The sequence below is a fragment of the Catharus ustulatus genome, chromosome 6 (assembly GCF_009819885.2).
Source record: "Catharus ustulatus isolate bCatUst1 chromosome 6, bCatUst1.pri.v2, whole genome shotgun sequence".
Classification (NCBI taxonomy): Eukaryota; Metazoa; Chordata; class Aves; order Passeriformes; family Turdidae; genus Catharus; species Catharus ustulatus.
The window spans coordinates 9,254,494-9,325,714 of NC_046226.1; the positions used below are offsets into that span (position 1 = coordinate 9,254,494).

Consider the following 71,221-nt stretch of genomic DNA (forward strand, 5'->3'; position numbering starts at 1 on the left):
CCCAGCTCTGCATTTCTCAGGTCCTTATGGACCTATTTTTGCCATTAATTTATCTAATATCTTTTTGCACCAGCATTTATTTTTGGCCTCTGCAGTGTCCCGTGATTTGTGCCACGGAACAATTATGTGCAGTGAGAAAAATGTGCATCTTTTCCTCTGTTTCAGAGATTTTGCTGCCTGTGTATATAATGTCCTCCATTCCCTGTGATAAGAGAATGAATCATCATTCACCTTGCCTTTCTCCCTCAGTTTCACCACGCTGAGAAAAGTAAGCCTATCCAATGTACTCCACTGAAACAATTCCATGTTTCTGAGACCAGTTCCAGCCTAGCAGGACTTTTTTAGGATTTACATGAGAGAAGAGTATGAGAAATCCAGGCAGCTGCCAAAGTGATGGCTGACAGGTTTTATTTCTATCCCTTTGCTCACTCCAGTGTGTGGTCACTGCTAAAGACCAAGTCCTGTGCTCCAGCAGTTGTCAGCCTGCAAAGTGCAGCTGTTTTACATGTCTGCTCACATTTGTAAATGCCTGTCTGTGTTTTCTGAAACTCTCCAATAAATGCTCGCTTGAATTAGCCTGTCAGCAAAGACAACTTTATCTGCTCTACAAGTGACCCCTGCATTCACCTCTGCAAAAACCCTCGTGCTGCAGAGCCCGTGGTTGCTGCTGGTGAGATCTGAGCACTGGGCTTGCCCAAGGCAAAGAGCCCTTGGCATCTGCTGGCCCCTTCTGTGGGCTCCAGTGTAAGCAATAACTGGGCTTTTATGTTGGTGCTGACCTCCCAAGTTAAGTTCAGAAAACATTATCTGGCAAATCTGACATGTCACATTTCAAAGAAAAGAGTTTTCCATCTCAATCTGGGTCTGATTTCTTTACAGGTAAAGGACAAAACCCTTTGGGAACCAAGCATTTCTTAGAAGCAAGGTTAAGAGCAATAAACTTTCCTCCTTACCAATAGACTGAAATATCTGCAAAATATTTTCTGTTAGGAGCACATGTCTATCCCCACAGGGTCAGGTCAGTGCTCTATAACTCATCTTACAAAACTGAAATACAATTTTTGATGATCAGAGCTGGGTAAGGATCAGAAAACTGGTCTGATACATTTCATTTATACTGACAAAAGTTTTTATCGAAGAAATTCTTCCCCTGCACAGATATAGAGAGATTTCAAGGTAATATGTATTACAAATGATTTGCAATGAAGCTGAATTAATGTCTTCTCTGAGAATCCCTCCAGTGCCTTCCTCAGGACTGTATCTGTGACCTCTTAACAGCATAGAAAAAATAATTGTTTGGTTGCCCAATGGATACACCAGCCTGAATTCCCATGTGCACTATATTTGGGGTCTCTGTCCCTCATCTGCTTTTCTAAACACTGCCTGGGAAGTGGCACAGTGATAAAATGAGCGTAAACAGCCCTGGGATTAAGAAGTGATTTGAGACCTGCAGCTGATCTCAGACTGGATGTGGTTTGGAAATTGGATTAGGAAATTACTTTACTTGGAATTGGACATTAATTGTGGTGTCTCGTGCTGGAGAGAGGATTCATGCTGAGATGGAAAAATGAAATTTGGATTGTACAGAAACTATAACTTGAGGTCAGATTAATTTGGATTTTTGTGCCAGAGTGATTTGAGCTCTACTCACATTCCTCTCTCTGATGCCTTTTGTTTTCTGGCATCGTGGCTTTGCAGTTTTGGGCCCTACAGCAGATGGGGTGCTCTGATGTCCTCCCAAGCATGGTGTGGGGCAGGGAGCTGCTCACTGGCAATGCAGAGCAGGGTGGATGCTCACCCTTGGGAATAAAATGCCATCTGTTCCTGCCATGCATGTCTCATTGCTGTGCTGGTCTGTTCTCAGCTTGGTGTCCAGCAGGAATATGCTTAAGGTTATTTTCTTTCAGCCCTGCTCCACCTGCCAGCCAGAGGATAACAGAGCTGATCCCAATCCCAGGCAGTCCCTAAACGACACCAAAGCTCAGGAAAAGTTATTCCACTTTTGGTGAGCCTCTGCTCCCCTTGCAATATCTTGGTAGAGGGGTGACCACCTGTGCTAGGAACAAAACCACTGGGTCAGTAGGTGCCAGAGTGGCTGTGCACACTGTCTGTTATTGCCACATCTGAGGCTGGGGGCCAGATTTTTAGAAACTTGGGTCAAAATTTCCTGGGATCCAGCAGCTGGCATGAAGCCAGTTTGCAGGTTTTGGGTATTTGTGTGTGTGTGTAATGGCCATCAACAGGGGTGACACCAGTGTTCTGTGTCATTAGGGGGATCCCCACTGGTGGTCCCCAGCCCTGCTGGAGATGCAGACTGGTTTAACCCCCTGGGTGCTGGGGTGTAGTAGCAGCCAGATTTTCCCGAAGAGGGATACCCCACTACAACTCTTCCTCTCTCCGCTCCCCTCTTCCCCTACAAGCCCCGAAACCATTCACGGGGCAGCTCGGGCTGCGGGAGAGGGAGCAGCCGTGTCCGGAGGAGGCATCGGTGCATTGCATTGTATTGCACTGCGCATCCTCCCTCCCTGCCCACCGCCTACTGCTGCAACCTGCCTTCCTCCTGCATCCCTCCATCCTCCCCGCGTCCCACCTCACATCGCTCCCCCTGCATCTCTCACTCCTGCATCCCTCCTTCTGCATCCCTCCTCCAGCATCCCTCCTTCCTGCATCCCTCCTCCTGCATCCCTTCCTCCTGCATCCCTCCTCCAGCATCCCTCCTTCCAGCATCCCTCCTCCTGCATCCCTCCTCCTGCATCCCTCCCTCCTGCATCCCTCCTCCTGCATCCCTCCCTCCTGCATCCCTCCTCCTGCATCCCTCCCTTCTACATCCCTCCCTCCTGCATCCCTCCCTCCTGCATCCCTCCTCCTTCCATCCCTTCGTCCTGTATCCTCCCTCCTGCATCCTTCCTGCATCCCTCCTCCTGCATCCCTCCCTCCACCCCTCCCTCCTTCCCTCCCTCTGCCTGCGCACAGCCGCGGACATGGCGCTCAGCAATTTCCTCTTCGCTCAGTGCATCTGCTATTTCCTGGCCTTTCTCTTCAGCTTCATCGTGGTGGTGCCGCTCTCCGAGAATGGCAACGACTTCCACGGCCGGTGCCTGCTCTTCACCGAGGGCATGTGGCTGAACGCCAACCTGACCGTGGAGCGGCAGCGCTTCACGGTGCAGGAGTGGGGCCCTGAGGCTGCCTGCCGCTTTAGCATCTTCACCGGGCTCCTCTCCCTGCTACTGGCCACAGTGCAGGCCTGGAGGACCCTCTTCTTCCTCTGCAAAGGGCACGAGGAGTAAGTATCGCTGGGGTAAGCCCATCCCTGCCACAGGCTGGGAGCAGTGAGGGGGTGAAGCGCTGGGCTTTGCACACCCAGGCCGTGCTGCTGCCCAGAGGGGTTTGGGGAGAGGGGCTGCACTGCCCGTGTGTGTCTGCACACACTCCATGCGCTGCCCATGTGTGTGTGTGCACACCCTGCACTGCCCAGTGTGTGTCTGCACACCCCCTGCACTGCCCGTGCGTGTCTGCACACCCCTGCACTGCCCATGTGTGTCTGCACACCTTGCACTGCCCGTGTGTGTGTCTGCACATAGCCCTGCACTGCCCAGTGTGTGTGTGCACACCCTGCACTGCCTAGTGTGTGTCTGCACACCTTGCACTGCCCGTGTGTGTGTGCACACACTCCATGCACTGCCTATGTGTGTCTGCACACCCTGCACTGCCCAGTGTGTGTGTGCACACCCTGCACTGCCCAGTGTGTGTCTGCACACCTTGCACTGCCCGTGTGTGTGTCTGCACACCCTGCACTGCCCATGTGTGTCTGCACACCTTGCACTGCCCATGTGTGTCTGCACACCCCCTGCACTGCCCGTGCGTGTCTGCACACCCTGCACTGCCCATGTGTGTGTGTGCACACCCTGCACTGCCCGTGCGTGTCTGCACACCCTGCACTGCCCAGTGTGCCCAGGGCCCTCTCTGCAGGATGCTCCTGTGCAGTGTTTGGGGAGGGGGGTCAGATCCACTGCTGTGCGCTCACTGCCCTTTGGCCACTCAGCCGCTGTGGGCATGGAAGGATTTGGGGGCTGTGGGGTGATGCTGGAGGCTGGGGCTCTTGACCATGGGCCCACTACACAGGTGTGTATCCATGCCAAAGAAGGCCTTCCCCAGATTTTTCACACACTGGCTGTGTGAAAAACCTTGAAACAACATGGCTGTTTGTGTGGGGGCCAGAAGGGAGAAGTTGGTGCCTCCCCTCTATTTTTTGTGCTGCTTTTGTTGTGAACACGGCAGCAATTGCAGACAGCAACTATTGCTTGGTTACGACGTGACAGCAACGCTGATGCTCTCAGGGCAGCACTGACAGCTGGTTCCAGACAAACCAAGGGGATCCCACCCCAGGTGTACTGAGAGGCTTGGTGGCCAGGCAGCAGCTCAGGAGCATGGAGATGTTCTGTGCTTGCCTCCCTGGTGGCCTGAGAGGACAGAGGCCCTGATGCAGGTAACCCAGGCTCTGGGTGCTACAGCGCTGGGGCTGGACTGTTTAAACTAGGAAAATATTTCTCCCATGGTTTAGGAACCATGCCAAGGGTAAATCACTCCTGCCCAGGTCTGTTTGGACTAGAGGTTTCTTGAGTAAGGAAGGGGTTGTTACATCTGGGCTTGGTAATCCTGGAGACTGGGTAGCAGTGTTGTCTTTATTGCTCTTTCCAGCCACTCTCATCCTGCCTCAAACATGCTGTAGTAAGTATTGACCAGAAACTTATTCCATTTAAAACTTACCTTACACTAAGTACAACCACATACTCAATATCTTTGAATTCAGCTTCCTCAGGTGATTCAATATCTATAGAAGGTTAATTGAATCTCAACACAGCTAATTTTTAAAAGAAACCAACAGTAAAAACCCTGTAATGATGACATTTGGATTAGATGTTTGGCCTGCTTCCAAAGGTGGCTATTAACTTCAGAACTGGTGGGCAGGCCCCTGAAAAGTGTCCCTTTAGAAGCTGCTTTTATGCTCCTTTGGGAGTTTATAACATTGTTCCTAGTTGCTCCAGGCAAGAAAGGCAGAAGGCCATGGGGTGATGGGCAACCAAGATGGAACAAGTTGGGATGATAACCACAGATGACAGGAGGGTAAAACACGGCAAGATGCTTGGGAACAGCAGTTTCCTGGTAAGAAGGAGGGTCTGTCCTGTACCACATCAGTCACTACATGAAAAGCAGGCAGGGCACACTCTGTCCTGATTTTAGACAGCCATTTGTTAATGGTTCAAATGGGTGCAAAACCATTTCTGTTTGTTTGGAGAGATAAATGTGAGCTCCTCACCATACATGATAATTGTCTGTTCTGATTAGAGGTATTTGAGGAAGAACCAGAGTGTCATAACTGATGGTCCTATTGAGCAGGATCACAGCTCCAGGGTGAGCCAGCAGAGGCAGTCAGGGTTAGTTAGCACCCTTTACATCTTTCATGGCTTTGAATGATTGCTGACAGATAGTTATGACTGCTGGAAAACCTTCTTAAATCACCCCTTGCCTCAGCAGCCTGGGGCTCTTCAGCTCAGCTGAAGGGTAGAGGTATAACTGAGATACTTCATTGCCAGGATTGCAAAGCAACTTTAAGCATAAACATTTATTATTAAGGGACATTCACTCAGTCTGCATAGCTTGAAGTTCTAATCTAAGGAGGAAAAATCAGGTGAGCTAGAGAGACAAAGAGTTTTCTATCTGGATGCCCTGGCATTGGTGATGGTTACTCTTGCCAGATGCAAATCAAGTGCAAGGCTCAGCCCTGCTTTGGCAGTGGAAGGTCAGATCCTGGGCCATGGAACCTCTTTTGCTGCAGGATAGGAAACAGAGGGGGAGCTGGAGATCCTGGGTGTGATGACCCACTGAATAGTCCTGGTAACTGCTCCTTTCCTAGAGCTCTTGATAATTCTGGTACCAAGTCTGTTTCATTCCGTGAAGAGCTCAAGTCTTTTCTGTATCTCAGGCCAGCATACCATACTAAGGTGCATACAGAAGATATCTGATTTTAGCAATGCTTGGGATGAAATCCAGGCTATGTGTGAAGTCAGGGCAGAGAGCATGCAAAAAGCTGGTATGCTCGTAGCAGCTCTCACTGTATGGGGGACCCCAGCACACAGCAGAGGTGAGCTGATCTACTTCAGCAAGCCCAGCTAAACCAGAGCAGGATTCAGCTTATTGTTCATCCAGAAGTCAGGTATCCTGACAGTCTATAGGGGCACTTCTTGAAGTGGTTTATTTCACTTCTTTTCTGTCAGTCTTGGGGTGGGACAACTGTCACTTTTGAGAGAGTCTAGACAGCCCCTCTGAAGCCACATCAACCCAGGAGCAAACATCCTGACTCCACTGATAATTGCTTCTTCATCTCATTTTAAAGAGATTCTCCTGAGGTCACAAATGTATCATGCATAACCTGCAGAAATTAGGATTATCCAGCCTAGAACCTTCCAGGACTCATACACTTATTTAAAAAGCCTCTTGGCTTTTCATTTAATGAGCAACCAGAGAAAAGAAGTGACTGAGGTTTTTTCTCCTTCTCTGGGGTGATTAGATTCCATCTATCACCAGCACAATGAGTGGCACTGGTGAGAAATTTGTCATATTCATCTTTACCACGCACTCTGAATAGGATGACCTGCCTCCTGGAGCTGCCAGACTTTTTCCAACCTGGAGCATATGTCCAGCTTTTACATAACATGACATTCTAAGGTGTTCTATTCTAAACAACCACTTCATTTCAAGTAGAGAAGGGCTTTGCCAAATGACTGGGATTAGAAACTTTTCACAGCTAGAATTCAGGTACAGAGTCAAACAGTGAGGCTGGAAAATAAGTGAGTGATTCCATGGCCTAATGGGACATCTGTTAGCATCCCACCCATCCCACTCCAAACACAGCACGTGCTGAGGGCAGGCCCTGGTTGGGCAGATTTAATGGGGCTGAGGTAAATTGATATTCAGCTGGCAGACATAGCATACTGACACCAAAGGCAGAGAAATCCCAGGAGAAGCTGGCCCGCTCTGCAAATTGCCCATAAAACTGAGATTCGTGTCCTGTGATGGCAGTACCTTGTGTTACATTGCTTAAAATGATTATAGCTATCAGTTCTGTGTTTTTATTTTTAGTTTCCCTCTCCTAAGCAATTTTTGTCCCAATTATCACTTAAGTCATGAAATAATTTTAGCTCCAGTTACTACATAATTTGAGCTAATGACATTTATTTTAACAATGGTGATTTTCATCATTATAGCTAATGAAAGCCACGTTGTGTATGAGCAATCACCACTTATTATACAAAGCCACATCTTCTTATGGTTAAAAAGAAATCAAAATCAAAAGCATTTGCAAGTGAAGGTAATGTGACTCAAAATCAAGTCCATAGTGTTTCAACATATTAGGTGTTCTTAATTAAAGATGTGTTTCAAATGGAAACTGATATCTTTGTGCCCACTCTGTGCTGCTTAGAGACTGCTGATGTTGTGTTTCAGCTGTTTATGAGTTGCATTTTTCTTCCCTTTTATTACAGCTCTTTCTTTTACGCCTTCCTGAATCTGCTGATCAGCGCCTTTGTGGTGTTCATCACATTTATTGCCAGCACTATAGTGAGTGTAGGATTTAACATGTGGTGTGATGCAATTACTGAAAAAGGAAGCATGCCAAATAGGTTAGTATTGAAGAATACATTTTATTCCTTTTGTTTTTTTCATATAGGCACAATTGAACTCTGGTGTTATGAAGTGTAGTTATTATACACAAGGTGAGCGAGGGGGAGGAGGCATCTGTAATATGAAAATCCAGGCTTTTTTCATGTGGAACAAAAAAAAAAAGGCAAATCAAACTTCTTTTGTTTGTTTATGTAAAGCCCACAAAGAAAAGTGCGTTTCCATCATATTTTGTGGTCTCTTTGAATCATGATCATATGAAAAACAAATCCATTATGTTAAAATTTTTTATTTCCAAAGGAATGCTAGATTTGGAGTTTTTCTAAGAATGGTGGGAGTATGGCCTTGTGAGCAGGGCAGGGTGCTGGGGCTCAGGGCTCCTGGCTTGCAATCCTGGTTCTGCCCCCAAGCCACTGTGTGACACCAGGCAAGTCACTAATCCTACCTGTGCTACAGCTCATCGTCAGACAAAAAATCTGGGTTGGAGTTCCTTGCCTTGTAGCAATGCTGTGGATGCCCTGAGAGCCACAGAATGGAAAGCACTTTGTAAGTGCAGAGTACAGATGGCTGGTGCTTTGTTACAGTCACAAAATGTACAGCTCCAAAAATGGTCCACTGTGTCCCACGATGCTTATGCTCCTTACAGGAAACATGATAAGTTGAGGAAGATTTGGTCCTGTCAAACAAATAATGATGAAGGGAGAGCAAAAAGTGACATTTTATGTCATATGATATTGAATAAATGTACTACTTAAAGCATACATTTATGTTGCACATTGTCATATGTTGTAAAATGCCATAGTGAATGTTCTGTTTAGGGCTGCAACGATTAATCGAATTACTCGAATGTTCGGTTAAAAATTCAGTTACAAAAACCATCTAATCGAATATTCGGGTAAGAACCCAAGATGACCGACAGCACTGAAAAGGAGAGAGAAGAGGCTGCAGAAATCAACCAAGAGATAGAATGACAACCTCAAAATCCTGGGATTTTTTTCACACCAGTAATGGTCCAAGTTATTTGTAAAATCTGTAGGCAGCCCCTATCTTACCATCAGAGTATCGTCTCCTTGCTGGAGCATCCGAAACAAAAACACATTTCCTTCTTCTGAGGCTTTTCCTGATGAAGTCAAAAGGTAACAGAGGATCATACACTTTATTTCATTGAGGGGTAAAACAGCCAACCTGGGGTGATGCCAGGGGCAGATCTGTGGGGGGTGAGGGGGCAGTGGGAAAGAGGGATTTAAGGATGCTGTGTTCATAATAACTATTGCAATTCCACTTACGGAAGATTTGTGTTGTCACTTACATAACTGCACTTTTCTATTTTTTTTATTTTTTGTAAAAGAAAGTAATTTTTATCTTAGTTTTAGAGAAGATCAGCAAACAACCTGATGATTGCAATAACTAAAATATCCTCTGATAGAATCTGCCATTGTGACTGTTCAAAATACATTTATTATGTTGCTTCATTTTATGTTTCGTTTACTTGGAGTTTCTTAAATAATCTTCTTCTTTTGTTTTTCCCTTCCAAATGCCTTTCTGGGTAGCTGTGAAGAATTGCAGGATATAGATCTTGAGCTGAACTTGGAAAACTCTGCTTTCTATGACCAATTTGCTATTGCGCAGGTAGGTCAGACTAAGTCATGGTTCTATTCCAGTTCATTTGCCATTTGCTTATTGACCTGGGATTGCTGGAGCTGAACTACCATTGTCAGAAATCAATGGGAATGTTTCCACTGACTTCAGCAAGTGCTGAATCAGAATGACAGTGATGGGCACATTTACATTTTAAATTCTAAACAGACAGTTTTGAATACAGATATATCAATGCCTCGCCCAACACCGATCTTGTTAACCACAACAGAAAACTCATTGTTTATCCAAAGGATGAGGTCTGCAAAAGTTGTAGCCCTCTGTGTTCTGGATCTCTTCATTACTGTGCAAAATAATTTCTGACCTGCACTACGTTGTTGAGGTTCCTGGTTTTGCCCTCCTTGAGTTTGACTGAGATCACCTAAGCTATATAAATATCAGACCACTGAAAATAATCAAAGATTAATTCATTCAGATAGGGCTGTATTCTGATGAATCCGTGAGAATTAGACCTCTAAGGCTGTCAGGCCTTTCTGGTGACTATTCTAGCTCTAAGTCAATGATCAGTCAGTGAACATGGGACATGAACACATACTAATTTTGCAGGGATTATAGTCCCATCATGGAAAGAGGCATTAACCTGCCTGGAGCATTCCTTGAGGTAACCCTGCCTCTTGGGCTCGAGCCAATTTTGTGTCTTTGTTACCAACATTGCCATCTAGATGCCCAGCTCAGGCATAACTACATTTAGGAAAGAGATATGCCATAAGAGTGACTCCTTTTTAGGAAGAACCCAGGACCTCCCCGGATTTAGCTTGGCATGACTCCATGGGTTTTGGTCCAGCTGAGGTTTTCATAATCCCCTGGACAGCTGACTTTGTTTTCACAATACTGTACTGACCTCTTTATGATTTCTTTCCTTCTCTAGTTTGGTCTGTGGGCTGCCTGGCTGACTTGGCTGGCAATTACCATCCTGGCTTTCCTGAAGGTTTATCACAACTACAGACAGGAGGACCTGCTAGATAGCCTGATCCATGAGAAGGAGCTGTTGCTAGGAAGATCCCCTTCACGATCCTCTTTGCAAGATGACAAAAGTGGCATGATCTAAAGTGTAAGGAAATTTCCAGGGCAGGATCTAGATTTTATTATTCAGTAGTGTGAGCTGAAGTTGAGTCAGGGTATTGAGTGTGTGAGATCTTTTCCTGAAATGAAATATAATTGTGAATCACTCACTTCCCCCATGAGAAATTGTTGGCAGAAATACTGATATTAGGATAAAGAGAATGAACTACCCTATGTGCCTGTGGCATAGCAAACTTTCTGTCCTGTGCAGGCAAAATTTGTAACCTGCCCTTGTCACCAGGGCTCCCAGGTGCCATTGCTGGCTTTTGGGACAAGAGCCATTTTTGAGGACTGAGCTGGCAAGACCAGGCTACAGAGTCCAGGCTATTTCTTCAAACTATTCTCCAACAACAGTTGTAACTGGAGCTGCGTTCAGTCCCTTCCCTGTCCCTCTCTTCCCTTTTTCCAGTGAAGCTGCCCCTGTTCTCTCTGCAGCTCTGGTTTGGGTGCAGGCTCTTGCTGTCTCTGCTTTTGCTGTGTATAGATGCAGTGCTGACAAACAAGTTGCTCCTGCTCTGATTTTATTTAAAACATGGAGACCTGTATTTCAGACTTGATATTTAATATTGGACAATGTTTATGAATTCCATGAAGCCCACATATTATCACAGCACCTGTCAAAAGCTGTGTATAATATGGAAAGATGATTGAGAACTTTTGTGGTTTTGTTTCTTCTTAGATTTTGGCATGACCAGCATTTATTATGAATTCTGAAGTAAAGTGTAGCTAGAAATTGCTGAAGCTTGCACACTAAGAAATTAAGCTGAATAGATAGTATTAATGCTTGTGCATTTATAAATGTAACTTGGTGCCTAACATTGTATACTATTCTGTTTTGAATATTAATTTATTTGTGATATTTATTTCATATAGGATATTCAAAATTATTGTAAGCATTTGCATTGTAGGCTTCTATATATAAACATAGCAAGGAGCTCAAACAGCTGAGCTATTTTATAGGTAGTTTAGTGCTGAATGGATCCATTCTCCCCACTCATGGGCAGGAGTTCCAGGACAGGTGAATTTTGCTGTGAAAAGGAAGAAGAATTTCTATTTACACAAAGCTCACTGGTGACTGTGCTGTTGCTTTCAGTTTTGCTTGGCCAGTGCTTAACAAATCAGGTGAATTGTTGAGATCAGAGGCAGCTCTGAAAATTAGGAAGAGTCACTCAGAGGAGTGTGGGATTTGCATGGCAGAGAACTAAGTTGTACTAGAATTAAGCGTTTATCCCCAGGTACACATTACACAGAAGAGCCCAAATCAGCAGAAAACTTAGGCAAACAACTAAGTTTGGGTCAAAGACTTTTTTGGGAGTACCACACCTTGCCTGTGGTACCTGTGTTTGAGTTGAGACTGAATTTATTGTGACAGAATTTCAAGCCACACACGATTATATGACCTGGTAAATCAGAATGAGGGGAGAGAAGACAGCAGGCTTCTACCACATCAGAGCTCAAGCCTGGGGTTAGCACAACCATGCAGATTTACTGTTGTCTTCTAGGGACTCTGTGATGCTTAGTTAAGTACCAGCTTAAGCATTTCATTGAAACAGAATTTGATGACAAATCCCTCAATTATTAAGCATTTTAGAGCAAAAAATCTGACAGTGTATTTAACTGCCAAAATGTTCTCATAGGTTTAGAGAAAAAACCCTCCATGGGCCCTAAGCAGTGAACCAGCCCTGTGAACATTGCTTCTAACCCCAGCTGGCCACAGCTTTCTGTAGAGAGGTCTTGTTCTTCAGCATGATTTCTGCCCACAAGAGAATGTAATTCCTTTGAAAGCTTTGCAGTGGTGACTTTTTTTGTGGTTGGGAGTTGACATCAGAGCAGTACTCCTGGAGAGGGAATCAGAGATCAAGTTAATTAATTCCAATGTAAAATTCAGATATCAGGACTGTCAGAGTGACTCTTTAAAAATTTCATTTGGTCTAATAGTTTGGATATTAAGAAAAATCTCTTCATTGAAAGGGTTGTCAAGCACTGGAACAGGCTGCCCAGGGAAATGGTGGAGTTACCATCCCTGGGCATATTTAACTGAGGGACATGGTTAAGTGGTAGCCTTTGCAGTGCCAGATTAAAGGCTTGTCTGGATGATCCTAAAGGTCTCTTTCAACCTAAATTACTCTATCTCTAATAGGTGATACACTCTTGCAAGTACCTGAGTCCATTGCCAGGGAATGACCTTCTTCATATGCTGAAGAAGAGCTTGGGTCTCGTTTCCCCAGCTGTGAAAGGCAGTCTCACTTTCACTCAGCAGTGATGTCTCTTCCCACAAATTACTTCAGTGCATGCCTTACTCCTTGTGTGGAGCCATGCTGCTGCTTTGTATAATACATTTTATGTGTATGCCAAATCAGGCTTAGGCTGAAGTAACCTGTGGGTTGGAACCACTGTTCCTGGTGTTGCCTGAGGGTTTGAAGAGCCATGAGGCAGATAGTAACAAGCATCTTCTTGTGGTTCTGGCTCTGAGGTACCAGGGCCCAAGCCTTGTCTCTGGTTCTGAAAGAGAGGATGCTGCTTACATCTGGAGCTCATGCTCTCTTCTACCTCTCCTGTCTCAAGGTCTTTTTCTTCCTTTCCACTTCCATGAGAAGCAGCAAACACTGGTCCTGGATTTGGAGTTGCCATGCAAAATAAAAAGAGGCTGAAGCTCTTCATGAGTTCCATGTTAATCTCAGTCTGTTTTTCATGGCTTCCCTGCCTTGACCAGGTGGGGTGAGGCTGGTACCCCCTTGCAAGCATCAGTGATGCTTAAAAGCAGAGCTGTTTTTGATGGAAGCCGTTTATGAGTCAGAAGGCAGACAATGTATGAGAAGCTCTCTGGCTGACACAAGGGGAGGAAGGATGTCCTGTAACTCCCAGTTATTGGATGTCACAGCTAAGGCAAGACAGATAGGGCTGGAAACACCATCAGCTCTCTCACTGGCATTCTTTACCAGGCTTCACTCTACATATTTTCACCTTCAGCCCTTATTCTCATACAACTCTGAACTCAACTCATTTTCTTCTATAGACCTTTTTCTTATAAAAGACGTCTCTTTTTCTCATAAGCCTCTCTGTTAGTTCTGTACAACTCTGTCTCCTTATCTCATAGACCTCTCTGTTAATTGACTCCATTCTCTAATCAGCACCATATACTGATTCCTTTTCTTATGGACAGTTTCACATATCTTTGCTTCCTTCTATCATTCTGCATGACTGGCTACCCCAAGCTATCCCTGTCCCAGCCACCTAGCCCTAGACCATCCCTCATACTACATTATCTTACCTTATCTGGCCCTTACACAACCACATAGCTCCTCACAGCACAGCCAGCAACCTTCTGATCTCTATGTTTCCAACTTCAAGTGCTTATGTATCTGACAGAAAACTGACCTATTCCTTAATATCCTCGAGACTGATCGGCCAGGCACAGATGTTACTTCTTTGGCAATCAGTACAGCTGCAAGTTATTGGGGAAGATACCCTCCTGCACTACCCTGGCTCTCCACAATTGGACACGCTTGGTGTTTTTTATTTGCACTAAGTTTTCCACAACCTCCTCACCTAAAGCTTGGGCACTTAGGGCTGAAAACGTGTAAGAATTGTGTTATAATTTTGCACACATACAGACCTACCTATGGTCTCTCTCATGCACTTTTCTCTTTTGTACATTTCTGATGCTTGCTTTTAGTCATCCGTTGCCAACCAGCACATTGTGGGGCTGAGTCAAATGTTGCATTTCTGTGACATTTCAATACCTTCAATTTGCCATGTCCAAAGGCAGGCCTCTGGGAACACTCTAACAAGAGTTGTATTCAAGGAACTGGAAAACTGTGTGGTACTTCTACTTTTATTTATTTATTTATTTATTGTCACATGGTAGAAGAGGAAAAAGCTTTGTGGGCTTTCCAAGGCACTGGGCTGTTGCCACACTATGATTCTGTTGTTCCAATCTGAGGTTAAATTCCCCACCAATTCCCTGCCAGCAGTTCTCATTGGGTTAGAAGAATCTAAGCTAACAACTGTCATCTGAGCTTTTTAGATCAATGCTGTTTATTACTATTTTTTATAATGGAGAAACAGCTGCAGCCATCTTTTGGAACAGAGCTTCCTCATGAGTGCATTATGCTCAAAACATTCCACTAACTTTTGAGGCATCTTTCATCTGTGAAATTCCAGTGAGAATCACAAAAATAAGAGCATGATGATTTACTTTATAAACTGAAGGACACATTCGTGCTATAGCAGTGATTCTATGGTCCCTTAAAAAAGGAAGTGTTAAAATGCCCAGTGATGGATGATTGAGTGTACCTTGTCATGAAAGCATCCTCTGTGTGTGTACAATGCACACAGATAAATGCCAGAAATAGTTCCTTGCTCTTCTGTGATGGGATAAAGGCTCTTCTCTTAACAGGTAACTTCAGCTGGAGGAGTCGCTGAATGCCTTAAATTTTTACACTTGCTTTTACTCAGTACTGGGACTTGTGCAACGACAATGATGATGATACCCAGAGGTGGAAGTGATGTGGGCAGAGTAGGAAAGCATTGCCAATGCATAACCTCCCACAGGCTGAGGTGATTTTCTAATGCAGGTTTGCAGGTGTTTTAATTCCTCCCCTTTATCTAAGTAATGTCCTGCTGCTAGCCTAAATTAGTCCAGTTAGGAGCAGTCAGATTTCCCTTCAAGGCCTTCACTCCCCAGTATGGAACACTGCTGATTTAACCTATGTGGTGTTTAGGATGGAAGCAGAGCTGCAAGGAAGAGAAGCTCACACTTTACAGTCATGTTTGGTGTATGTGGGTTTTGTCATCTTCCTTTTACAAAGCCTTCCCAAACATTCTGCATGTAAAATCACTTTTACCATTTAAATTTTAATTTAAAAAAAAATCCAGACAGTAATTTACACTGGAAAGACTGGCAGTGAAAAACCAGTCTGGATTGTGACAAAACTTTTCTTTTTTCTCTATCAATGGCCCGATTATCCTTGAGCGAATGAGCATCCTGGCTGTATCCAGATCCTAAATCTGTGCTTCAGACCATTTCCTTTGCTGGTGGAAAAAGCCATTTTTATCTCTTGGAATGTTTGCTTTGGAGGCCACAAATATCCTTTCCTTCTGGTTGGGCAATCTGGGAAGAGGAATGGTTTACCTGCAGTGAAAAAATGCTCATGTAACTTCATAAGCACAGAAATTGTTTTAAAACTATTTCTGTTCATGGCACTAGTGCCTTGAAGTACATGTTTCTATTTTTGTCCTCCATAAGAAGGAGCAGAACTAGCCTGAGTTGTGTTTAACACTCATGTATATGCACCTAAATGTTATTTTAGTGGATTCCTTTTTTAAATACAAAATTCAACTCAGTAATTTATGAAGTTAAGAACTGCATAGATGACAACACATTGATGCTCTCCTGACATAGAAGGGAGCTGCATTCTCTTAGAAAAATTAACATTTGTTTCTGAGAGGTTAGAACAGAATTTACTTAAGATATGGCAAGTACTGCGTATTTCAGTGCAGACATTTAATGAATAGTGTCTTTCCATGCTGTTGTTGGGAAGAGTATTAACAAAGCCATGCTTTCTCTTTAGTTTTTTTGTCCATGCCAAAGAGTGTAATTGAACTGCTATTGCAAACGTAGATTAATGTGAATGTATTCACCCGAGTGCTTAAAGACCTCTACCTCTCTTAGCTGCTATAACTGCTTGAACTGTTATTGCACACAGTAGAGAAAAAAACCTGATTCCATGTGAGAGTCTAAATCCTATTTCCATAGACAGCTAAAGGATTTAGGATTTAATGCTTATTAGCTTCCTGTAAAATCCTCATTGCTAAAAAACGGCTTAAGTACCCGAGAAGTGCTGTGTGAATAGCACTTTGCATTGCTCAAATAATGATATAATTTTGGTTTGGGATTTTTAAATTTATTTTTTTCTCACCAAAATAAAAAGCCAACAACAGCAATTTGTTAGACATGAAAGGTTATCCTTGACCTCCCTCGAATCCTCCTCCTGGAGCTCTTCCACTTGGCTTGAAATTCCTAAATAACAATGATTTAGAGTTGTGGCTCTGGTGTTTGTCAAGGAGATAAACTACTTGGAAGCAAGAGTTGCTCACTGAAATAGCTGGAATTATTTGTATAATGTTGGGAACATGAGAAGGTTTTGTTCCCCACTCGACTGTGTTGTAAATGAAGGTTGAGACAACCTGCCAGGAGATGAGAATGATTTGTAAGTACAGTTGGTATCTTGGATGATTTCTCACACAAGTGAGTAAACTGCCCTGAGACTAAAGTACTCTTCATCTCCTCCTTGCTTTCCTCGTTTCCCCCAAGATTTGGGCAAATTTGACTTCACTGTGGATACAGACTCCGAAGTGTATTTATGAATGTGAAAAAAATTGCAGTCTCTATGACAAACTTTGTCAAAAAATAAGAAAAGCAAACATGGACTTTCCCTGTTCTCATTCAGCCTCTCTGGATCATGACACTGAACCCTTCCCTTTACATAAGCCAGGCCTGATTTGGGTGATGTGTTGCTCTGGGAGGTTTCCAAGGCTGGTGCCAGCAGTCTCTCCAGGAACCTGGTGGAGTTAGACAAGTGCTATGTTAAACCATAAAAAACTGTTTGAAAAACTCTTTGTTAAACCATAAAAAACCGTTTGTCATGGTATCCCACATTACACAGTCCAGAGCTCTTCACCCCATCTCTCCTGCAGCAGAGAGAATTATTTTTTCCAATTTACATTGTGAAGTCCAACAGTTTGTGTGTGAAACACAGCACATCTTCCTGGAACACACAGGATTTGGATTGCACCAGTTAATCCACTCCACTTTCCAGGCTGTTGGAAACACTTTTAACCATGGTTGTTGTAACAGGGTCCAGCATTTGACTTCATAAGCTGCTGGCAGCCTCCTTATTAGACCACATTCCCTGAGAGCAGCAGGCAGCCCCTCTGCTCAGAGGTGCTGAGAAGCTCTGAACTGAACAGAATCCTTCCAGGGGGGACCACTCTGCTGGGGAGCACAGCCAGGGCACACTGATGGTATCAGAGCAATTCTGGTCAAACACATTCTAATTAAAACAGCCCAAGTTACACAACTGAGAACTCAATACATTGTGATCTGAAGTACACTCCAGAGAGGTTTTTGAAGGTTTATAAACAAAACAAAACAAAATAACAAAACTCCCCAACAGTTTCACTGAAGTTTCCTCCCTCTGCATCCTTTAATCTTCAAAAACATTCCTGCAAACTTCAGAGAGGATTTCATTGCTGTCAAGCTGATTTAGTCTTATTTCTCACATCTCTTCCTAAAAGACAAGGATAGCTGAGGTGTGCAGGACAGTGGCATCAATCTGAACAGAAATAATTAATGAGGAGTTAGTGCATTTCCTGCGAGAGATTTCAGCTTTTGGGCTGTGATATGAGGGAGAGGCATTGACACCAATTCCAGCCTTTGCTTGGCCTGCTCAGCCCCTACCTGCTTGTGTGGGCTCACAAACTGCAGAGCATCCCCTTGAAGCATGGGCTGACCTAAAGTCAGCATCTGCAGAGAGCCAGCTGTGCCAGCTGTGCAGGTGTCTGGTGTCAGGGTGCTGACATTGCCACCAGATTTGGAGGAGAGCAGATCCAGATTTCCTACTCTGGCTCTTTGTGCAGTGCAGCTTGTGAGTTGCATGGGGAAGGAAATACTTCCCCAATCTCTGTAGACTCAGCATTTGTGAGTGTAGCTCATCACCACCCATAGTTTTAAAAGGTTTAGTGGTTTTGTGTGGTACCACCTGCAAAGATCTGAAGCAAATCTTTCTTGCTTGTCAGTGCAGAGCCTGAAAGCATTTCAGCCTGTCTGAAATATGTGCCCTCTGATATATGTATTCATGAGCTACTTCCTCTTATACTGTCTCTTTTGTCTGTGGGAAAAGCTTTATAAGAGATTATTTTTTTTATTTTATTTATTTTTTTGTGCTGCTAAAGAGGTTCCTGCAATGGATATTTGGGGAGAAATCTTTTTCATAATTTGTGAAAGCAGTTGAGGAGCAGATCCCTCACCAGTGTACATAGATTATCCTGTGAGCAGCCACACCAGTCCACACGAGCTGAGGGTAGAGCCTGGCCTGTTTTGGATATTATCTCTGTTGATTTGTATGGTCTTTTGCAGTGTAATTACTGCTGATTTTGAGCTTTAATTGCATGTGTTTGACAAAACCCGAAAGGGAGTGAGGTTCACTATTGTTTTGATACAGTCTAAAAAGGGAAGCTTTTTACTAGCATTTTAATACAGCCCTTTGTAAACACCCAGCAAAGAAAAATGCTGAGTCCAATCCTTCTGCTAGTGGAGTCACTGGGTTTCCTCTGGCTTTAGTAGGAGCTGGACTGGGTTCAGTGTACGTGGTACACTCCAGCATTACTGATAACGAGTTGATGTGTTTTATATATGGATGCTTTTTGCTGAACAGTGCATCAGCTTTCTATGATTTGGTGAAATATAAAAATAAATGATTTGAAAAGTCAATATTTCTGTGCCTGTTTTTTGAAGGTGAGTTTAAATTGTTACAATATAATATTAAAAAAAAGTTCTCAAAGTCAGTGGCGGAGTCTTTGTACTCATTCCCCAGCCTCTCTGTGGCACAACTTGTATAGTTTAGGGTATGCCCAACCTTCCTCAGCTGCCTGAGCCCCTCTGGTGTCCTCTCCAGCAGTTCACCCTAATGCCATTAGGACAGGAGAAAATGGGCCTGTGTCAACACGCAGCTGAAGTTTGTTACCAAATGTAAGGGGAGACCTCGGGCTGCAGGACAGCCCAATTTTCTAAATGCCAGCAGGTTAATTTTCTTCATGTAGGATCAGTCTTTCTCTTCAGAGCTGGGCCTAAAGGTTCCCAACACCTATCTTGGGGCAAGGAATCAAAAAGAAACAAGTCCACATTATTATCTTATAGGTTCCTGAGCTGTTCCTTGAGGACAGCTGGTTACACCCCGTTTATGGTCACAAGCTGCCACCTCTTCTGCTTGTTTTAAGTGGCAAAAGGCAGAAATGGCAATTACAATTGCTGCTATGGACTCATTTCCAGACTATCAGGGTTGGAGAGATGAAGGGAAGGAGGGGACTCGAGGCAGCCTTTGGGGCTGCCTTTTGCTGGTGCTAATGCTGAGTGCATCAAAAGGTTAATGCAAACCCATCCCAGTTCATCTCCCTATGTCTTTTTCTATCTCCTCTAATCGTATGGGTATGGATACCCTGCTGCTGCAATCAGGTGCTGTTGATGTGCCTGAAGAGGGTGTTGGCAGCTGCCCTCCATCCATTCACACTGCAGGAATGTGCTGAACACTGTCAAAACAACACCCTTCTGTTGTGGTCTGCTTATTTCTGCTGTGTGTTAGTTACCTACTCACTGCATAAGGGAATTTAAGCTGCATTTCTACCCTCAGGGATTGCCATTAGCCCACTGTCATGCACAGACCTGCTGCTCTCCCCTGGCCCTCTGTTGCTGCCACCCCAGACCCTGGGAATGCCTCCTACCCACTGTCTGCTTCAAAAACTGCCCAAGGGTCCTGTCCTACATCCCTCCCTCTTTCAGTCATTTACATCTAAAACATGGCCATTTCCAAGCTTCATATACAATTGCCCAGAGCTGGTTGGCTGCAGAACTTTTGACTTCTGAAGCAATTCACCAAGCTGGCTCCAGTGTGAATTCAGGTGAGCATCTCCATTGTTTGCAATAAATTATGTACTCTCTCTCCTTTTTACCTCTATTGAGAAATTCTCAGGAGTTGTACTAAGGACAAATATTGCCCAGCATGGCCAACACAGATGATTTTAATGTAACTTTAGAGATCCAAACTCATAAAGGTGTCACACCCAGAAAAAATGCCATTGAACCATTGAATAAGGAGAAATCACATCCAGCACATGGTGGTGAGGATAAAGCTGTGATGGCTTAAGAATGAAGGGGCAGAGAGGGAAAAGGACTTGTGAGTGTTTAAGCAGGATGGATGAATGGAAAAAGAGCTTCAGTGTGAGAAGGAAATAAAACAGGTAAGTATACAGTGAAGTTGTGCAGCAGTGAAGAAATGTAGGCCCAGGAGATGGAATTTTTTCACTTATTCCCAGTCATGTTATTGACCTACTTCATTCACTCCCACATGCAATGGCTTTCTCAACTTCAGTTTCTTCACCTACAAGATGCCACTGCTCTGCCAGAACAGGTTTTAGCTTTTATTCATTTCAAACCTGCTGGCTTTAAGGCAAATTTAATTTGGCTTTCTGCTGCCTGCCAAGTATCTGACTGCCCACAGTAAACAATCCTGACCCGAGAGACCTTGAAAAGCCATGTTGAGACCTCAACAGTAGTCTCAAGATAACTCAAGTGCTGCCTTTTCCCATGCCCAAAACAGTCCCAAACAGAGCCAACACAAAAGCCAAAAATAGCTGTTCCTCTGCTGTATATCCCTGGCAGCCCAGATGCGATAGCAGTTCTCACTCACACCAATAAATTTGGCCCCAACAAGAGGAATGTGGACATTTTCCATTTAAAGCAGGCTCACTGGAAAGGTGGTCCTCTGTCCATCTCCTGGGGAGCTGTGCAGCAAGGTGAGCACACACATGGCCTCCACACCACCTCCACATTTCCCCTCACAGTCCTAAGAGGAGACAGCCCAGAGCTAGAAAGAAACACCACTGATTTGCCAAAGATTTTCAGTCTGGACATTAAAAAGATCACAAACATAAAAAAATGCAAACAGAAGTTGAAATTACTCCCTTACTCCCAATCTAAACCTTTTCCCTAGAGATTCATCAGCACACGGGTTTAAAACATTTCTTCTTTATTACCTAAATAGCAGGGCTGAGACAGGGTAAAAGGGAGGGAAACAGTGGTGGGACTTATCCTCAGAGCTGGGGTACCTGAGTGATCAGCACACAGCCCCTGAGCCAAACACTGCTCCTGCAGCATCCTCTGCTTCCCAGACCAGAGCACCCTCTGCTTCCCAGGCCAGAGAAATCCCTGATTCCCAGACCAGAGCACCCTCTGCTTCCCAGGCCAGAGAAATCCCTGATTCCCAGACCAGAGCACCCTCTGCTTCCCAGGCCAGAGAAATCCCTGATTCCCAGACCAGAGCACCCTCTGCTTCCCAGGCCAGAGAAATCCCTGATTCCCAGACCAGAGCACCCTCTGCTTCCCAGGCCAGAGCAATCTCTGTTTTCCAGGCCAGCTCATGTCCAATGCCACACCTGTGGCTTTGACAGCTTAAGAAGGGCATGAGAGTAGCCACTGAAGGCATTTCTTTCTGCCTTAGACTGCATTTTTTCTGACTTGTTTTCAATCAAGTGCTACCCCCTTTTCTTCTCGGAGAAGGCTGCATGTTGTGTTCCTGTTTATCCTCTCCTGGTTAAAATCCTTGGACTGCCTGGGAGAAGGTTGCTGGGGCAGATGTATGGCCCTCTTTTTAAAAAGTAACTGGAAATTAAGCACCATTTTTTCTTTTTGATGGTTGCAATGGCAGGGGGAATATAAGGCAATGTCTTGCAGACATCTCTTCATCTTCTCCGCAGTGTTTTTTCTCCCTTTTCTCCCCCTTTTTTCCCTTTTACTTCGTCTCTTACAGATTCTGATGTCAATCTTGCCATAGAAAATAACTCCAAGCACATATCAGGTGCTAGCTGAGCAGAGTCTAAGGTCTAAAATCTGGTTGTGCTTGTGCTGGTTCTTTGAAGCTCATGAACTTGCAGTCATTTGTTCTCCTCTCAGATACCCAGAGCACTGTTTCACATGTACTCCATTGAAAGGATTCCTTTCAGAGAAATGCAGAGTATGATGGGACAGTGGAGTGATAAAGGAACTATGCATCCAACATCCTCATAAGCAGTCCATATTATCATGATATAAGGCCTTGAACACTCAGGCACAACCTCTGTCTGAATAAAAGCACTATCATAAATCTTTCATGTCAGCTTGTGGGGTTTATGGACTGAATCAAACCCAGAGGATTAAACTACTGATTTGATGATTAACCTGTGTTTCATTGCTTCTATTTATTACGTTAGGCAAATAAACCATTTTCTGTTTAATGAGTTTCTGTGTTCTTTTTCACACCTGGGACTCAAGTGAAGCATTAAGAACCAGATTTTGCCCATGGAGGATAAAAAAAAGCATGAAGGGAAACAAGAAAGCCATTTTCTGGGATTTTACTAATAATCATTTCAGGTGTATAAATATAGCAGCTTGCCAAGCCTTTGGCCACCAGAGCAGTCTGTGCAATAGCTCAGCTTTATTTTGACTTTTGCAGAATTATTCTTAGGAGACTTGAGGAGAAAGATAGTTTGATATCGAAACCCTTGACCTGAGACTCAGAAGACTTTGCTGTATTTCTCTCTCTGCTTTTGCTCCTCATATTAGCAGTTATAAACTCTGGGTCACTAAATCCAGATACTTGTTTGCTGTTCAGGGTGACGGAGGACGAGTTTGGTGGGACCTCAAGGCATTAGTATGAATGTTCATTTATGTGAAGAAGGAAAAAAAAAACAAATTGCAAAGAAGGAAAAAGGAGAACAAGTGTTTGCTGGATGGTGAACAGCAGGGGTGATTTTCTTGCTCTTTGAGGTGGATGCTCATGTGTTCCTTGCATGTGGCTGCAGTAGGCTGGGAGCTTTGCACTGATGTTTCTTAGCAGTGTCAGGCTGGAGGACACTGCTACTGCCTCATAAACCAAGTCCAGCACCTCTGAGCAACGTGTCTTATGTGAAGAAAGAAGATGACAAGTCGGGATTGAAATTCCTCCAGGACTTTGACATCTTGCTTCATGCTGGTGTAGTAGAGACTCGCAGCAAGGATCAGCACTGCACAAAACAAGAGCCACAGGAGCACAGGCAATCCAGATGATGTCCTGTCATCTGCTGAACGGTGATGAGGAGAAAAAAGAAAGCAGCATTATTTTAGTGCCATCTTAAACACTTCCCAAATTTGATCCCCTGCTGATGCCTTTGTCCCAGTTTTGTGGGAACAGCAGGGTACAGAGGGCTCTGCTGGTGAGCACTTCTGTAGGCATCAGTTAAGTGATAGTGAGTCACACCTCCTGATGGAGGGTGATGAGTATAAAAGATATCATCTAATGGAGCATTTAAAGAGTTTAATGATATACAATAAGAACAGGATTAGCATAGCTAATGCATGATCTTAACTTCCCCTCCAGCAATTATTTTTTATACCTTTACCCTAAATGTTAGCATGAATATGAGGAGGATATGAAGCTGCTTGGTCTAATTATTTAATGTTGACAAATGCTCCATAGAAGAGAGAAGCTATAGGTTTCTGTCCTTTTCCCTGGTAAGTCAGCTTGCTTGGGACTGCTGCTAATTATGGAAGGAACCCAAACATGGCTCCATTAACCAAGAGGCATGTTCAGAAAGCTCTGGTGGTTTGAACCACTTCTCAGAGTGCTGTGTGTGCTAATTACATCAGAACACCCTCTGCACTTGCTCTTCAGCAGGAGGATACTGTAAAGATTTTTCTTGCCTTCAAAATATTTTTCAAATATGTTTAAAGTGCCACTGGTCGGGCACAACACAGATGTGGGAATCAGAGAGCTGCATTCAGCTTGCTGAATCCCTCCCTGGGCCTTGGGGATGCAGTTTGATTCAGGTCTGGCTGCTCTGTCTGACTGCACGGCCATTGCACAGTCGGCGCTATTTCACAAAGCACTTAGAGCATTAAACATGCAGTATAAAGCCAAATTCATGCCTGAATAAAACCCATAGTGTGCAGCTATTTTCCTGCCATATGCACATAATCAATAAGGAGATAAAAATGTGGAGTGTATTATTATGGGTAAAGGGCCAACATTAGCTGTAACATATTTAAATTAGCTTCCACTCCGAGCCCTGGAATACACACCAGTCAATTAAACTGTCACACAGATGTACAGAGAGGAAGGTAAAAGTCATAAAACCAAGCCAGAAACACATAATAATGTATCAAAAAGTGTATGGGGAAAAGGTAAAATGTTAATAGGCAGTCATTTTATAGCTAACCAGAAACCAAATCAATGTCCCATAATAGATCTGAGTGAGTTATTTGCAGCAAGTAATTTATTCATTTGAATTTAGCCCTTCTTTCTGTTTGCAAATTTTCCATGTGCAGACTTCAGATTTTATAAATTTGTTTATTTGGCATTATTCTATGAAGGGTTGATATGAAGGTGTTTAGCCAGGGAATTGCTCACCCCTTTCTGGTTTTGCAGAGATTTGTGAGTTGGGAGTTGGTGTTTCCCTTGTGAGATTTCCCACACCACAGGCTACAGCTCTTGACTGGGTGCCCACGTGCCTTTTCCAATGTGGGGCTTGGCTGGTGAGCACTCATGGGAGCAGGGAAACCTTCCTGTGGAAGCTGAACAGCTTTTCCCATCAACCCTTCCACATGAAGTGCTTGTAACCCATTTCAACTTCTAAAAAGTTACTTTCCATGTGAAATATCTGGGTGATCTCAAATGTAAAATTGGGCTTTTCTTATATCCTTTCAGTTATGAAATATGTTCTATGCATGAACAGAAAAAAAATGATGTAGAAGGGTAATTCCATCTGCAAAATTGAGATGAGCTATGCTCACAACAGCTTCAGCCCATCACTGCAGTTAGGTGCTCAAAATCAAATTTGCTTTTCTAGATTACAATTAGAAATTTAATGCTTAAATTTGTTAGTTAAATTGCTCATTGGAAGAGCACAGACCCGTGCCCAGTCTTATGGCAACTGATGTGAGAAAAGCACAGCACCTGGATACAGGAGATTTGTTTCAGTTCCTGCCTTGGATACACGTTTCCACTGCATCCTGAAGAATATCTGATCTTTGCTTTTCCACAGGGCCCTTTCCTGGCTGTAGTACTCTGTTTCTAGCCCAACAACAGCCCCAGATGATGGTTCCATTGTCATGAGCATACAGCCCCTCTTCCCAGACAATAGCAATAGTGAGAGATATGGGGGCATCTGTCTGAGAGGCTTTTTGGCCTCCCAAAACTATGGGTCTGAGTGTGTATTCACTTATATAGCCCTGGTTCAGCAGGGGCTGAATGCTGCCCAGGGCCTCTAGAAATGGTCACCATCATCAGAATATCCAGATACACACATTTGCTTGGGGGTCTGTGAGGCTGGCAGGCCTCAAACAAAAAAAAAAAAAACCAGGTAAAAACGATTATTTTTATTATTTCTACCCTGCTGTCAGCATATAAATGAATTGTCTCTTCCCCTCATATGAAACTCAGCAGGGAGAACTATTGTTTAGCTTGGGGTGTTTTCCTTGCATATCTTAGCGAGAAACCTGTACTTATTCTAATGCCATAAAATATATTAATTATATTTAAATTTAAAATAGCTTCAGGGATTTAATTTTTGTTTCCACTATTTGTCTTATTAGACGTCTTGTTTAAAATTGCACCAGACCTCATCAGCACCTTGTGCTGCTTATGCTGAGAAGAAAAAGCAGCAACCACTGACAACACAAAATGCAGTGTATATGGAGGGTATATTTGCACAGTGCATCCCACCAGCTGCAAAAGCAAACTCAGGTTAATGCTGTGGATGGCTCGCAGTTAGAAGTGAAAAATTCAACTTACCCACTACGTAGTCACAGCAGGAAATGACTAGAAAACAGAATGAAAATGTTCTTACTCGCCTGGAAAGGGATCTTGGCAGTGTTTGAACAAGAGAAGCCAGAACCAAGCAGTGTCTCTGAAGTTGCCTGTCACCTTGGAGATGCTGGGCAACCTCTTACACCCCTCTTGGATCTGGATGAGGACCTACCCAATCCATGCAAACATGCAGAAGCAGGTGCACTTCAGGAAAATGAGCAAAACTTATTGTGTGTGAGAATTCAGAGGCAGGATTGCTGCTGTTGCAGGGAGGTCAGGAAACAGCTCTGATAAGAACTCTCCCTATTCCACATAATTCCTAGAAAGGAAAGGATTTAGACCAGCAGGCTGAAAGAATGAAAGTTAAGAAAGCGCTGTCAGACTAACTTTCATCAACAATATCCTGGAAATGCGTCTGCTTGGCAGCCAGGGCCCAGACACAGTCCAGGATGAAAAGTCTATAGAATGGAAAAATTTCAGTGGTGCCAGAAACCTTCATTTTACCAGCCTTAATGTGAGTAATATTGTGTGGACAAACAGCAAATAATTTAAATCCCAGACTGTTTGCAACACAGAATACTAATTATGGGTTGGAACATTTCTCGTGTCTCCACGAAAAAGAGTCAGAGCCTTCTCCATGCTTGCAGCTCCCTACACGAGTTCCATGGCTTTGCTGAAGTCAGAGCAGAATCCTGGGCTGGCTGCAGGATTCCCTGTGCTGATGTGGGGCATGGACTCTGGCAGAGAGCTGAGGGAGTTATTCACTCCCATCAGAATCCTGCTCTTGAGCAGTCAGATAAGCTTTGAGGAATTTAAGGCTGACTCACCGAGTCCTTCCAGGAGTTCAGTTTTGGTGGGAAAGCCCAGGCCATGTCAACAAGTTTATCAAGGAACAGCTTCCCCTTCCTGCATCAGGAGGCATCCCAAGCAATGTATTGCCAAACAAATGTGAGCTCTGTTTATAGACACATCAGTGGATGCCAAGCCTTATTTTCAGAAGCTGTAGCAGTCCAAACAGGTGGCTGACATAGAAACTTTACCATTCTGCCTCCTGTGTTTTGACCAACTGACATATCAAACCCATGTAATTTCAGTTCTCTACCAATAAATACAATTTTCTTGGTTGGATGAGTTTGGGAAACTCAGAAGGCAACCCAAATATTATTTTGTGTGGCATACAGCACGTGCAGAAGTGCAAACTGGATCCTTGTGCCAGGCCTCTGCTGAAGGTCACTCCCAGCTGACCTACCTGCAATGTTTTGGCTCATGAATGAAAAGACCAGAGGTTTTGTTAGCTGTGTCAGTCCTTGGGTGCCTTTGTTGGCAGAAGTTATTACATCCTGGCTGCTAGGCTCAGACCTCTGCTATTGTATTCTGTGGCATCCTAATTGCCCACAGTCACATAATTGTGTTTAAATTTGGTCTGAGTGGAAACATTTTTCTGGGGCCCAGCCAGGCCTATGTTCTACAATGATCCTGGTGGGGGCTGACTCAGGAGGTCACTGTGACAGCAGCTGAGGGTGAGACAGGAGCCTGTCTCCTCCAGGGCAGGCAGGCAAATGGACCAGATGCAGTTCTGCAGAGCACAGAGCAAAAATCATCCATCCCCTGCTCCATGCTGAGCTGAAAATCACAAATCATGTTATCAGAGGGGGAAGCTGATGTGGACTGACAGAGTGGATGTTAAAAGCTAGAAAGGTCATGCCAAAATTCCTGATAACTTGAGCATACCATGTTCAATGACTTCTTCTGGCTCACGAAATCGAACCCTTCTCTCTGCTCTCCGCTTTTCCCCCACAGCTTGGTCCACAGGTGGCCTTTTTCTCAGTATGGAAGGAGGACAGCTACTCTCATCTGTCTGAAGAGTTCATCAAAACACAAAACACGTGGCCATTCAAACAGGGTGAGGTATCTGGGTGGAGGTTTGATCTTTGGTGGATGTGTTAACCATGCCCCTCAAAGGACGTGTTGTGTAAAACATCTGCTTGGACATAGAGCACTGTACTATTTGCAGTAAGACAAAAGGGATTCCTTCATTGCCAAAGACCTGCAGTACTCTAAAGCTCATGGAAAAGGATAGTTAAAACAATGGACCGCAAAATGTTCAGAAAGGATTTCTCTAAATTGAAACAAATATTTGCTGAAGGTGCCTGCTCAACAGCCTTGGGCTGCTCTTAGAAGAACATAAATGTGATACAAAATATATGAACCGTAGCATTTGGAGCACCTTTGAAATGTTCTGAGCTAAGCAGTTCCACTCAGAATGAAGCACTGCCATTTCAACAACTGGGACTATGCAGCTGACTTGGGTTTGGACATTCCTGGTGGGTACAAGAGGGTAATTTATTTGCACTTCAATATAACAATTATGCTGTTGCTCTGGTTTTTGCTTGGAAACCACATTTAGTCTTTGACAACAGAATCATAATGATGTGGATTCTTTGAAATGACAAGAAACAGAGCTGCAATAACAGTAATAAGTCACTGTTCTGCATGGGAATGCTCTCACAGTCAACTGCCCAAAGTGAATCCAAAGAACCTTGGTTCAGACACCCACTGTCCTCTGGCAGTAGAGAGCAGATGGCAATTTTTCTACTTTTCAAAGATCAAAGTGAGGGGTAGAGACTCTTCATATTTTATTTTTAAGGCTGAAGTAATCTTCTCTAGCCCTTTCCATCTCTTCCCTCTGTTCCTCTGCTAGATAAAGATATTATTTCTTCTGGTTACTGTCCCTACTCCCTTTCCCCCCCCTTGTTTGTAATTCCCCCACTCAGTGATGGCCTGATCCTTACTTCAATTTTTCTCCTTGCTTTATCTTTCTACTTTTGTCCTCCTTTAGACCCAAATGCCATTGCCTTGACTTTTCTTGTTGGATGCTTTCCCCATGCTCACCATTGGATTACAGAAGCAGGATTAGGTCCCATTGGCTACAATCTGGGGGTGCCAGACTCCAGAGTAAGGGGCATAAATAGGTTTTCTTACACATCACATTCTGGATAACCTCAAAAGGCATGTCACATATCCAGCAGGAACTGCCACGGGGGGAGGAATGCCTTCAGCTTTGATTCCTTCTCCTGAGAGATTCATAAACCCAATCTCATCACTGATAAGGATGCTTTCTGTGATCTCGGGGTCACATCACCTCTCTCTCATGACTGTGGACAGGGTTTGTTGGAGTTCTGTGTTTTTTATTCAGCAGCTAAGAAGCTGGAAGCCCCATTCAGGTTATGGAAACCTGGATTTCACTTCTTTCCAAGTCCAAAGAAATACAAAGCCACGTCTTAGATGCACACCCTCATCATCAGTTATGGTGCAGAGGCGGGAGCAGGGAATCTCAGTCTCTGCCACTGAAGCTGTCTTGTTTGGCCTTGAATAATTAAATACTCATTGAGCTAAAGAAAGAAAGAATGACTTTACAGCCTGGTGTTTGGGTGCTCCCTTGGGGGTGGCAGAAGTCTGCTCCTATCCTTGCTCCAATGAATACTTAATATGTAATACTTAAATATTCATTGGAGCGGTCACTGGGAACAGGGACTCTCATCTACCAGGTGAGTACCCCAATCACTCTGCAACAGCCACACACACACTTGCTCACATAATGAATATTTGATTATTCTGTGTAAAATGAAACAGGGTTAGGGAGACACAGCCCAGCTCAGGCTAGGGGTGGCTATAGCTTTAGCTCTAAGGGCTTCTCCTGTGGCACAGCCGAGGAAACCGAACCTTATATTTGAAGAGATTTATAACTCCAAGTGCAGCTGTTGCCCATATGAGCTTTTCCAAACACTTAGCAGTGACATCACATCAGAAGAGAAAAACATTAAACAACTAGCTGGTTGGAGAGCACCTAGTCAAGGAAAACCTTAAAAAGGAAGTGATTTTATGATATTTAGTAGACTTTAATAACTTGTGGAAATCAAAACAAACAAGCACTGTCCCCTCAGACAGAAATCTGGTGTTAACATACTGCAACCAGAGCTGGAAACCTACCAAAGTGACAGCTGGGAAATTGTATGACCCCAAAACCAACCCATTTACAACAAGCTCCAGGCACTGGACACAGGGACTCCGTCACCCATCAGAAGATTACTTACCCGCAGCTCTTGGGCACTAGGGTCAGAAAGTGAGGCTGGACATATTTGGGACATGTACTCTGGATGCCAACATGAAGCCTCCCACATGAAGATTTGGATGGAAAGCCTCCTGCCTGGGAAGATGAGAAGGACCAGGGAAAAGTGTCTGGAGACCCCTGTGAGTGGGGACGGAGCCGGCGGCGGCTCCGCGCAGACGGGAGCGGCAGCGAGGATGAGGGAGTGCAAGGAAGAGTTTGTGTCCTTCGTACCAGGGCTGGCGTGGGAAGGATGACGCTGCTGAGATGCACTCAGGAGCCAAAAATAGCTCATAGTGATAATACTGATTGTGCAGCTGGAAGCAAGGCTTTTCTGGCAGCAGCAGAGGGCCGGGATGGAGCAAGTCACAGATAAACACCTACATATTTGTTTTGCATGAATGCGAAGTTCAGGGTGATTTTTTTAGTAACAATTTCCACATTTTTGTGATCCATTCCCAATCACAAAAATCTTGCAAGTGGGATTGTTTTTAATCCTTCTTCCATTCAAAATATGTGGCAAAGCCATCAGGAAATTATATAAATACAGTGGGATGACAGATATCTCCCTCCAGAACAGTTATAGCCTCACTTTATATGTTTTAAAAATCAAATCCATTATTATAGTAATAGAGTGGGATTTAAACATTCGACATTTCTACTCATATTATAATAAGATTACTGATAGAGAGGTGATTTACTGCTCAAGAGGCTTTAACAGCCCCTTGTCAAATGCTGAAGTCTGGGAATCATCAAATTTTTAGTTAGAAATACTTGCCATGATTGCTGAAATACTGCCTACTGTCCCTGCAAACACAAATGTGGGGTATTTTTTTGTTGTTGTTCTTTTCCTGGAGCTATTTATTTGCAGTGCCTTGTGTAATGTACATGGTTTGGTTTTTAGCAGGTGGTTGCATGGATATTCCCATGTCATGTTCAGGCTGTTCTGCAGTGCAGAGAGGGCTGTAAGATGTTCATACAGGCACTGGGAACCAGAGGGCACAACTGCTCTCTGGGCTACACTGCTTATTCACCTCCTTCCAGGGATATGGGGAGTGGGTAGAGTAGGTGGAAAGAGTTGGGATCTTCCCCCAGACAAACTGGGCCAGAGCAGCAGAGGGGTCAGCAGACCCCTCAGGACCTGCTGCCCTCCTGCAGCTCAGGCTCTGCATGGCTCTACTGTCCTCAAGCTGTCCTTAGTGACATCAGTATCCACTGATGGAATAGATTTTGCTGGTCTAGGGCTCTCCACTGAGTACATCATATCTATCAGCCCCCCAGAGAGGGTTGCCTTACCTTCTCTTTCCTGTGCATTGGGGTGATGGAGGGCTTTTCCTCATGCTGAAACCAGCTCACAGCCGCAGCCTTGTGAAATGCTCCCAAAATCCCCTCTCTGCTGTGTCCTGCAAGTGTTCCACAGAAGTTATTTCAGGATATCTAGGATGGCTTTTGGTGGGGAAAAGATAGTCTTTAAAATTTTGTTCATGGTACATCCTAGACAGAAAGGTGACAAAACCTGTCAAACCCTGGTCCTGGCTTCGCTGGCTCCTCCTTCCTCCTGTTGTGGTGATCACTTACTGCTCATTTGTGTAAGAAGGAATTTACCTGCCTGTTTTGGCCAGCAAAACTGATGAAGGTGGGATTAGGACTCTAGTCCTCATCTAGCTTTGACTTTGTCCATGGGAATTGTCTCATTTATTTTTATTAGTATCACCCAGCAAGGCCCGTAAGAAGATCTTGTGCAGCCTCTTATTCCTGCAGAGCAGGGCAATGCACTTGTCAGCTTTCACACCTGAATGAAAAGCCTTGTTCATGTCTTTTTCACTGAACTTGGCTTTGTTCAAAGGAAGGTTTCACCATTTTCTAAGTATTTGGCCAAAGATATTTTGGTAAATTGAAAAAAAAAACCAAACCAAACCAAAACACCAATGGACAAGTTGATGGGATTTGCTGTATTCAAGAAATGGACATATGGGACAACATTTATAATTTTTCATGCCAGAAATAATTTCTTTCCAGTTCTTGATTGCCCTTAAATGTAATCCATTTTTTTTTGTTCATTTGATTGAAAAATAATTGGGCAGCTTACAAGTGTTTTCATGAAAGATTGCTATCTAAATGCCAGGAATGATAATTTCACAGTGACATTCTCACTTTTATCTCAAGATGTGCTAATTATATTGATAGTAATGGTTGTAAATGCTTGAATAATTAGTAGTTACCTGGGCACTCAAGTTTCAGTGGATAAAGATGTCAGGAGTTCAAATCTCATGACAGGGATAGTTCCATTCGTAGTAAGTGCTTTTGATTGTAGTTTGACAATCTGAAATTGGATATATGTTAGGAATGAAACACAGCCCAAAGTAAAATAATCTAGGAAAATAACTTCTCTAGCCTTTGAAATCACTGATAATAAATAATAGTTACTATAGCAGGATGATTTCTGCATTAGAAGCTGTAAGAATTTCCTTTATTATTGCCCTTCTTTTTAAAGAAATTTTTTATTTAAGCTTTGATCTCATTTCATGCAATGTATGTCAGAAACAAAGCTGGACAAATAATTCATAAATGAATTATTTAGCTTGTGAGTGTCACCTCTATTTCTTTCAGCTAATTGTTCACAAATAGATAGTGACTTTTGTGAATATATTCATTATTCAGATTTATTCAGTGGATAATTGCTGGGAGTAATTCTTTGTCTGTAGATTGCTTGGAATCATTTTGCTGTGAACATTTAATAGTAAAAATCTATCCAAGCTTTCAATAAAAGACAAACTAAAATTATCTATAACTACTGATTATAACTGATTATAACTACTGCTCTTAAACACGAACAATATGCTGCAGTCTTAAAGAGTAACACCAACATTTTCATCAAGAAATCTACTACTTCCCATGGTACATAGGAGGGAGAGAAAAAACATTTCAACTCTCTGTGTAGTACTGAAATTGAATGGTGCACATTGTATATGCAAATAAGTTTTTACAAGAAAAGGGTTGCCTAAGTGTTTGCTCAGCAGAAAAACAAAACATGCCTAAACAAAACATGATTGACTTCCCAGAGAATAAATATGAACAGTCCACACAAAGGAATTAACTGCACAGCCAGTATTTTTTCTACAATACCCCAGTGGAAGATGTCGAGGAAATAAACATAACATGATAAAACAATTTTACACTCAGAGGATAGCCGTGTAACCATATGAACTCTTTTTCCATTTCCTTCTGTGGGAATAAATATTTTAGACAAGCAAAGTACTTTGTAAATGATGCCTTTGTGGGGATTCGTCTGGCCTGGTTCAATTATTCTGAAACCTAGCAATTTTCTCATATCATTGAATCTGCTTTTATTGCAAATAGGGTCATAGAAATAGTCACTGATTGCAATAATGGACTTCGTTTATCTTAACTATTAACACTTCCAGCAGGTTTACACACACACGTACATATTCAATATTTATGGATATGCACAGTGCATATATATTAATAATGAAGTAACTTTATCTCCAACAATCTGAAAACAAAATCACGTAATACCATACAGTGCGGGGTGCAGTGGTAACTGGAAGCAGCATATCAGGATAACAGAACAGAAAAGGAATAAATAAATTAGAGGGGTGTCTTCCATGTCTTCCTCAACTTCCAGAGTGTCAATTGAGCCTTTGTTCAATATTCCACCTTTCACGGTTCTGTGTGCTCCCAGTTAATAATTTAGAGATGCACCTTTTGGAAGCAGGGTAAGTTTTGTGTTTGCCAAGAGGGATTTTCCACTAGTCAAGGTGTACATCAGGAAATAAAACAGTAAATTGCCCCACAGAGTATAATTAGCTGTTGCCTCCTTCCTTTTTCTGCCTCTGGAGAAAGAGATTTACTGCTGGAAGTCATGGGACACCCATGAGATACTGTACAGCATCATATCTTCTCCTCAACTTTCCAGCAAAGAAAGCACTGTGTAAATCCCAGCCTCAAGACAAAATTCAGCTCTTTGCACTGCCTGTTTCCATTCCACATCCAGAAGGATCATGATTAATCTGCTGTCTGGAGGTCCATCCAAAATGGGGCATTTTTGTGAAGTTGGTAAATAAAAAGATCAACCACAAAGCATAATGGAAACAGAGAACTGAATGGGAAGATGATCTGGTAGCACTTAGTGTGTGTAGCCAGCCAGGATGACAGCAATCAGTTTTCCTTTCTGTATATCTGTTAGTTCCTGTGATGCCCAGGGAGCTGTGAATCCAGGTGTGTTTTTAACCAAGAAAGTGCAGCTGTGAGCAGTGCAAAGTGCAGCATCAACAATCCCCGTGGTGCTCTGTGAAGGACTCACAGGATCACCCTCCCAGTGGGGCCGCTTTGCCCTTTGGTTGTTACTGCCCTGGAAGTTTTCATGGATCACACAGATCTGTAAGGACCCTGTGATGCAGGCAGGCAGACCTGGGCTGTTCATCCAGACCTGTGGGGCTGGATTGCTAACTTTTGTAAAAATTGGATTAGGGGTGGTGTTACTGCATGTGGCCATCTGATCCATCACAAAAGAACTCACTTCTGAAGGCAGAGCCATGGCCCTATTTGCACATGTAGAATCTCAGAATTGTTTTTGTGGTTATGGCCAGTGGGTCCAAGGGCACCACTAAACCATGTCCCCAAGTGCCACATCTAAATGTCTGTTAAATACCTCCAGGGAAGGTGACCCAACAGCTTCCCTGGGCAGTCTGTTCCAGTGCTTGACAGGCCTTTTGGTGAAGAAATTTTTCCTTATATCCAATCTAAACCTCCCCTGGTGCAATCTGAGGCTGTTTCCTCTTGCTCTATTTCTTGACAATTGGGAGAAGAGGCCAACACCCCCATCTACAACATTTTTCAGGTAGTTGTATGGAGTGAGATGGTTTCCCCTGAGCCTAATTTTCTCCAGTCAAAAGTGGAGTTGTTTCCTCAGCTGCTTCTCATAAGTCTTGTGCTCCAGACCCTTCCCCAGCTCCATTTCCCTTCTCTGGACTTGCTCCAGCACCTCAATGTCTTTCTTGTAGTGAATGGCCTAAAACTGAAAACAGGAATCAAAGAGCAGCCTCAGCAGTGCTGAGTGATGATTGTGTTCCTGGAGCTGTGGCACCAGTTTAAAACCTGTGCCAAAACCAGGTTTTTCCTGGTTTTGAACTGGGCTTTTTTCTAACACAAAGATAGAAGCACTGAGCAGAAGTGTTGCAGGGTTTTGCATTATGGTGAGAACATCCCTGCTGCAGGGCAGAGAAATCTCTGCTCTCTTTGGACTGACTGGAAGTGATTTAACTCTGTTGAGGAATTTGGTCTCAATTTATCCCTGGCATGAGTCCATTGACTTATAAAAGGCATGGATCTGTCTCCATTTCTTAAAATTGCCTCTCTTATTCATGTGTCTTTCCGGGTAGATGTTACAAATAACCACAGAGGACTTGTGATGATATGTAGTAAACACAGAGAATTTCTGGCTGCTGAAATGAACTTTCTAAATAGTTACAGAATGATTCCACATCCATTTCATAATTAGACTCCTGAGATTGCAGCCAAGCTATTATTTGTGATTCAACATGCATTTTTATTTTAGAAATGTCCCATAGCCATTAGGTTTATTCCACCTGAGATTTTCTAATTTGTTCTGATCATCCTGTCACTGGGACCTAAAATGTAAAACATGTATTGATTGAATAAGAGTTACCAAGGAACCAAATGCTAATATCTGCTGTTGGCTCACTGATTCCAAATCAGTCAGTCCTGTTGATGTGGGATGTGGGAGATGGACAGGGCTGGAGTGAGTGAGGTCATTCTAAATCAGCTTTAAACACCCATTGTATTTTAGGAACAAAAACTACTGGAACTGGAACCTCTGCCTAAACCATTTGGGCTGCTACTGATGGCAGGGCTGCCATCAGCCATGAGACAAATGAGGAGAAACCCACTGCCAGCAGGAGGACATCTGAGCTGGCATAAAAAAGGCATGCAAAGAAAGCCCCTTAGAAAAAGGAAAATGGAATTATCTTCAGGAGTTCTATTTATGCAGTAATCACTCTGTGCTTGATGTTGTGTTCATTGGGGCTTCCTGTCCACTTTCCTAGGTGAGCTTTGACCTGAGGAGAAATCCAGCTAGGATGACTGCAGGATACAGCCTCAAAGGGGGATTAGTGGTCTTGTTTTAATCCCAGGTATCAAAAGACTCCAATTGACTTCTGTGAGCCACTGTCTCTCCCCTAAAAAGGATTTTAGCAACCTGGCAGCTGTTAATGCCAAACTGGCCCTGAGAGGAGCAGCAAGCAGGGCTGACAGCAGGAGAAGGGAAGGGCCAAGGGAATCACAAAGCACCAAGACACAAGCAGCAACACAACATGATTTCAGGGCACTGATGTAAATGCACTTGAGCTCCATTTGTGGTGTCACCTTGGAAGAGGATTAGATTAGATTAATGACATGAAAGAAGACCAGAAAAAATAGAGAAAAGAGCAGATTGAAGCGTGACAAAAGCCCAAATGAATTTAAAAAAAAAAAAAAAAAAAGCACGAATTGGAAAGCATTTGAATGATGATATTGGATGATAATAAATATAAAAAGAATGTGGCAAATCCCTCTGTCATTGGCAACTGCTTTACATTAATGTTAAGTCTATTAATGATGATATTTGTTTTTCTAATTAGTATTTGAGTCTCTCTCCTCCACCTCTCCAAGCCCTGGAGACTGGTGATTTCAGAGAAAAATAAATAGGTTTAACAAAAAGTAATTGGTACAATATCCAAAACTGGATGAGAACTTCTGGAGCTTATATTCAATATCACCTCAGTTTAAACTGAGACAAAGAAAATAAGCAAGGGAAAATTCAGGCAGAACATCAAAGTACACTTGTTGGCATCAAACTATACCGATAAGTCAGGTTGAAAGCCAGTTATGTTTTTCAGAGGCAACTAAATATTTAAGTTGTGCTTTCATCCCAAAGCAGAGCATCCTTTGGCATTCCTTCAAGAGAGTTGCAGGATGCTGCTCACACCAAGACAATTTGTGCCTTACACTGGGGTAGCTGAGAGCAGGATGTGCTTTGAGAGTAGAGTGGGAAAACAAGGTCCAGCTTTGACCCCTGGCAGGCTGAATCAGAACCTTCAAGCACAAATCTCCTAAAATGCAGCTTCTTATGCAGCTCAGCTGTCTCTCTTTCTCCCTCATCTCTCCTTCATTCTTATCAGAAATTTGGTCCAGGACCAGGAAACCTCTCAGCTTAAATTAATACGTTGGTCAGAATAATCTCTGCCTCAACAAATGCAAATTTTTTTTCTGATGTAGAGCACTTTCATGCATGTAATTTTCATAATTTCAACTGTATGAGCCTTTCAATCAGTCTCCTCAATGAAGCAATAGAAATACTTTGCCTTTTCTTTTAAGGTTAGAGAAATGTAAAGGCAAGGAATGAAGGTTCATGGGACAGCTGTGGAGATGCTGAAATAATGATGTCAGAATTCTGGGAGAAGCATGGAAACTGAGCTCTTGGTCTGTTATGTGATTCTGTCTACATGGCTGTTCCCTGACAAAGACAAAACTTTTGGGAACACAGAACTAGTGTCTTGCATTCTCTCTTTCATGCATTATACCCAGTCCAGCAAGTGTTTCTGAGAGAAGTTTGGAGGCTGGAGTGTTCCTATACTTCCTACCTATAGTTAGCATTTCTCCCTATTTATTGGAAATCTGGGAAAATACTAGTTTCTCTTTGGAGCATACTGGGCCAAAAGGCTCTTTGCAGCCCTAAAGGGAAGATGATGGAAAAGTGACACCTCCACTCCTCCTTTGTGACTCCTCAGCAGATCTGAAACACGTTTTCCTGACACTCCTGCTTTTGGCAAGGTCTGTTACTTGCTGTGTGGATAATGCCAGAACTGGGAAATAGTGTCAACTTCTTCAATGGTACATTTGACAGCCCAAATCACAAGGTTATTAGCAAGGGATGCTCCAGGAGCCACCACTCTGTGTTTTCCAGGAGGATCCAGTGTGACCCAGCATCAGTGTCACAGATTTAGACTAAGAAGTACCAGGTTAATCAAAGCTGGTGTGGGTTTTCTCTCTTCTGTGCTCTTCATTGTCATTTCAGACAGGAACCTTCAGCTCCTTTGCCTTTACCAAATACAAATCAAATTACTGCAAGGCAGCAAAATGACACTCTTTCCTTTTCTTTTATTTTTCTTTTTCCCTGGGAATATGAAACATAAATAAAAACACAGAGGAGGAAAAAGGGAATTTGGAGAATATTAATTTTGGAAATTTAATATTTAAATTTGGAAATTTAAATTTTGGAGAGTTTAGAGCAGGTGGCATTGGTAGCTGTCACCTTTACTTGTCAGTTCAGAGTTAGATTTTGAGGCAGCATGTGCTGGAGAAGTTAGTGCTCCATGTACCAAATACCTCTCAGAGCTCCAAGCCATCTACTTATCTCTGGTACAAAACCAAGGCTGAAGATGTCTTGGGGATGAATTCTCCCTAATCTTGGCACCACCCCAATTCACGCAGTGGTAGTTCTGGCCTTTCTATCTGAAATCTCTATTTGTTCCCCAAAAATTGAAGTAGCTGCTCCAGGATGAAGATATAGAACTTTGTAAATTCAGATACTTGTCAAAATCTTTTATTGCAAAACATGCCATCTGAATCATGATCCATTCATTCCAGGTCCTTTATCTGAGCAAAATAGTGTTTAATCCCTGGGTTTGGGTATCTCATTAGGAGGGGAACATGCAGTTTTCCTGATCCACACCATATTAAGCAGATCAGACCTCCTTTCTGGAGGTAAAATGGATTGTTTGGGATTTGAAATGTTGTTAACCTTCTTTTCAACATTCATGAAGAAATGGGCTCTAGGGAAACCGATTACCATATTGTTTTTATACTGATTCAATTCTAAAAACTCTGATGAGTTATTTTATTGCAGCTCCTAATAAGGGCTACTGTTGTTCATAAATAATGTGCTCAATTTAATGCCTTTTTTAAGACCAGATCTGTCCAAGAGCTGCAGACACTGGCAAAGAGGCTGTTCCTACCCTGCATCTGTATAAACTGAAGGAGCAATGCCACTTTACATCAGCACAAAGATCTGGCCCACAGTTTTCACAGAGGCTGAATACAGAACACAAGGGAAAAGAAGCCAAGAAGCTGCAGTGTTTTGACAGGAACAGGTTAAGCAGTTTAACGACAGAGGCTCTCTCCACACTGCCACACAACCTTTTTTAGACGTACCTGTTGGTCACGATGAAAAATGCAGGCAGCATCTCACACTGACATGTCTGGCTTGGGAGGCCTGCTCAGAAAAATCCCTCATCAGGGCAAGCAGCTGTCTTCCTCCCCAGGGCAAATTCCTTTAAAGCTGTCAAAGATGCTGTAATCAGACTAGGTCATCAAAACCAGTCCTCCTGAGGACTGGAAATAAGATCCAGAGATGAGCATTCAGCTACATGGGCAAGGTCTAAAACACTAAAGTTTCCATTGAAATTAAATGAAGAGACTGTAATTGCTGTGAAAGAAAAGCGAAGCAATCATTGGGAGAGCCTGAATGCTTTCAAAGCACCTCCTGAAACGATGCTTGCTGGAAAGCAGGGATCTATGTGCTGAATAACAGAATCTGATAACAGAGCATAGCTTTTACAGGGAAACCAACTTCAGTAACTGCTGGAGCATTTGACTCTGTGGCTCCTGGAGAGGTAAATTTTAATTGAGATTCCACCACACAGCTGAGTAGTTTTATTACCAGGTTAAATAAAAAAGGTTAATAAAATAATAAAAATGGATTTTTTTGCATTCTTGATTTCAAAACACGGAGCTGTGGTCAATATGCTTAATAATTTGTAAATAGAGTGAAACAAAGCACAAATAGCCATGGTGACCATGGAGAGGGGATTGCTATGAGCTTGTCCCTCCCTTGCACTTTTCCTTGCATTAGCAGTATTTTAGTTTCCATAAATAAGGTAAGGTAAAGCAAATTAACTGAGTTCCTCTCTGTCCTATGTTTACTGTTGTTGCTGGAATTTCATCTGGGATAAATTTGCCTTGGATTTGACTAAACCTTATCTTGGATAATTTAAAAGGGTATCAGTATATTTGATTTTAGCTATGTTTACTGTAAATTTTTTACAGTGTCTCTGATTTTAAGTGATTGATCCCTGCCTGAGGAATAGTATCAGAATAAACAAATCAAAACTTGTCCTTAATGATTCTCCAGTTCTCTGGCATTACACCAGATACTGGCTGCCAGCTCTTTCCTATTTTTCAAATTAAAAAAAAAAAAAAAAATCACCACCGTACATGATGTGAATGTTCGCATAACTACAGAAAAAATGGGAAATAAACAACCTCTCTCCTAAGCAGGAATAGCTGGGGGAAATCACTGACTGAGCTGCCCATGGGGGAGCAGGCAGTGCCTTGGCTGCTGCGGCGGGCACGGGAGAGAGGATGGGGAGCTGCCGAAGCTGAAGTAATTAACAGGAGGAATCCCTGGAGAAGGGGAGAAAGAAAATTGAGGTAATATGCTCCACTGAGCTTGTGAAAAAAGATAGTTGGGGGAGAGGTTGCTGAAGCACAGGAGAGGTGGAGGTGTGTCACGGAGGTGTGAGGGTCTCTGAAATGGGGAGACCCTGCAGAGGAGCAAGGCACGGGGAAAGCTGGTGCAGACAAGCAGCAGCCCCAGGAGGTGGATTGTGAGTGATATCAAGGAATCTATTTCCCATTTCTGATTGCTGTATTGGTCCAAGTGTCCAAGAATATTTTATGCAACTGCCTCTGTACTGATTTTTCCATCAGTCTGAGTGGGAAACAGAGGCACCAGCTTGTACAGTGGCTTGCCCTCTCATAAATACAAAGAGCAGAGCTGAGTGCTGGGGTCAACTTACTGCTCATCCCACCTCCTAAAACTCCCCTGCTACCAGGGGCAGGTGTCTGCTCCCAGACACTTCAAGCAAATGCTTCTGCAGCTCACAACTATCCAGGGAAAGCACCCTAAGAATAATCAGATCATAAAACCTGCGGGAAATGCCGCTATAAATCCTGTAACACTGAAGAGCAGCCCTGTGAAAGTTTTGCAGTGAGGCAGAGCAGAGTGTGGAGCAGTTAGCAAAGAGGAATAGTGAAATGTATATAAAGCCATGTACTTGCCTGAGCACCCAGCAAAGGCTCTGTGTGAGTGAGCAGCAGGGCTTCCTCAGCTGTTTATCCTGCTGAAGGATATTTAACCACCCAAGCAACTGGCTGGAGCTCAGCTGGAAGCACACAGTGCCAAAAGCACAGGGGATGGAGCCAGTGCAATAAACACAGGGCTGCCTTGATTTATTTTTTTCTGTCTAATTATATAGATATGTTCAGTGTTCCTGGGACTGAGTTATAACCTTAAATTTGCTTTTCCTTCCTCAAAGGCTTTGTCCCTGAGTTAAGCCAAGAACAGAACAACAAGTGTCTTTACTCTGCAATTCCCTTGTCGCATTATTCCCATATCGAACCTGGCAGCTTCCAGCCTTCTCAACACTATAATTAGAGCATCTCCAGCCATTGAAATAGCCCTGACTCTCACCACAGAGCTGACCTGCCTGCTTTGCAGCTCTCTGTCACGCACAGCAGCTCCTTGCCCATACAAAGCAAGTGCGTGGAGGGACAGGGATTTTGCATTTTGTCTGTGCCCGGCCAGCAGCCTGAGCCTGCACATCACCCCAGCTCCTGCACACCCTGCCCTGTCTTAGGGGGAGCTGGCAGAGCTCCAGTTTGCCATTGGAATGGGGCAGCTGGAGGAAGGGAGACACATAAATTTGACATTTGACATCTCTTCAACCAGGCTGCTTCTTGAATTAGTGCATGAAATTCAGCTCTTCTGTCAACATTTCGTTCTTGTTTGATATATAAGAATATGCAAGCAGGCTGTGGCTGGCTGTACAGACTGCTGATTTAGGGAGAGCTGAGACCCCAGGATAAATTAACACAGCTTAGTTTTCTTCAGTCTATTTTGTTTGTTGGGCTTCCAGCTCCAGGCTCCTCTCACTGAGATCCGGGAAGCCCCCCCCACCTCCCAGACTCTCTGTGAGGTCTGGGATGAGAGGAAGGAAGAGAGGGTTTCCCCATCAAGCAAGGATTACCATCTTGTGCGTGGATAGGGTAAATTTGCCCTCAATCTGCTTCCTATAGAGGGCATTCAAAGTGCTCTCAGTGTTTTGCTGAGTTTCATTTAGAGGCATTTATCCTCCTTAGCAAATGGAATAATCAGCCAGGAGAGGTGCAGGCAGTCACAGAGAGCATCATGCTCATCCCATTCCAAGAGCTCTAAAACAGATGAGCTGATAACCCCTTCCCTGGGCTGGGGGGGAGCTAATAGCACTCTGCAGGGAGCCACAATGCCTAGTTTAGGTCAGATATCTGAGTTTTATGTAGCTGAGAAGACACATGGACTGGGTTCCACTCTGAGTGGGAGTGGGCTAGAGCAGGAGCCAGGGTCAGTGATTTCACTGCTGGGCACACATGTTCAGCTGCCTTGGGAACTGCAGGCTGTGAGGATTCAAGTGCTGTGTCTGGAACAGCCAGGACTTCTGTTTCCCAAAATTCTTATCACAAATCAGCTCTCATGCCTTAAGCACAGAACCTCCTTCTTTCTCTCCTGTCTCCTCCCATGCTCACCAGCATAAAGTGGAAAAGATGCAAAAAGAAAGTTCAGCTCCTCTTCATATCAGCAGATTGGCAAATCCTTGCTCATCTGGATAGAGCAAAAGCACAAGCACTTGCACCCTGTGTAGGATTTCCTCCACACCAGGAAATATTTCCTCTCACTAACTGCAAAGTCAGGATTCAGCTGCTCAGATATTTGCTGCCATGCAGGTGCCCCACAGCTGGAACATCACCCCAGGCCCCCACTAGGGCCAAGGGGGCCAAACAAGTGCTTTTAGGGGCAGTTCATCCATCCTAATTGAAAACCCTTAAATTAAATCAGCTGTGGGTGAATCCTATCCTGCAGGTGCCTTTTCCTCTCTCCATAGCAGGGAGGACTGGCTCTGATGCAGATGTCTCCATCCAGACTGGTGGATCACACTCTACACCAAGGCAGAGAAAATTGCTTTTCCTGAGGGCCAGGATGACATTTTAATACATAGTGCTGGGAGGCAGGGAGGGGGAGATCTCTCTGGGGTGACCTTGCACAGAATGTGAGCTCTCTGTAGTGAGTTTTCTGGGCTGCAAGGGGAGAGGCAAGGAGGGGTTACCAAAGGGAAAACTGACCCCTTATCAAAGCCTCAGTGCAGAACTACCCAGGTGAGCTGCACCTGCCCTGCACCAGCACCTCTTTCTTTTTGAATCTCTCTGTTACTCTGTTTCAGAGAGTTAATTTTAAATATAAACCAAGGCTTTTTTCCCCTATTCTGAAGTCTCTCTTTGTTTATCAGAACATAACTTACATTTTCTTTCACTTTTATGGGAGGCTTGCATTTCCATGTATGTCAGCAGTGCACAGAACTGACATCTGAGTGGGTGAAGTGGAATTTTGATTTATTGGAGGAGAGTGTATTATCAGTAAATTCAAGAGACTAAATCTGCCATGGAGAGGACTTCTTTTGTTTCCATCATCAAGTCAGACATTATATCCTGTCAAACATCCCAAGGGGCATTTTTGCTCCAGGCACCAGAGGTAATAACTCAGCTCAGAAATGTGTGCTGTGTGCTGAACCCTTCATCTTACCAAGCATTCAACTCTTGTTCAAACGCATGATGCAAGTGAGAGAGAATAAAAATAGGAATTAATCCTTAGCCTTACCAGGCCTGTGATAGCTCTGCTTTTTTCAGGACAGGCTGTGAAGTTCTTCATCTGAAGTTCTCCTGGTATGAGCCATGGCTGAGGATGGTTTTGTGTGATGAAATTTTTAGGTTTGGATGCACTGTCACAGCATGGCAAACACCAGCTGGCAATGTCCTAGAACTGCTGTGTTGGCTTTGTCACCTTCCAGGCCTCAGAGTGGCTACAATGCTTTTTATGAAAAAGATGCATGATTCTCTTTCTTGCTTTCATCACCTTGCCTGATGGTTATGGAGAGGTGGCCTCTTGCTCTCAGGTCTCTGGCGTTGCTCGTGGTCCATGGGCTCAGCTTCACTGACACCACTGCTGGCTACAACACTAACACTGTAGTATTCAATATGCTTAAATATGCTCAGCTCTGGTGGCATCTGTGGACACCCACCACGTCACCTCTGCAACTCATCTGTTCCTTCTCCAGAATGTTCATTTGCTGAAAACATACTTTTTTATCTTTTTTATTTTTTTAAGGAAGCCAATGGGACCTGTGGTGCAGGAGAATACCTCAGATAACAGCATTTTGCAGCATGCAATAAACTCACTGGAGTTTTAACCCTTCTGCTTCTTCTAATGCCTCTGTGGAGCCCTTCTCCTCTGACAGAGATCTGGTGAGCAACAGCAAAATTTAGTGACAGAATTTTGACTCTATTTCAGGCTTCAGGTCATTGACTCATAGAAAAGTTTGAGTTGGAAGAGATCTTAAAGCCCATATAATTTCTACCTGCCCACCATGGATAGTGATCCCTTCCACCAACCTTCCAGCTTGTTCAAAGTCCCATCCAACCTGGCCTTACACACTGCCAGGCCTTGGGCATTCACAGCTTCTCTGGGCCATGTGTTCACCTGCCTCACCACCCTCTGAGTAAAGAGCTCCTCCCTAAAATCTAATCTAAATAGTGACCCACTGTTGGCTCACTGAACAAAGCTCACAGCAGCTCATACAGGGAATGTTTGGTGCAAATTGACCAGAGAAATAACACGGTTTAGTGAGTTCCACAAAGCAGAGGGAGACTCACTGAACAGCCAGCTATTTATGAATAAATATATCTATTCAGAGTGGGGATCACATAAAACAATAGGCTGGCAGTGGCTGGTAATTTGAAATGCAGCAGGCAGCCTGTTGCTTGCATTAGTAACCCACAAGACACACAGCTTAAACAGCACAATCAGCACCAACCAGCTCCTTGGGAATTACTGAACCATTTGTGCTTCTGTGCCTCTACTTATTCTTAGAGAAACTTGCTCTATTGCATTTGTTTTCTTTATTTACATAAACCTGCTAACTTTATGTGACTATGGTTTCCTTTAAAACATATGTTATTTTTTCTACAATCCTCAGTATTACTTTGGGTTCCTGGTAGGGTATTAATATTTAACAGTCCAGTACTATGCAATTTATTTACTTTTGTCATTTCCATCTCTAAAGTGCATCATATTCTTCTCAGTTCTAAATTTGGAGCTTAACTCTGTGCATTTCCCGTGTATTGATTGTGCCTTTTCCTAATCATTTAGTGCTTATAACATTGCCTTGATTTTTGCAAATGCCATCTGCTGTACCACAGACACTGCAGTGGTGGGCTGTGTTTATCTGGTGCCCTTTTTTCTACCAAAGGGCTGTAAGGAAAATGGAGGTTAGCTCGTTGCTTGATGTAAGAGGTGGATTTTTGAGAAGCAGTTCTGTAGATCCTCACCTGGCCTCAACTCCAAATGGAATTAGCTCTGTTAAATCCAATGAAAGGTGCTGATTTGGCCTAAGCTGCCCAAGCATGAACTTGAGCAGGATCATAAAGCAGAATAATCATTGTTGGGATCACCCTTGGTGATCTTGGTCCTTCTCAGCCTTTCTTGCCATTAATTGTTCACTCACACTTTTTCTATCAATTATATCAGACTGAGCTGAGCTGAAAAACAACAGCAACAACAATAACAAGGCAGGAGTTCACCCAAGTGAAATAAAAAGAAATAAAAGCTTGTTTTAGTTTTGGTCCTCAAACATTTCAGTGACCTTTTTTCCCTGGCATCATTTGACCAGACAAGATATTGACATCATTAATGAAGATTATTTTGTCTCAAAATGACAGTCCTTAAAATCAGCAATGAAGAAATGAATTTGGGGACTTGCTAAATGCTGACTGAGAAGGAAAAAGATGCAGTAGGCATTAAATCCAGTCCCCTATTACAGGCAATCATATCATACAATTCCATTTCTAAATGTGTTAGACTTCACACAGTGTAGCAATTCTCAGTGCCCAGAGTCCTTCAGAAGCCCTTTTCAGACTTTCCTGTGTTCTAATCATCATGTTTAAAGTTATTGATGGCTAATTTATAGTAATTTATTCTCATGGCAACATCCTTTAGCTTCCACAACTCCTCCATAAAAGAGACTGCAGTACCATTTCACTTTAATTTTTAATTATTCACATTAGAAATAATGCTGTTAAATGCTAAGGATCAGGATGAGACCTAATGTGTAGCTGTGAAGGGGGAAATCATTCCTAGATACCCTGCTGAGCCCATATGGTAATTTCTATGTTTGATATGCTTGTAAATGTCTGATTCAGCATCAAGGGGGAGTGACAGAGTACTGAGGGAACAAGAGAAAAGACATTGCTGAAGACATTTTCCCTCCCTCCCCCCTGCTTCTCCTCCTCTGAAGAGTGAGCCTCTTGCACGCCATCCTTCAGGAGTAATATCTGGAGAAGTCCTTCTGCTGCATTCTGGGCAGCCCCTGTGACGTGCCAGCTGACAGTGATGTTGTGGCAACTCTTGCTCGTGAGCACAGCTCCATCCCAGCCCATACCAGAAGCTGAGACAGAAGCTGATTTTACTGCTTCTTCCACATCCAGTTTCATCTCACTCTTGTGAGTGACGAGGTTTAGGATGTGTTCATCATGCAAAACTGCATTTGTGCTCCAGCCTGCTTTTTGGAGAGGGCTTGGCCAACACAGTGTCTTTGTGGTCCAGGAATTTTCACACTGGCTCTCTTACTCCACACAAAGCTGCTGTAAATGGCGATTCCTCAATTTCACTTTCCTCGGTAAATGGATGCTTAGATATTTAATTAGGAAGGAAACCATATAATCAACCTTCTGCAGATAGAGCTGCACACTGTAATCAGTCCTGCTCAGCTTCTTTGCATGCTGCTGGAGTGCCAGCAACTCCTGAATTTATCAACACTGAGGCTTGAGTGGCAATTTGCCCAAGGATTTCTCAATTAATAAATATGAAGCAGCAGGCAGTCTGAGCACTACACAGACTGTGCTACACATCTAACAACGTGGTTTCACTCTATTTTTGCTGGGAAAAACAGGTAAAAAAAAAATCAGGGAGAAACAGAAGTTACATAATCACAAACTGCATTTATCTTTGTGTGTTTTATTCTTTTGTACTATTTCATCTTTCAATTCCCACAAAGTGCTTGTCTCAGTGCAGTCTAAGTTATCCCAGCTGGCATTCAAGGCTATCACATTCTTGGTGAATGGTCCAGAGCCCACCTGCCAGGCAGGTAAAAACAGGAGAACAAGAGCAGGAAGCATGGCACACAGACATGTAGTGGAGATACAGAGATGCCCCTATCTAACACAGCTCAGGGTTCCACAGCTCTTAGATTAAAGAGGTAAAAAAGAGGTAAGTCTGGGTCAAAGCTGACGCTGGATGGAAGTAGAATTCCTGTGAGGATGGTGAGGGAACAGGAATGGATGAGCATTTCTCGTGCTCAGACTGGAAATTTCTTTTTCTGGCACTTTCCATGTAAGCATGGAAGAAAAGGGTTGAATTTAGAAGGTTAATTGAATTGAGGGTGTCTTCTGAATAAAAGCTTCCTTCTCCTTCATCAGCTAAAGGAGTCAAAGAACACTGACCTCTAGCAAGTGCCTATGGTGCATCTCTGTGAGCTCCCAGCAAAAGTGTCCAAACTTGCAACCTGTGACCATCCATTGAGAGTGCAGACACTCCACCTGTGGGATAGTCTGGATTCTCATGCTGAAAGCCACTGAATCACTGATTGCCACCACACCTGGGCCCTGCTAAGGTCTAAAACTGGAAAAGATGTGTTCTGTGTTCATATGCTCAGCTCCATTTGTTTTGCTTGCAATGATGCAGTGGCAGAAATGTCTCTGAGCTGACCAAATCAGCTGGTTTTGAATAAATTGTCTGCAGGATTCATCCCAAATCTCCTCCTGGTCCCAGGCCAGAGAGGTTGTTGCAGAGCCTGCTCTCCAGTGGTGGTAGCAGTTAGTGAGGAGCTGCACATCTGTCAGAGCAATGCATCAGGAGTGCCTTCAGAGACACTTCCTTGTTACTTGGTTTTGGCAGCCCTCAGTCCCTTCATGCCACAACCATTTTAACCACTGACACACTAATCCTTTTTGACACTTCCACTTCTTTCTGCAGTCAAGCTCCAATGAAACATGAAGTGCCTCCCATGTTTCCACTTCAGCCTGCTCAGAAGCATTTGCCTGTTGTCCTGGAGGAGGCAGAGCTGCTACATCCTGCATGAGAATTCTCTGGGCTTCATGCATCTGTGTGACACCAGCATGAGCAGCAGTGGGACAAACTGGGACAACCTCCTGTAGGTCCTAGCCACCCAAGGGATTTCTGGTGCAGGAAACTGCAGGGCAGTAGATGATGCAAAGGGCTCAGACAAGCCATGCAACTCTGGCACTGTAGCAAATGACTGCACATCAGCACCTCCAGAGTAAACTGGCGCTTGTGTGTGCTCACACTGATCATGGCAAATGAGTGGGGATTCAATTTATCATAGAATGAGAGAATGGTGTGGGTTGTAGGGGGCTTTAAAGACTGGTTCCAAGCCCCTGCCATGGTCAGAGACACCTTCTACCCAGACCAGCTTGCTCAAAGCCCCACCCAGCCTGGCCTTGAACACTTCCAAGAATGGAGCATCCAAAACTCCCGTGGGCAACCTGTCCCATGCTCTCACCACCCTCTCAGTAAAGACTTCTTTCTAACACCTAAATCTCTGCTCTTTTAGTTTAAAACTATTTCCCCTTGTGCTATCACTATCTACCCATGTAAAATGTCATCTCCTATCAGATGCTGCTCTGAGAGATCCACACCATGTCACACTACTGCCCTTTTTTTGTTAGGAGCACTTATTTTAGACTGCTGCCAGAGTGCCCCTGATGTGCAGTAGGTTTTTTAGATTGAAGATTCATTGAAGTGCACATATATCTGTGTAGCTCTGGAATACAGAAAGATTAATTAAGTTTACATGTTCTGTGGAAAAAAGAGTTGGAGACTAATTTTAAAAGCAGGCAAACTGCACACTTAAAAATGTGAATTGAATTGGATATCCAGGGCTGTGTCTGAACATCCACAACAGTGTGAGTTTTCCAGCTAGATGATGTTCAGTAATCTAATGTAATAAGCCAATGACATTTTTTTTGGCTTTGACTCAGAAATGGAGGCTTAGAGATTGATAGGTTTCTTAAGCCCAGAAAGATTCATATTATTTGATTACCTCCATAACACTGACTCACACTGAGCAAATATGTAGTGTTTGACCAAAACATGATTTCCCAAAAGGTGCCTGTACATCATTTGCAACAGAAAATAATTGAAAAGTCCCAAGGCCCAATTCCCCACTGCTATGTAATTACTGATGCCTATGTAATACACTATTGATTTGCCCATGTTTTCCTACACTCATTTTGCAGTTGCTAATGACTTACAAAACATAAAATGTCAGAGAAACAGCCCCAAAGTCTTAACAATAGTAAATCACAGCTCAGAGGTCCTTAATTCCGTTTTCTCCACATTTTTTTGTGGTTTGCATCCCCCAGCAGCCACCTTGAGATTAAAGTGACCCGAGCATGGTAATGTTCCCTATTTATGGCCTTTCACCTGCAAATGCAGCCCCACACCCTTCCTTGCTGCCTTGTGCTCTACTTGCTGCCAGCAGTTTTCCTGCTCTTTTTGTGGATCAGAAGCAACAATGTGTGCTGCTCTGGAGATCAGGAATGCAGGGATTCTTTACGACTGCACAGCCCTTTTGAGGATCCCAGTGGTCCTGCCAATCAGTGTTTACTTTTAATGAGCCCAATTAGGTGAATCTCTCCACTGCAGGATTATGAGGATTTGAAAAGGGTCAATTTGTAATGGTTCTTGTGGTGGTCACTGCTACCTGCCACATTAAATGAAGATTTATTAAATAAACAACACATGTTTTTTCAGCAATTTACAGTTCACACACACAGAGCTAATTAGGGTTGGATTCCACACATGCACCAACTTGGTGAGCTGCTTGTATCTTAGGTGTGCAGAATTGAATAGCTCTGGTCTTGGAAAACACAACCAGAACTTTGCTATACTTATTTATCATTTGTTTTGTTCCTCACAGAACTTGTAGAAGCCCACTGAATGCTGCCTGTATTTTAACCAGACTCCCCCAAAATATTTTTTTCTCTGCATATTGTAGAGTCCTCAGAGAGTAGGTAAGGTCGCTGCAGAAAGGCCTGGATGGGAAATTGATTTACTTTTTTAACATTTCTTTTCAGCCCTCAAATCTCAAATTAATGCATAAGACAATACTCAACAACTTCAACAAAATCACTGAGGCATTAAGAGAAGAAATGTCACCATAATACTTCAGGGAGGAATATTCATGTAACCAACCAGCCCATTAATTTTTTGCTCACATTTTATCACCTTAAATAATATTGCTCAGTCAAGGTGACCTAAGCATTTTTGTGACATTCAAGGTTAGCTTCAAGGGAAACGTTCAGGCCAGGTGTGTGATCTGGATGGGATATTTAGTAAATATTTAATCACTAAAAATCAGCCTTCATTCAGCCAGGAGAATTCAAAACATTGACTCAAGAGTTTTGGACTTCTTGTCTCCAACTGGAAATGGATAGGAGTTTGTCTAGTTCTTCTGAGGTGCAGGAGGTGTCCAGGTATTTGGGAAGCTTTGAGAACTATTTTCCAATTTATTGAAAATTTCACTTCTGTCCTGGGCAAGCTACTGTCTCCATTCAGCCAGAGGTGGATTAGGGTTGTGTAAATAGATTTAATCTTGGTTTGGTGCTGTAGCAGAACGGGCTGTACTAATCACATGCCTGCTGGAAAGGAGACTCTTCCAACATCTATCCAACTAAGATATTTCCATGCTTCTCGCATTACTGGCATTACATCCAAGCATAAATCTTAATGTATTTTCCACCTGGGGTACTGGGTAGGCTTTCAGTAAATAAAGTCCTCCACCCCAGAAATTATAAGTGTCTGATTTAGAAAATTCAAACTTGCTTGTGTGTTGAATCGATTGCTGGGACATACTCTTAATATATTTTATCCTTGGTGCTCCTTCCCATGAAACAGGGCATAATTAAACCTCTTAACCTGGCTGATATATGGACAAATACATGAAAGATCATGAGGCTTCTCAGTTACTGTTACAATGGATGCCAGACAAATAATTGAGACAGACACCGGCTACTCTGCCACGCCACTGCATGCAAACCCTGAGAGCAGCTCCTGCCTGGGGTTAAGGTAGCTCTGGTGTCCCATTAGATGGGCACTCTGCTGCCTTTCATTTATAGGAATGAGGAGCTGGACTCCTGTTTCAGGTGTGACCCACTGAACTTGCTCCCTGTGCCCTGTGCCTCCCTCCCCTGGTTCTTGCTTCACATTTAAAACCAAATGGTGTCAGAAGAGTGGCAAGGTGGGAACATGGCAAGTGCAGCATGGCAATGTATGGGAAGAGACCCTTTAAAATAATGGTGACAAATGCTGACAATCCTGAAATTTCCTCTGTTTCCTCAAAATTTCACAGAAGCAAAAATGCTAACTGGGCAAAACGACATCATCAGTCTTTGATTAAAATCACTGGCAATATTTAAACTGCTACAGTTCTGGGTGTCTCTAGAAGTAGAGTGAGTTCCACATCCCCTCTCCTCCCCACTGGAGCATTTTGCTAACCCTGCCTTCTGCAGATGGTTAGTGGACAAGACAGTGACCTGGAGCCTGACATTGGGCTGAGTGTTGGCTCCCACCAGACTTCATGCTGAGGCCTGGAGAAGTTGTGTCCACCTGCAACTACAACTGGGCTCAGATCCCCAACTTCCACTTGAGAAAATAAGTCCCACAGATGTCCCTTTGCTGATGGTGTTTTATTTGCCATCTCGGGGAATTAGCTGTCAGGGTTTAATAGTTTTAAATGCCTTGGGTGAGCTAAAAAAAACCCCAACTTTGTTTCTTGTGCTTGGTGTTCTGATGGGAATAATAATATTGTCACACCTCACTGCCCTATTGTAAGATGTGTTAAAGATTGTGTGAGGAAGAAAGAAAGAGACAGCATGATTGGTTTTATTTTTTTGTTTATCTTGCAGTAATGCACACAATCAGTGCTGATCAAACAACAAAGACTGTGGAAGCTGACCAGGAATTCAATATTTTTGCAGTGTAACTCTGATACAAAGGATGGATCCAAAAATGGATCCTTTGATTAGTGTATAAAAGTTGAGGGTCTGTGTTTAAGAACTTGTGCTGCTTCCAGCATCCTGTGTGGCTGTCCTCAAGGCTTTCAGACCTCTCTGTGGCCTGCATGATATGATATGTGACCAGTGAGAGTGAAAATACTGAAGGACTTCGTCACCTATTGCACAATAAACTCTACAGAGGGTCACAATCCTGTTGTGCTTGTCTTGTGGTATCAGATTTGGATGACACAGGGCAGTGTGGATTGTGACTAGGCTGAACCAGTGAGAGGTTCTGGCCTCTGTGCCTTCAGGTCAGCCAGAAATGATAAGAAGGTGCATCAGTAGCAGGTGATGTCTTTTTTCACCTGGTTTGCTCAGCAGTGTGCAGCCACAGCAGGAGGGTGGCACAGCTCGGTCACATCTCTGGTGGCGTTTGACCCAAGGAACCATCACATGTTACAGACATTTCCTGGGGTATTTCTCTGCCCCTGCTCGTCTCATTCACACACTCAGTGCATGAGGGACAGGATTTTGCACTGGTGAGGGAAGGGATCATGGATCTTCCACTCTTCTTCTGCACTCCTGGCCAGGCTGTGGAGGTGTGGGGCCAGGGGCTGGGTCTGCCCTGTCCCCTTGGGTGTCCACTGGAGCTGCTTCTGTGGAGGGACAGGGTCCTGGTGGCACAGCCCTGCACTGCTGGGTGTGACTGCACACCTGCCCCAAGGCCCTGCATCTTTTGGAGGGAAGAATTTGAGATATGTGACCCACTGTCCCACTGTGTGCACTGGGAACATTTCCAGCACACAGCAGCTGTCCTCTACAAACATGGGCTGCTGGGGGTGTTTGGGGAGACATATCTGAGTGTCACTCTCCCAACATGAGATCTGACAAGCTTTCCATTTAGAGAGAGAACTGGGAACCCAGAAATACAGGAAACAAAACTTAACTCTCATTGTTTATTAGCTACAATTAAACTGCTGTCAAATGCCTGTGCAAGTGAGTCTGTGTGTGAACCAGAGGCTTTCTTTTTGGAGAAGAAAACAAGCAAGCAAGCAAGCCCTGACCTTGTCAGTGGTTGGAAAGTGGCAGGAAAGTGCTTTGGAGCAGCCTCATCTCCCCTTGCTGGTGCTTGGCAGCTACTGCAGCCTGGCTTTGTGTCTGTGCTCAGAGTGTGTACTGCTTCCAGCTGCAGGTTTGCAGGATTTTCCAAGTATTGCCAGAGAAAGAATTATATTTTCTCTGTTTATGCTTATGAAGCTAGAACTGAGCTTGCTTCTTTTGATGAGGTTTAGCTAAATAAATAGACCTTCTTTTTTTTTTTTTTTTTTTTTTTTTTTTTTTTTTTTTTTTTTTCTGAAAGGCTTTCATTCATACTTAGCACCTGTATTCAGACTTACTGCAGAGTAGTTCCAGCAGACCTGTAGCTGCAGGGGCAAAAGGGAAATATTTAATTTATAAAAAAAGAAAACTGAAGAAAACCACCAACCAAAACGTGAACCAAAGTAGACCTGAAAAATGCTGAATTAATTACAAACAAAACTTTATGCCTTTAGGTTCAAGGATTATGACGATAAATTATGATAATCACCTGGGAGGAACAGCAGAAGTGCTGGCACAGGAGCAAGTGGGCTAAGAATACACTCACCTTGGAAATAGCAGAAGGATTTCTTGCCATCAGAAAAGTGGAACAGCTTGGTAATAAAAATAGGGCTGTACAGAGCCAAACTGGATTTGTACCAGTTGACATGAGGGATCTCAGATGATGCAGGAACCAGATGTGGTGATTCTGGGGGTAGTTTTGAGGACTGGGCTCCTAAGAGGGAGGTCAAACTTTGGAACAGAGAGGTTGCAGAGTCTCCATCCTTGGAGGTTTTGAAAACCTGACTGTAGATGGCCCTGAGCACCCTGCTGTCACTGATTGGGCTCTGATCAGGGGACTTGACTTGGACAGGGTAGTCTTCAGAGGTGGCTAAATAAAAAAATCCAGTGACAAGAAAGCAGCTATCCACCACCTTTCCTTGTGTTTTTATTTTTACTTTTGTTCTTTATAGGTAAATACTATTTTATTCCTCTCCTATATTTATCCCCAAGCTGTACATCATCTTGCAGGAGAAAGTGAAATGTGGGTGGGAGCAAGGGTGGACTTTTGTTCTGAAATTTAAGCTCAGCCAAGATTAATGGGTTTTTTTTTTTAACAAAACTCAGCAGTGTTGTGCTGTATATGACAGGAAGGTGCAAATCCTCACACAAAAACCCAGAGAAAAAGCTAACCTAAAGCTTTGCCTACAGCAAAGGACTCAGGAATATGTGTGGATCAGCTATTCCAATGGGCTAAATTTTGCTTTACTCTTGTTTTTCCATTCTTTTCCTCAGTTTACAGGATTTATTCACAGAGGAAGAAACCTTGATGCTAATTCACATATTTCAGCTAAGCATTGATTTGGGGCTGGAAACCATTGACTCTTTCAAGAGTCCTCTCTCCCTGGACTGGCTGCCCAGGATCCTGCAGGTGTGGAGCCAGAGCCCTGCCAGGATGCTGTGCTGACTGATGGGCAGCATGCTCAGCACTGTGCCTCACACCCAGATCCCAGAGCCTGTTCAGAGCCACATCCATACCTGTCAACCCAGGAGGGCTGGAACCTCTACATCTACTCAGTTCTTTTCATATTTATCTCTGAATAAGCTTTGGAAATTACTTTCCTTCCCTTTAAATTATTTTTTTTTGGGCACAAGATCCATGCTTCTGGCTCTACTGGTTAAAGAGCCATGGCTGGATTTACTGCCCTCCCTGACTTTAACCTGCTGTTCAAGGATACAGTGATTGAACACTGGCTTGCAAACCCAGCTCCTATATTTTTAATACCATATAACTTTTGCTGGTATTTCCCTAATGGCCTGGGAATGTGAATCATTTTTTTCCTGTGAAATAACCACCCATTTATATATTTCTCTTGAGAGACAGCATGATCTGACATTGCATTTAACCCAAAGCAAGGTATTTAATTTGTTGAACGGGTACTAGGAGGGGAAAAACTTATGCAGCACAGTTCATAATGGACAGTCATTCACCAGGTAGAATACTGCTCATGTTGAAAATGCAGCAGGATTGAAACAATGGCATTTTCATTCCGTTCATTCTCCTTTTCCCCTCATAACCTTTTTACAAAATTTATAAAAATTTACATCATATGACAGCCAAACCTTATAATTAAAAAATCATTTTGAGGCAAGAAAAATAAATAAAGATTTTTTTCTGTGCTGTATGGGGAATGAAACAAATGACAAAGTTAAAACATGTCTGTGCAGTGAGGAAAGGCACAATCACACATGGACAAAAGCAGACTCACCTTGCTGGATTCAGGATTACAGCCAGGATTTCAGTTTATGCTGATTATGGAGTCACAGAATGCTTGGGGTGGAATGGAGCTTAGGGACCACTCAGTTCCAGCCCCTCTCACCATGAACAGGAACACCTTCCACCACACCAGGCTGATCAAAGCCCCAAAAGTCTGACCTGGGAGCCCTTCCAAGGATGAGCCTTCCACAGCCCCTCTGGGCACCCTGTGCCTGTGCCTCACCCTCCCTGAGTGAGGCATTTCTGCCTGGTATCAAATCTAAACCTGCCCTGTGTCAGTTCAAAGCCATTACCCTTTGTCCTGAAAAGGACCAGATGAGTATGTACAGAAATCTGAAAATCTGTGCCAGTGTTTTCCTGGGCTCTCAGGGTGTGGCTCTGCTGTCACACCTTCCTCTGCAGCACCTTGCAACCCTTTCTGAGTCTGATGTCCCAGAAACTCTGGAGCTTCCCAGAGTCCTGATGGGAAGTGTGCCCTGGGTTAACCCCAGTGGAGAGAATTCCAGCATCCTGCAGGGCTGGCACTCCCAAGTGTGATCTAAAAGCCACTGAAATCAATCACCAGAACATTCCTGTTCGTGTCAGTGGAGCAGGCTGCTCTTGGATTGAAATCTCCCACTAATGCAATTATTGTCTGCTAAGGGAGGAAAATGGAAAAGTGAAGATGACATTTTGTACATCAAGGTCACACACACCACCCAGCTCTCAGCATCTTAAATGGCCCTGTATGGATCTTTTATTCTTTTCCAGACATAAAGATGCTGAAGTGCATCAGAGCACTGCCTCCTTCCTGCCACTCAAGGTGGGTTTGATGGAGAGCTGAGAGGAGAGGCTTTGTACCTCAGGCAGAGAGGCCATCGGGGCACAGGGGGGATGAGCACCACGTCTGACCTGAGCAGAATTAGGGGCAGGGGATAAAAATTGGGAAGGCTTTGCTGGGCTGACCCCATGACAGATTTCAAACATCACAGTGGTTCCCCTGACCCTGCTCTGACCACATATAATCTTTATTGCCAGAACTCTCACTCTCACAACCTCCTCATTCTTACATTGATGCAGCACTTTCACAATCAAAAAATATTTCTTTGTTTTTTTAATGATCACTTTCTTAATTCTTAGGAATTGAATCATCTGTGTTCTGATTGTAGGCATCAGAAAATCTATATCACTGCCTAACTTTGTGTTTGTGCTCTGAATGAAATCATGGTAGATCATTTTCAGTCAAGTTAGTTCAAACAAAACTGGAGAGAGTGGTTCTTGAAAAGCAAATAAAAATTTTAAAAACCCCTGATTCTGGTTCAAAACTTTCTATCCATAAAGGTTTGTATATAAAGTTAGATTTCCTTTAAAACTCTTCAGGAGAATACCTGGTTTGACTATGGTTTATCTATTTATTGATTACATGAATCATTCAGTTCCCAAAAAGTCAATCCTCTCTGCTCTCCTCCACCCTAATTATGGACAGAAGTCAAGGTGAATCTTTCCATTAACTTCTGTGATCTTTGGATCAAACACTGACACACGATCCTGCGAGTTGGGCATCGATAATGAGCCGGGCACATGAGGTTATCTCTGCTCCAGGTATCCCAGCACAGGGCAGAACCAGGGCAATGAGACACAGAGCTGACACTGCTCCTCCTGTGAATTTGTCTGGAGCAGCTGTAAATACAGTGAGGCCAGACACTGCAGATGTGAGCTTGCAAATGCTTGTTTTATGGTCTGCAGGGAGATTTGCACCTTGAAGAAAATGGCTCCTTTAACCAAAGAGCAGCCTCTTAATTGTGTCACATCATCACTCGATAATGGAGCAGATAAAAGTGTGACTACAGCAAACAGGAATTTCTGTTTTGCACCAGACCACTTAGAAAGCTTTGTCTTTATGTAGAGCATCAGGACTTTTCCGTGTCACATTCTATTTCTGTCTCTTATTAAGAGAAAAATTGATTTGGTGTGCCAGGGGCTTTCCATTTGCATTTCAATTAGAGATTTCAGGGTCTTCTTAGGCTTTCCAGGCTTTTAAAAGACTAGTGTTTCCTACAATATATTCTGAAGGAAAAAAAAAGGGTTTGAGGTGGAATGGAGTTCATTAAAATAAAGCTTATCACAAGGGCTGCCATTCCCACAGTCAGACTCATTGATAATTGCTTATATTTCCATTGTTTATTAAATAAATAAAGAACTCATTACTCAGAACTGAAAAACACTATATGTGAACACATGACTTGAATGATTTTCCACACCCTAAAGACTTCCTTTAAGCCAATTTAGCAGTGATGTAACAGAATTTGTGGGGGTTGTCAGGGAAGGGGTAGAGAAGGTGATAAAGGCAATAAGAGTCCAGCTGGGGTTATGGGATTGTGGGCTCCCAGCACTTCAGAGGCTAGCAAGGAGCCAGAAAAATTTCCTTCAAGCTCAAATACCCAGAGCCTCACCTTTACTGGGATTCCCAGGAGCAGAGCCCCAAAACTGAGGTAGAAAACTCCCCACTTGTGTCCTGTGGTTCAATTGCACTTACAAAATAAAATGTCGCAAGGTTTTGAAAGCAATTTTTAAAAAGTCTTCTGTCCCTACTCTCACACCCATCTCTCTTACACTGAGCACATTCTGGATAGAAGCCATGTGTGCAAATCTCACACCAGGAGTTTTCTCTGCACTCTTCTGTGCAAGGGGCTTTACTCCCAAAGAAAAAGGTAAAGGTGAGCTGCTTAATAAATTTTTAAAAGTTGTTTAACACAACATAAATCACATTTCATCGCTCCATCATTGTGGAACTGAGCAGACTTTTTACCAATTATTTACTTCTCTCCAGAAGGAATGTTTTTACCCACTCTCACTTTTTGGTGCACTGTGGGGACTCCTGGCCATGCTGCCATCAGTTTTCTTCATGCCACACACTCTCCCAGGCAGGTCCTTGTGGACCAGCTCTCCCCTCTCCCTCTACATCTCCTCTGGCAGAGGAAATGCAGGAAATACAGCCTCCTGCATAGCAGGAAGGGATTTCCATCCAGTCCATAATTCATTCTTCTTTTTCCATGTACTGCACATGCCCTTTCCTACCGTTGGAAAGCAAATTAAATAATTACACTGCCTGCAAGAAGCATGCTTTATGGCTTACATTTATGATAAAATTATGGAGCTGTTGCAATGAAATATTCCATCAATACATTAAAACAAAGCAAAATCAGTGTGGCAATAAAAAACTCTTATTGTCCCTGTTTCATCCCTGGTTTTCTTTTGTTTGGTTTATTTAGTGCCTTTATTAAAATATTTCTGTTATAATACTAGTTTTAATGCTCTATTGTTTTTATAATGGCACGATTTTTATTGTAACATCACCTCCAATTTAATATGTCTTTCCATTATATCTGAATTGCTACTAAAATGGAATTGCTCTTGTTATGGATGTAATACCCTTGTAGAAAGTTTTAAGAGCCACTTCTACTACGTAATTACAAAAGAAAAGCCAGGGAATGGCATGAGGAAGAGGGAAATCCTACATGTTCCAATGTGAAAATCTGGAGAATGCTAAACTGATAGCACAGATGTCTCAAAAAAACGGAGCCCTTATCCAAAAAGCTGGGCCTAACTTTTACTGAAGTACTTTTAGCTATAGACTTAGGTATCCAATCTGAGGCTGTGATATTTAACAGTAGCTTTTGCTATCAAATGTGCCATGTTTTAGTGAAATAATAATAATAAAATAAATCGATGGGCTTTAAAGTTCCACAGATCAACAGATAAGACATGGATGCATTTTATTTCTCATGTGACATTTTGAGGGAGGAATAAAACCCCTTATGTTCACACAGTTCTCTATTGAGTCATTGAAACATATGGTAGCAGATTTATGGCAGTTTATCAGAAGATTTGTATATACATAGATACAAACTAAATATGCATGTAAAGCTGTAGCTGGCTCTTTTGCACTGTAGTTGAAATTTATCTCAGGGTGGATCTGCAATTTGCAGAGAGTGAATTATGGTCTGAATTCTGAGTGACAGAGATCCCTGCATTGGTTATCTAAGGATAATGCATTTTAATCTCAGCATCTCTCCAGGGTGGTGCAAATTAAAAAAAAAAAAAAAAAAAAAGAAAAAGAAAACAAAACCAAAAAAGACAACACATGCACACACACAAAACCCCTGAAGCCAGTTTGATGAATTTCTATGATGTTATCTTTACAGAGCATTTTCTTTTAGGCAGGGTAGAGTTTTTTTGCTTCAGTGGATAATACAGGAATTCAATCATTGTTTTCCAAAGTACATATTATTTGCAATGGTGTGGTCTGGGCGATTGCCTTTCTCAAAGAGGAGGACAATATTTCAGCTAACAGGGTGGAAATCAATAGCAAAAGATTAAAGCTCAAAGGATGAACAAGTGCACGTGAACCAAAGGAGAAAGTGACAGTGAGAGCTGCCCTTAAGTGATAGCAGGTGCTGCCATAGCCAGGGAGGAGGAGAGCAGAGAGATGCTTCAATTAACTCATCTCCTGCTCCCGACAGACTCTGCTTTGTTCTTGCTTTGAAGGATTCTTTCCTTTCTTCTCATAGGTTTGCAACTCCCTACCAATTTCTCATTGCTGCTTGATCCCACGTTCCAGTCGAGCCCTGGCCAGTCTCTTCTCCTGCTTGGTGACTTTGCTAACTACATTTTGGCTGAAAATCAGTTTATCTCCCCGAGTTCCACAGAATAATTTCATGCCTGCCCCCACCACTGCCAGGGCTCACATCCCTGATGGCAATGCCAAGGTGCTTTGTTGCACCCCTTACCCCAAGATCTTAGCTCTCCACAAGTGCTACGGTACAATCACCAGATTATCATCATCAATCATCATCAAATAAACAAACTACCAGCTAGAAATTATGAGGAAGAAAGGAGAACTAAATGATATGCAGCCACATGCTGAGCACCGCGTGCATCTGGGCTCTGCTCGTCTCTAAAAGGAGGGAGAAGGGCTGGAAAAAGGCAGCACAGATACCCAGATGTGTGGGGAAGGAATGGCTGCACAGATTGGGATGCTACAGTTCAGAGAAGGGAGGATATAATTAGAGATTACAAAAGGAGGAATGGCATGCACAGGGCAGCTGGGGAGGAACAGCTCTGTGCTTCTCCCAGCTGGGGAGCAGCGGTGAGATTAACAGGTTTGAAAAAAGAAAAAAAAATTATAATGTGCATTTAAGCTGAGAAACTCCTCCTTGCAATACATTGTGGATGCTGAAATAAGCTGAATTACTTTGTGCTTGTCCTCTGTAGGAGTTTGCAAAGGGATAATTTCTGGGGATTACTGGTGCACAGGAGATTGATAAGGTGTACTAAGGTTGTTATATACCTGAGTATGTAGAGAGGGAGAGAAGAGGCAGAAAGAGGGAAGGAAAGGGAATTTTGGCCACTGGCATGTTCTCATGGAAACACATGGTTATCACAGTCTTGACAGCTTTACTCACTTTTGGGGCTGGGATGAGCAATTACCTTGGCAAATTGTGCTTGGCAAACTGGAGTAAAGAGGCACCTTTGCCAGCCTGTTCCTACCATGGCATGGCTCTGCACTCCACCATGCCAGTCTCACTGACTGCCTTCACTGGCACTGAGTAACTGTCACTCCTGTCTGGGAAAGGGAAAATACGCAGTGTTGATGTCATACATGCTCGTAACACTTCAGAAAATTTTAACCCTTAATTAAATTGCATTTGCTGCGAGTTTTGGGGCCATCTATTACCCTAGGTACAAGCACCTTTCCCCAGAATTTAGTCCCTCTTACTGGGCCAGCTGGGAGCAGAACAGGATTCCCAATATGCCCCATTTTAGTGGGGTACAGCCTGTCAGCAAGTCTCTGGCTACAGTGGCGGAGATTTTGTCTGGATTGAAATGGTGAATTATTTTTCAGAAAATGGAAAAAAAAATAAATTCATGCATGTCATACATTCAATTCAGTTGCAAAAGTTTAAAATAGACATATTCATTCTAAAATGATGAAAATTTTCCTGTACTCTAGAGATTTGGGGAGAGGAAAAAAAAAAGGAAACCAAAAGGGAAATATTAATGTCCAGGACATTCCCTCTGTCTCTTCAGGTGACAGGCAGGTTGCTTGGCCCTTGTTCCAGTTCCTTCTGTAAATGGATAACAATTCCTGAAAGAATTTCCTTCTACCTGGGTGTCTGCTTTGCTTTCCTGAGCCTTGCCAAGCAGAGAGGCAGAAAACTCCAGGCTGGGGTGTCTATCACTGGTGAAGAACTGGGGATAAATCCCTGAGTCTATGCAGCATCTGGTGGAAAATTAACTGGGGGAGACAGGGGATAAGAGTGACAGGTTTTGACAGCTCTTTCCAGGCTTAAGCCCTACAAACTCAGCCTACATGCAATTCCTCTAGAAATGCAAAGGTAGAAATCAGGCCCAGTAGCAGAGTGATAGGGTTGGTGGCATGGTCTGAGCCTCAGCTAAAAGCAAATGTCTCAGGCAAGTTGCCATTCACAGACAGAGTGGTAGAGCTGTGTAATTTTCTACTAGAGGAAGCCACTTGGATGAAATTTTTTCCCCAAGATAAATCCACACTTACTGTGTCAAGGACAGCAACATAAAATATATCCTCTTTTTCCAGCCACAAGAGAGAAGCACCTGTGAGCAGAAATCCACTAATGCCAGGTGGCTTAGCACCTTATTTACCTTCTGGGTTTTTATGGCCAAAACAAGATTCATGGTTTCCTATTCCCAGTTAGCTTTACTGAAGTAGAAGTGAAAGGTTGATGTTTCCAATAAATGGCACTAACACCCATTGCACATCAATGATACAGAAATGGAGGCCATGAAAAAATTTTGAAGGGCTGAAAGGAAATAAGGCTGTAGCTTATAAAAGAGGCAAAGTGCAGCCACAGAGAGCACACAGAAATAAAAATCAGTCTGTATTTTTCTCTGCAAATTATGAACTGGTGCAATGATGCCACAGGAATTTTGATGTGTCTCTGGCCTTCAGGCATTTTAGTTCTATTCCTGTAGTTTTGTCTCTGTAAACTCGTGCCAACAGTTGTGCAGAAATGTTTTGCTGACACCATGTGCAAGGAGAAAAGGGTAGCAGAGTCACACTCACTGCCTGTTCTCTCACATTACTGTCTCCCACCTGTCCCAAAATACAATTTTATGACACAAAATTCCAAGTTGAAAGTTTGTGACTGGTGTGTAGGACTAAAAATAATGACAAGTCAAACAGATTATGATTGGTGGGGCGATTTTTGTGGGGTTTTTTTTTTTGGGGGGGGGAGTCTTTGGTTTGTTTTGTTTGCTTTTTTTTCCAAAATTCTTCTATCTGGGATCTTTCTCTAAAATTTGCAAGGACTGGAATCTGTTTTTATTTCTCATTATGTGCAACGTTCCCACCATGTCTTGTCTGACCCAGTATTAATTTACTTATATTTTATGGACATAGAGTAGCATTGACTGATAAGTTCTTCTAAAGGTCTCCAAGCACTCAAAACTGGGTGAATGAAGAAAAGTAGGGTAGCTAGTAGGATTTGGATTACAAGAACACCTCCTTGGGGACACATTCGTGTAAGAGGACAAATGATGATCTCACTCTAATTTGGCACCTGATGTTGTTTGTAATTTGCAGAGTTTCTCTCCTGCTCAGAGGTTTCCCTCACTGACATGAGACCAGTCCTCATTTGTTTTAATCTCTGCACTCATTTTCTTCTGGGAGCTGTGCTGGACACAGCTCTGAGTGCCACAAATCCTTGGAGTCACTGCTGCTGATACTTCACACTGGGGGGAAGGTCCTGGAGAACTGAACCTCTGCTGGACATCACTAAAATCCAGCAATTTCCACACCAATTTCCTCCTTAGAAAAGAGAAAACACAACATGCAAAATAAATGTTGCACTGCCAAAACCTGCGTATTTGAATATTTACCAGCTTGGAGACACAGTGAAGTCCCTGTAATTTTCTGATACCACAAATTGCAGCACCAATCTCACGTGGCAAAAACTGCACCTGCAGCATGGCTCAGGTAGCTGCTGTCACCCTGTTTTGCTTCCATCCCTGCAGTACCACCCCCCTTATAACAGCAGCAGCAGGTGAATTCACAGCCTTGCACGAACAACCCAGAAGCAAACTCACATCCAGCAACCTGAAGAACAAAACATGCCACTGGTGTTTATTAACATAGCCTTGTAAATCAAACCAGGATGCCTGTCTGGTGTCTTGTCCAGAAATTATTGCCTCATTCATCTTGGCCATATTAAGCAGGCCACATTTATCAAGGTTGCTTAAAAAGAGATGTATAAAGAGATGTATAAAGACCATTCCTGGACAATAGTTACATGCAGGTACCATAGTTACAGCAGCTGCCCATTTTGCAGGGATGCACAAGCTGTTTGACATTGCCACATCATGGAGAAAGAGAGGGAAAAGGTTTGTCTGTGTGCAAGTGTACAGGCAGGGATACAAAAAACTCAGAGAAACTTCAGAACTTAACTGCACAGGCTGAAACATGCTAAACTCAAAGACCTGCTTATGTTTGTGTGAATATTTTGGTGAAGATGTTGTGCAATGCATCAGGTAACGACAATATCCTCTCTATGCTCCCAGTATCTTACTGGGAACAGAGAGCTGTACCAGATATTAGAAACACCTTTGTATTCTGCCATCCACTCATTTGCTAAAGCTATCATCACCAATGCTCTGGTTTGGATAAACTTGCAGCAGGACAGAAGCTGCATTTCACTGGAGCCAGCTGCCAGGCACTTTCCCATTCCTGGCTGCTTGGTGGCCAGATGCCTCAGGAGTCTTTTCATCTCTTTGAATGAGGATATTTTTTCCAGTGACCACTTTGCCAAAGTCACTAGGTCCAGGGCAATTATTTAAAGCTATCTGTTCCCTGTTCCATTCAGGGGTTATCTTCCAAATCAAATGCAAGCAAATGTTAAATGGTCCACATTAAGTGCATAAAGTGGAGTTGTATTTCTTTTCCTGTGATTGCTATAAGGTCTAGTACACATCTGGGCTCTGTCAGAGTAGTATATTATTGTGCTGGGCAGTGCACAGGCACCCAGGGAGTCCCTGCCTCTGGGAGTTCCCACACCAAGAGACAATATTTTATTCAAAGAATTTATAGTCTAATCAGCAAAAAAAAAAAGAGGAAGGTTGGGAAAATGGGGGTAGCAGCTTGCCATGAACACATATCAGTAGAGCTTCTTCACAGAGAAAGTCTGTCAAACTGTTTAAATTGTCTTTTTATTAAAAGAAGATATGAAAATGGCTGCTTTAAAAATTGATGTTTAAAAAAAAATATCACTACTATAAAAATTAATCTTTTTTATCTGCTTTATTGGAAAAAGTTGTACAAGAGGCAGTGCAATTGCCTCTGGGAAATTTTATTTCCTGTTTTATTTAGACATCATCATGAAAATCACAGTAAAAAACTTCTCAATTCCAAGATAGTCAAAATCACACATGTAAGAAGACAAGCTAATGAGTATTTTTAAATATAATATTTTGGAAATTTTTCCTTTAGAACTGTAGAATATTTTTACTTGTTCTTTCTTTTTTTTTACTCCCTTCACTGTCTGTAACCCCACTTTGACCTAGTTACTACTGATATGTTTCGGATGACAGAATAATGTTAAAAACCTTTACTTTTCAGAGATAGATTTTCCATACATCACTGTCATAACCTTAAGGCCTGAGAGCCAGCAAACCTCTGGAGCTTTCTGGAGACAGTTATATCATTAGAAATCTAAACATGCCAGACCCCCAAGACAGGAGTTTCTGGTGATGATGGGTAAAGCTGTTATATCAAACCACTCCCTGCTCCATGCTCAACAATGCTCGTATGAATGATCAAAGCAGAGCAGTTTGGGGAACAGATCACAGCACAAAGGCACTGTGTTTTACATGTGGAAGGAAATGTGTGTATTATGTGAAAGGAAAATTCCACTTTAGCAAGAGATGTTGGGGTTTTATGATATTTTCTATATTAAACTAAGAATCAGATATTAAAATTGCATGTGTGTGTGCTGCTAAGTGTAGGACAGAGGGACAATCCCCCCTTGTGAAAGCTGATATTCCCAGACAGGGGATGCAGGAGCTGGAGGGTCAGTTCTTGCTCTGAACCTGCAGAGATCCCACTCCAGAGCCCTGGCTGTGGAGCCAGCCTTGCATGTGGATCTTGTGGCGATTTCCTCAACCAGGAATCCCCAAGAAAGGCTCGAGGAAGACAAGAGTTGGCCCCACAGTCCTTTTAGTGTGCTTCATCTCCTGAGTTATGGCTGCTGTGGTATCTCTGTCACCCTGTACCACTGTGGTGAGGTACTGGGCAATGTTTCCCAGCACAGAACCCTGCAGCTGTACACCCACCAGGGGAATGGGAACAAAGACAGGACAAGAGACAGCTTAGAAAAGAGGGGAATTGATTAGGTCCTAACTGTTTCACTGCAGGAAACACACATATTGTATGTAATGTGTATAAACATGGTATAGTCATAATAGTGGCTAGCTGTTGCCCATGGCCACTACACACAGCCAGACAAAATGGAAGAAGGAATTGTGTTAAATGGAGGGAGGGAAAAGCACCTCAACAGGCTGCTGGGACCTGTGGAGTCTCTTTTGCAGAAAAGGTTAAAATATGGGCAGAGGCAGGATTTTCAGACACTGGTGAATCTCTTTCCAACAAGAGTCCTCTCCAGAGGATCTCCTGCAGCTCCCTCTGACACATCATTTCTACCTCGTGACATTTTGGTTCTTCTGACAGGCTGTCATCCCAGCCAGCAGATCACTGCAGTGTGAAGTTCCAGAACAGTCCAGCTTTTGCCCAGAATGCAGAGGGAAGATGCTAAACCCCAGCAGAGCTGTTTGGTGCAGGGTGACACTGGAGCTGCCTGGCTCCTGACCCTGAGCTGAGCTGGCCTGGGGCTGTGCCATGGGGATGCTTCCCTGGCCTGGCTGCCCCTGCACTGTACCCACAGCCCTCACTGCTGTTACACTGCACGTAGCAGGGGAGGGAAGCAGCAAATGTGTTTTCTGGTTGTGTCCACAGCAAATAAATCACCGTGTATGAATTATGGAGCGAGATGGGGTACACAGCGTGATACCGCTGTTATAAATGCCCGTGTTATTAGTTATGCTGGGATGCTGGAGGAGACAAATCAGCGTGGATGGAGTTTGGATGTGCAGCACAAAGATTAGGGATGATGGATGACTGTTGCCTGTCTCTGGGATGGCAGCAGTGTCTGAGATCTGTGTGTGGTCAGGCAGCCCCACAGCCAGAGGTAAAACCCCAGCTGGAGTGGGGCAGGTCTGGTGGGGTAAGGTGGGATGCACAGAAACCAGGATTCACCCTCATTCCTTATTTCCTGCTGCTTCTGAGCAACAAATGGAATTGAAAATGCAAGCCTGTGCAACAGCAGCTCTCTCAGGGGTGTCTGTGAGTAAGTGACAGGTATAAATTGCAGCCCCTGCAGCAGTTAGGAGGCCCGTGGGAATAAGAGGTATCATAACATGAAAATGAAGGTCAGCTACAATGCCATGAACATGGAGTGATCGCCCAGTATATTACAAGGTCTTTAAGAACTGGCAGAACTCAGTCCTTCACAGCCATGGGGGTCAGAGGGCTGCTCAGTGATGCCCCTGAGAGCCAGGGATGTCTGCAGGATGGGGCAGAACCACAAGCCCCCTCCAGGTGTTCGTGTCTCTGTAGCTGTCAGGCAGGAGGTATTTGCTTTGGGCTCTCTGGGATTTAGCAAACATGGAACAGGAGAGTTGGAGGGAAATGGTGAATCTCTCCCAGAAATTAAAGCTCAGTCTTTCTGTGATGCTTCTATGCAAATTGTGGTAAAAAAAATTTTCATCTTTGTATTGACCCAAACACAGCTTATTTTTCACTGAGTTATTTCACTAAAATATACTGGAATAAAAATACGAAACCAGAAAAAGCAGCAGAGCATTTACATAGATCTTATTGCAAAAACACAGACTGATTTCAGCCACATTTTACCTTCTTTTTAGTTGTTTCTGTGCTCAAAGTAGAAAAAGACAACTTTGAGGAGGAGACTTTACCCATTTTTCCAAACTGTTCTCAGATAAAACTTCCAGAAGTGTGTGAATGACTTAGAAAAGTACTATTTTCCCTTTAGAAGGGACATGGGATGCTTGGCAAATACTGCCAGGCATGTAATGGGTAATAAAACTACCTGCAAAGATTTCAGAAAAAAAGCAAAACTGGATCAGGACAGAGCAAGGTCCATCAGAGACTTTTTTTACTTGCTGGGACAGGGAATCCAAAGCCATCAGCATGGACCTGGAGACAGCTTGTGGAGCCTGCTGTGGGCTCTTGAGCAGAGGTTGGGGGCTCACAGACAGCTGTGGCAGACAGAAGTTACCTCTGGGCTGCTCCTCACCTCTCACTACTCCAATTCCCATCCAGGCAGAGGGGGGAGGCTTGGGAGATGAGTCCTGAGCCCCCTCCTGCTCTTAATGGACTGCTGTCTGCATGCCAAGGGCTGCCTTGTGCTCAGGGACAATACCTGGCATAATACAATTGCTAAAATGAGCTTTAGTTGCAGATATAATGGACTACGTGGATGGAGTCCAAATGGGAGCTGTAACAGCCACTCAGCACTGAAATATATCCCCAAACCCCAATCTGATGTGTCAGGATGCTTCTCACAGCTGCAGAGGAAGAATTTCTGGTAACAGCCTAAGTCTCTGGAAAATTCTGCTGGGATTCTGTGGGCTCTGATCCTTGCTGTACCTTAATTTCCATTGTCCACTAGGGCTCTTGTGTGGAAGAGTTTAGTTTTCAGTCCAAACCATACAAAAGGCAAATCCTCATCAGCCCCTAGCAGATGTGATGGGCTGATCATTATTGAAGATGATGTATTTGGGATTTGTAATTAAAATTAAAGCTATTTGCTATAAAACATGTAGAATTTAATTCCTTTCATTAGATATCTTAGGCTAATTGTTGTATCCAGCAGGGAGCAAATAGCATTGTAATTGCTTGATATCTCATGCTGGTTTGATTAGAAGATTATAGGAATGGGAAAAAAGAGAGAGAACTCCAAGAAGAGCTTTATCTTTCTTTCTTTGACTTGTGCTTGATGCCAAGAATTCTAAAATAAAATTAAAAATTTCAAACTGACTTTCTCTTGCTGTCTCAGTGAGAAGGTTATTGAGCTGAGGGGTGAAAATGCTGGTCCTGGGGAGGTACCGAGTTGAATGGTGCTATGTTAGGGATGCACTCACTGGTCATGTAGAGGAGTTCTCATGATTATTCTTTCCATCCTTCTGTCAGGGAAACTGAGGAACTTGTGGGAAGTTGAAAGGATAGTACAGAAGGCAATCTCTCCTGGTGAATTACAGCTGTACTGATTATTGAGGAGTGGAAACATCTGTGCCTGCCCAAGGAGTTTGGGTGTTATAAAAGAGTGGGTTAGCTGGCCCCTGGTTGTAGTTTGAGTTAGAGCTTGAGATTCAGTCTGCTGGAATTTGGGATTGGCTGTGCTGTGAGGAGGAAGGGAAGTGTGGTTGTACAAGGGAAGGAGATATTGTGTGAGGGGCAGCCAGGAAAGGGACAGGTTGGGTCTAACCAGTCAAGCAGAGAGAAGAGAAAGACTCAGTGCTGTGGGGAGCTGCTTATGAGGGAAGGAGTCAGAGTTGCTTGAAAGAAGTACACTGAAAGCAGGCATGGAGAGTTTCTAATGAAGGAATGGTGGGGATATCAGTCCAGTCTGTCTTGGCATCATTACCGTAACAGAAATGGAAAGTGAAGTGGCAGGTCTCACACAACACAAAGACTGACCCCAAAGACCTTCCCACTTCTTCACGTGGTCATTTTCAGAACAGTATATCCTAGGAGTTCAGGAAGGTGGTGGCTCTGAAAGCTGTCCTTGGTTCCCTCCATGGCACAAGCCAGCAAGCCATGGCTGGGCAGCTGTGGTTTACACTGGAGGCACCCAAAGTGCTGTAGGACATGGATGAATGTGAAGGAAAGAAGGACAGACAAGCCTGACAGGATTTGACTTCTTAATGAGAATTTGAAAACTCACTACAGAAGGAAAGCTTTTCATGGAAGACCTAAAGGCAGGGAAGCTGTCTTTGTGTCAGGCAGTCACAGGCCTTGGGAAAGTGAAAATAGCAGCCTCTACAGCCCCTTCTTTCAGTCTGAGATTTTTCCACATTCCCCTGGTACAATAATTGATACAATGATCAATTTGTGAGCCCAGCTCAGTCAGCCACCTGCATGCCCTTCCATCCTCTCCAGTGTGCAACTCTGAGCCTGTGCAGGAAACTTCAGCCCCAGCAGTGACCCTTCCATTAAAAACCTGGCTGTGCATGCTCTGTCACAATGCAAGAGGCAGGTCACACATCAGTTTTTAAAGGTGTTTTCATGGCTCTTGCTGCTTCAGGCTCTGAGCACCTTGTAATCTTTATTATTAGCATCCTCTTCTCAGCCTTTCTATAAGGTAAAAAAATGCCATTGCCTTGATTTTTATTTTTTTTTTCAGGTGAGGAAAAGAGGTCGATTTATAGCATTGCTCAGGTACTACAGAGCTCTTCTGACCCTACACCAGAGCTCATATATCCCTGCTAGCACCCAAGTTGTGCACCTGGGCAGGTCATCTCAGGTTCCAGGAGTTAATGCAATTCCTAGCCAAGGCTGAAATCAGCTCTGTAAGAACTCCAAAGAACTGGTATTTAACCAGAAAAAGGTCCTGGAGGCAGGATCATGGTGCACACTGATTCCAGAGCAGCCAGGCTTTGGATGCAGGGTGCACCAATCCCCAGCTGCCCCCTGTAAGTGGAGCTGTGGCACAGGGTGACAGCAGGTCTGGGAAGGGATCTCTTCTGCCCCACCACTGTATTAAAACTGGGCTACAGAAACTTTGTGAGCGGAGAAATTTTCCTTTGTGTCTCTGAATATTTGATATATATTCTTCTTCCGCACTCATTTTTAGCTTACAAAGAGAATTGCCACTGGGTATTTCCAGCCCTTCCTATGTGGTGACAATCTCTTATTAGAGGTTTTTTTCCATCTGTGCTGCCAGCTATGACTGGCTTTTGCTAATAGAGGTATGCAGGCACCTTCTGTGCCTTCTGCTTTTAACTGTTTTAAATAATCTCCCATACACACACATTAAATAAGCTTCATGTATGTGAGTTTTGTACCTGAGTTTTGTCCGTGGTTAACGTGGCTTTTAAGCCCAAACCCCAAACCTGCAGCTGGCTGCTCTGCACCAGGCTCTATTAAGCCCATCTACCCAAGATTTTTTTCTAGTGAGCAGAAGGGGGAAAAGTCTCTGTTGCTGTTGTACTGTCAGCTTTTCTATCCAATTTAATTAGTTCTGTGAAGCTCCTTGACTAAATTTGCATATAATTTATTCTCCCCTCCCTTTCCTTGTTATGTGTGTTAATTATTTTCGTGCAGCACGCTCGGGGCCCGCAGATGAAGCCGGGTCTGGGTGAACATCTCTGCCTGCAGCAGCACTCACCCCAGGGAGGGGGATTCTGGATGATAAATCCAAAGTTAGGAAAGGCTGAAAGGCA

General features: G+C 43.4%; 2 protein-coding genes and 1 long non-coding RNA gene across 4 annotated transcripts; 1 reads left to right on the forward strand and 2 right to left on the reverse strand.

Moving 5' to 3' along the window:
- Positions 1–2,831: 2,831 nt before the first annotated feature.
- On the forward strand, positions 2,832–18,889 carry TMEM179 (transmembrane protein 179). Its single transcript, XM_033062283.2, has 4 exons — positions 2,832–3,283; positions 7,542–7,679; positions 9,228–9,306; positions 10,202–18,889. The coding sequence occupies exons 1-4, from the start codon at positions 2,982–2,984 to the stop codon at positions 10,379–10,381; spliced, it is 699 nt and encodes a 232-aa protein (XP_032918174.1). The 5' UTR covers positions 2,832–2,981; the 3' UTR covers positions 10,382–18,889.
- Positions 18,890–21,183: 2,294 nt separating this feature from the next.
- C6H14orf180 (chromosome 6 C14orf180 homolog) lies at positions 21,184–31,121 on the reverse strand. Of its 2 annotated transcripts, none has more exons than XM_033063884.1 (4): positions 30,086–31,121; positions 27,723–27,849; positions 25,977–26,003; positions 21,184–23,268 (listed from the first exon to the last, which is right to left on the reverse strand). In XM_033063884.1, the coding sequence occupies exons 1-4, from the start codon at positions 30,392–30,394 to the stop codon at positions 23,066–23,068; spliced, it is 666 nt and encodes a 221-aa protein (XP_032919775.1). In that variant the 5' UTR covers positions 30,395–31,121; the 3' UTR covers positions 21,184–23,065. The 2 variants fall into 2 exon arrangements, with proteins under 2 accessions (XP_032919775.1, XP_032919776.1); XM_033063885.2 differs by having other exon boundaries at positions 21,184–23,265; positions 30,086–31,116.
- A 9-nt stretch (positions 31,122–31,130) lies between these two features.
- On the reverse strand, positions 31,131–39,466 carry LOC116998335. The gene is made up of 3 exons (XR_004418352.1): positions 39,331–39,466; positions 32,322–32,422; positions 31,131–31,502 (listed from the first exon to the last, which is right to left on the reverse strand). It is a non-coding gene; the product is annotated as an uncharacterized LOC116998335 (long non-coding RNA).
- Positions 39,467–71,221: the final 31,755 nt, after the last annotated feature.

What these genes read in the sequence shown, in the direction of transcription:
- TMEM179 (XM_033062283.2), top strand. Translation starts at nt 2,982, where the DNA reads ATGGCGCTCAGCAATTTCCTCTTCGCTCAGTGCATCTGCTATTTCCTG. An exon ending in CTCTGCAAAGGGCACGAGGA is followed by an intron (nt 3,284 to 7,541) that starts GTAAGTATCGCT and finishes CTTTTATTACAG; the next exon opens with CTCTTTCTTTTACGCCTTCC. An exon ending in ACCAATTTGCTATTGCGCAG is followed by an intron (nt 9,307 to 10,201) that starts GTAGGTCAGACT and finishes TTCCTTCTCTAG; the next exon opens with TTTGGTCTGTGGGCTGCCTG.
- C6H14orf180 (XM_033063884.1), bottom strand. Translation starts at nt 30,394, where the DNA reads ATGAGCTATTTTTGGCTCCTGAGTGCATCTCAGCAGCGTCATCCTTCC. An exon ending in CTAGTGCCCAAGAGCTGCGG is followed by an intron (nt 27,850 to 30,085) that starts GTAAGTAATCTT and finishes TGAACTCTTCAG; the next exon opens with ACAGATGAGAGTAGCTGTCC. An exon ending in AGAAGAAGTCATTGAACATG is followed by an intron (nt 26,004 to 27,722) that starts GTATGCTCAAGT and finishes TCTGTTTTCTAG; the next exon opens with TCATTTCCTGCTGTGACTAC.